General features: G+C 47.5%; 1 protein-coding gene across 1 annotated transcript; it reads left to right on the forward strand.

The window, feature by feature from the left end:
* The first annotated feature begins 21,538 nt into the window (after positions 1-21,538).
* Positions 21,539-35,469, forward strand: Tspan32 (tetraspanin 32). The gene is made up of 9 exons (XM_045141849.1): positions 21,539-21,604; positions 22,279-22,393; positions 23,536-23,633; positions 27,347-27,421; positions 31,486-31,587; positions 31,969-32,055; positions 33,470-33,553; positions 33,882-33,973; positions 34,598-35,469. The coding sequence occupies exons 1-9, from the start codon at positions 21,539-21,541 to the stop codon at positions 34,740-34,742; spliced, it is 864 nt and encodes a 287-aa protein (XP_044997784.1). The 3' UTR covers positions 34,743-35,469.
* Positions 35,470-71,566: the final 36,097 nt, after the last annotated feature.

A 71,566-nucleotide genomic window follows, 5' to 3' on the forward strand; every position in this document is an offset into this window, starting at 1 on the left:
GAGGCCAGGGGCAGAATGTGGTGGTTTGATTCAGGTGTCCCCCATAAACTTAGTTGTTCTGAATGCTATGTTCCCAGCTGATGGAGATTTGGGAATTAATGCCTGCTGGAGGCAGTGTATTGTTGGGGCAGGCTTATGGGTATTATAGCCAGTTTCCCTATGCCAGTGTTGGGCACATGCTCCTGCTGTTATTGTCCACCTTGTGTTAGCCAGGGGGTGATGTCCATCCTCTGCTAATGCCATCATTTTTCCCTGCCATCATGGAGCTTCCCCTCGAGCCTATAAGCCAGAATAAACCTCTTTTTCCCAGAAGTTGCTCTTAGTTGGGTGATTTCTACCAGCAATGCAAACCTGACCTCAACAGTATCCACTGGGTCATTTGACCTGACTGGCCAAAGTTAAGGCTTGCAGCATTCACTTTTTTTTTTTTTTAATCACCACTCATGACTTCACTTTTCTATAAGGCTGCATGCATTGTACCTTTTTCCAGCTTTTTGTCTACTGGTTTACAGGGAGGAAGATTTCAACTCAGCTCCAGCTTGATTTCTCAGTGACCTTGTAGTCAAATCATGTGGCATCTTCAGAAATAGGGTCCTACCATATATTTCTGGTGGGAAACCAAGAGCCTTGGCAATGACCTGTAATGTTTTGGGAGAATCTGGGCCCTCCCTGGGCAACAACTCACTGGTAGGTATCCCATCCCTAGCACTGAAAATTTTCTAGTAACAGTCTATAGCTCCTGAGTGCACCATTTTCCAGAAAAGTAAGTTTGTATATGGCTTATTCATAACATCTTTTTTTTTTTTTTTTTTGAGGAAGGTTCTTGCTCTAGCCCAGGCTGACCTGGAATTCAGTATGTAGTCTCAGGATGGCCTTGAACTCACAGAAATCCTCCTACCTCTGACTCCTCAGAGCTGGGATTAAAGACATGTGCCACCACACCTGGTGACATCTTAAATTTTGATTAACCTTTTCCTGACCCTTCTTTTACTTAATCTGTTCCCCTGATTCATTTAGGCCATTACACCCCAAGTAATCTGTTCATCTACTTACATATATACAATACCATCTCCTTAAGTCCTCCCTTTTACTCCCTTCCTTATAGCCCCATTCTAGCTTGCTGATCTTTGCTACCAATTTTTTTAATTTTTTTTTTTATTTGAGAGCAACAGACAGAGAAAGAGGCAGAAAGAAAGAGAGAATGGGCACGCCAGGGCTTCCAGCCACTGCAAACGAACTCCAGACGCATGTGCCCCCCTTGTGCATCTGGCTAATGTGGGTCCTGGGGAATTAAGCCTTGAACTGGAGTCCTTAGGCTTCACAGGCAAGCTCTTAACCGCTAAGCCATCTCTCCAGCCCTGCTACCAATTTTTATTCCAACTCACATATAAGCCTAAACATTGGTAGCTGGGATCCACATATGAGAGAGAACATGTGGCATATGGCTTTCTTGGCCTAGGTTATCTCTCTTAGTATAATCCTTTCCAGACCCATCCATTTCTCTGTAAATTTCATTATTTCATTTTTCTTTACTGCTAAACAGAAATCCATTTTATAAATGTACCACATCTTCATTATCCATTCATCAGTTGAGGAACATCTAGGATGGTTCCATTTCCTAGCTACTGTGAATAAAACAGCAATAAACATGGTTGCGGGCTGAAGAGATGGCATAGCAGTTAAAATGCTTGCCTGGAAATCCTAAGGACCCATGTTCAGTTACCCAGATCCTACGTAAGCCACATGCACAAGGTGATAAAAGCTCACGATCACACATGTGCACACAAGGTGGAACACGTGTCTGGAGTTCAGTTGCAGTGGCTAGAGGTATTATTGCACCAATTCTCTCACTCTCTCATAAAAAAAAAAAAAAAATGGTTTCTGGGTGTGTGATGCGCGCATTTAATCCCAACACTCAGGAGGCAGAGGTAGGAGGATCATTGGAGCTCACGGCAATCCTGACACATAGTGAATTCCAGGTCAGCCTAGGCTAGAGTGAGACCCTACCTCGACAAACCAACCAACCAACCAAACAAACAAAAACATGGTTGAGCAAGTATCTCTAAGGTAGGCACAGTAAATCTATTTTTAGCTGTCTCAGGAACACTGCTTTCAACAATGGCTGTAACCATTTACATTTCTACCAAAAGGGTAGAAGGGATTCTCTTTTTCTGCTTCCTAACCAGCATTTGTTGTCATTTGTTTTCTTGATGATAACTATTCTGACAGGAGTGAGATGGAATCTCAAAGTAGTTTTAATCTGCATTTCCCTGATGGCTAAGGATGTAGAACATGGTTTTTTTTTTTTTTTTTTTTTTTGGTTTTTCGAGGTAGGGTCTCACTCTAGCACAGGCTGACCTGGAATTCACTCTGTATTCTCAGGGTGGCCTCGAACTCATGGCAATCCTCCTACCTCTGCCTCCCGAGTGCTGGGATTATAGGTATGCACCACCACGCTGGGCTCAGAACATGTCTTTAGATGCTTGTATGCCATCTGTATTTCTTCTTTTGAGAACTTTCTATTCAGTTTGATAGCCCATTTTTAATTGGGTTGTTTGATTTCTTATTATTTAGTTTTTTGAGTTCTTTGCATATCCTAGATGTTAATCCCCTATCACATGTATAGTTGGAAAATATTTTCTCCCATTATATAGGTTGTCTCTTTGCTCTATTCACAGTGTCCTTTGCTGTACAAAAGCTTTGTATTTCATGAGGTCTCAGTGGTTGATTAGTGTTTTTGCTTCCTGAGCAACTGGGGTTATATTCAGAAAGTTGTTGCCTGTGCCAATATGTTGAAGTGTTCTCCCTGCTTTTTCTTCTAGCAGTTTCAGTGTCAGGTCTGAGATTAAGGTCTTTAATCCATTTGGCTTTGATTCTTCTGCATGGAGAGAGATGATGATCTACTTTCACACTTCTACAGATACATATCCAGTTTTCCCAGAACCACTTGTTAAAGAGGCTGTCTTCTCTCCAATGAATATTTTTGGCATTTTTGTTGAAAATTAGATGGCTATAGCTGCCTGGATTTACATCTGGGTCCTTTAGTCTGTTCCATTGATCTGCTTCTCTGTTTTTGTGCTAGTACCATGCTGTTTTTGTTACTATGGCTCTGAAATATAGCTTAAAATCAGGTATGGTGATACCACCAGCCTTATTTTTGTTGCTCAAAATTGTTTTGAATATTTGAGGTTTTTGTACTTCTAGATGAATTTTAGGATTGTTTTTGTATTTCTGTGAAGAATGCCATTGGAATTTTGATGGGAATTGCATTAAATGTGTAGATTGCTTTTGGTAAGGCTGACATTTTCACAATATTGATTCTTGCAATCCAAGTACATGAGATGTCTTTCCATTTCCTAGTGTCCTCTGCAATTTCTCTCTTGAGCATTTGAAAGTTTTCATTATAGAGATCCTTCATTTCCTTGGTTAGGTTTATTCCAAGTACTTTTTTTCTGAGCCAAGTATGAAGGAGAGAGAGTCCCTGATTTCATCTTCAATATGTTTGTTGTTAGTAAGTAGGAAGGCTACTGATTTCTGTGTGTTTATTTTGTATCCTGCTACATTGCTAAAAGTGTTTATCAGCTCTAACAGTTTGCTGGTGGAGCACTTAGGGTCCTTTATGTATAGAATCATATCATTTGCAAATAATGATGATTTGATATCTTCCTTTCCAATTTGTATCTGTTTTATGTGTATAACTTGTGTTATTACTGTAGCTAAGACTTCCAGAACTATGTTAAAGTGGGGACAGTGAATGACAGTGTGTTCATTTCCTGATTTTAGTGGAAAAGCTTCAAGTTTTTCCCCATTTAGTATTATTCTGGTTATAGGTTTGTCATAAATAGCCTTTATTGTGTTGAGATATGTTCCTTCTCATCTCAGTTTCTGTAGGACTTGTTCCATGAAGGGCTGTCGGATTTTGTTGAATGCCTTTTCTACATCTAATGAGATGATCATGTGATTTTTGTCCTTCAGTTCATTTATGTAGCGTTTTACATTTATTGATTTGTGTGTGTTAAACCATCCCTGCATCTCTGGGATAAAGCCTACTTGGTCAGGGTAAATGACCTTTTAGATATTTTCTTGTATTCTGTTTGCCAATATTTTGTTGAAAATCTTTGCATCTTTGTTCATGAAGGAGATTGGTCTGTAATTTTCTTCCTCTTTTTGTTTTGACTTTGTCTGGTTTTGGTATCAGGGTATTGCTGGCTTTGTAGAAGGATTTTGGTAATATTCCTTCCTTTTCTATTTTATGGAAAAGTTTGAGGAGCATTGGTGTTAGTTGTTCTGTGAAGTCTAATAAAATTCACCTGTGAGTCTATCTGGGCCTGGGCTCTTTTTAGTTGGGAGACATTTTTAACATTTTTTTTGAGGCAAGCTCAGCATACTGGCCATTTTTATGCAACACAGAGAGGGAAATAGAAAGAGAGAGGATGAATTGGCATGCTAGGGCCTCCAGCCAGTGCAATCAAACTCCAGACGTGTGCGCCATCATGCGCACATGTGCGACCTTGCCTGCTTGTGTCACCTTGTGTGTCTGGCTTACATGGGACCTGGAGAATTGACCATGAGTCCTGAAACTTTGCAGGCAGAGGCCTTCACCACTAAGCACTCTCTCCATCCCAGGAGGGTTTTTGTTTTTTATATAACTGCTTTGGTCTCTGTGCTTATTATAGGTCTATTTAAATTGTTTATCTCATCTTGGTTTAATTTTGGTAGGTCATATAAATCATCTATTTCTTTCAGATTTTCAATCTTAGTGGAGTATATGCTCTTAAAGTATGTCCTTTTGATCTTCTGAGTTTCTTTGGTATCTGTTGTAATGGTGCCTTTTCCATCTCTAATTTTATTAATTTGTATCTCTTCATGCTTTATTTTGGTCAGATTTGCTAAGGGCTTATCAATTGTGTTTATCCTTTCAAAGAACCTATTCTGTTTCATTGATTCTTTGTATTGCATTTTTGGTTTCTATTTCATTAATTTCTGCCCTAATCTTTATCATTTCATCCCATCAACTGATTTTTGGTTTACCTTGTTCTTCTTTTTCCATGGCCTCAAGGTGAAACATTAAATTGTTTACTTGCATTCTTTCTAATTTCTTAACATAGGCAATTAAAGCTACAAATCTCCTTCAGGACTGCCTTCATTGTGTCCCGAAAGTTTTGGTATGTTGTGTTCTCATTATCATTTGATTCTATTAATTTTTTATTTCCTTTTGATTTCTTCATTGTCCCATTCATCATTCAGTAGTGTGCTGGTGAGTTTCCATGATTTTGTGTATGCTCTATGGTGGTTTTTTTTTTTTTTTTTTTTTTTTTTTTTTTTTTTTTTTTTTGGTTTTTCAAGGTAAGGTCTCACTCTAGCCCAGACTGACCTGGAATTAACTATGGAGTCTCAAGGTGGCCTTGAACTTACAGTGATCCTCCTACCTCTGCCTCCTGAGTGCTGGGATTAAAGGCGTGCGCCACCACGCCCGGCTATTGCGGTTTTTGTTGTTGTTGTAGTTTAATCCCATGGGGATTGGATAGAACACAAGGAATTATTTCACTTTCCTATATCTGTTAAGATTTGCATGCATCCTAATAAATGGTCCATTTTAGAGACTGTTCCATGTGCTGCTGAGAAAAATGTGTATTCTGCCACATTTGGATGGAATGTTCTGTAGATATCTGTTAGGCCCATTTGTTCTATGGCATCATGTAATCCAGATGCATCTCTTTATTTTCTGCCCAGATGACCTGTCAATTGATGATAGTTAGGTATTGAATTCACCAACTATAAGTGTGGTTATGTTATTTGTCATCTAGTAGTGTTTGATGAAATTGGGAGCACCCATGTTAGGTGTATTATATGCTTAGAATTGTAAAGTCCTTGTGTTGAATTGTTCCTTTAATAAATATAAAGGGATCTTTTTATCTATCCTAACTAATGTTGGTTTGAAGTCTATCCTTTAAGATATTAGGAGAGCAACACCTGCTTGTTTTCTAGGCCCATTTTCTTGAAATACAATTTTTCATCTTTTCACCTTGTGACAGTTGTCAGTATTTTAAGAAAATGTGAGTTTCTTGGAGGCAACAAACAGGAGGATCCTTTATTTTAATCCAGTCTTCAAGCCTGTGTCATTTGGTTGGGGTACTGAGGCCATTGACATTAAGAGCTATTGAAAGGTATGCATTTAATCTTGCTATATATATATATGTTGTTTTGTAGTTCTTCCTGTTTATCATTTCCTTTTTTATGTTAGGTATTATTTGAGTATGGTTTGTTTTTCCCGGTTTCCTCATGTGTGTGCTTCCCTTTCTCTTCAGAGTAAAGGATTCCTTCAAGTATTTTCTACAGAGTGGCTTAGTGGTCATATAGTCTGGTAGCCTGTTTTTTTGTTTTGGAATGTCCTTATTTCTCTGCCAATTTTAATGGATAGCTTTGCTGGATAAAGTAATCTTGGTTGACAGTTTTTATCTTTCAGAACTTGAAACACATCATTCCAAGCCCTTCTGGCTTTTAAAGTTTGCATTGAGTAATCTGCTGTTATCCTGATGGGCTCGACTTTGTATGTGACTTGATGTTTCTCTCTAACTTCTTTCAATATATTTTCCTTGGTTTGTGTGTTTAGTAGTTTAATTATAATATGGGAAGGAAAGGTTCTTTCCTGATTTTGTCTCTCTCTAACTTCTTTCAATATATTTTCCTTGGTTTGTGTGTTTAGTAGTTTAATTATAATATGGGAAGGAAAGGTTCTTTCCTGATTTTGTCTGTTTGGTGTTCTAAAGTCTTCCTGTATCTGCATTGGCACCTATTTCCCTATTAGGGGGAAATTTCCATCTATGATTTCATTGAAAACAGCTATTATGCCTTTGGAGTGAAATTCTTCTCCTTCTACTATATCCTGAATTCTGTTCTTTGGTTGGTTTGTTTGCTTTTTGTTTTTCAAGGTAGGGTCTCACTCTAGCTCAGGCTAATCTAGAACTCAGCTTGTAGTCTCAGGGTGGCCTAAAACACACAGTGATCCTCCTACCTTCTTTGCCTCCTGAGTGCTAGGATTAAAGGCATGTGCCACCATACCTGGCCATATCCTGAATTCTTATATTTGATCTCTTAGTAGTGTCCTGAAATTCTTGAAATTCCCATTCATACCTTCCTATTAGTTTGTCTTTCTCTTTGTTAGATCATATTAGATCTGCCATCTGGTCTTCTAGTTTAAACCTTCTGTTCTCTCCTTCATCTACTCTACTGGTGAGATTTTCTACAAAATTTTTTATATGACTAATTGTGTCTTTCATTTCTGGTATTATGATTTGTTTTTCCTTAGTATTTCTATTTCCTTACTCATGTCTTGCACTGACCTCCTTATTCCATTAAGTTGGTTTCCTGTGTTCTCTTTCAGGAGTTTGTTTCCTTCTTTGAGTCCTTTGGTTTCTTTTTTTTTTTTTTTTCATTTTTAATGAACATTTTATGTCCCAACATTGAAAAAAAATTTTTCCCCATTCCTTTAATCAATTTATCTTATCCCATTATTAACCACCTTTCTTATAAGGCTATTATGAAAACTACACCAAATTAATTAATCTCATTACTCATTAACAAGTGAGTAGTCTAAAGACAATGTTATGTCATTAATACCAATAAGACATTAAACTAAGGCAAATATTGTTGTTATCTTGAGGCAGGCTGGCTTAGAAGTCAGGTTTGTTGCCTCCTCCTTTTAAGTACATTACAATTTTTTTAAATACCTATTAAATTACCACTTTAGAAATAATTCTGTTGTTTTTAATATTCCTCTATGAAAGTTGAAGTTCACCTAGAACATAAATTTAGTAATTATATTCATGATATCATGTAAAACTTTAGTTCTTTATAGGCTGCAGTTAAATATAACTTTTTTTTCTCTTGCCGCTTTTTGGTGCGCTGTTGCGGCTGGGTGGGGCTTGTATCATCTCAGATCAGCCCGGCCTTACTCCCGGCACTCCCCAGGGGTCCGGTCTAGTACACGTGGAGGTAATGGCCAAGATGATTGCCGGGGAGCCAAGGATTCTGATTACCTGAGGGGGAAAGGGGGGGCCTCCAGGACTTCCAGGAGGCCTCTGAAGAAGGCAGCCCACTGGGAGGCTGCTGAAGGAGTGGGCCCGCTGGGGGCCACTGGGAGAGGAGGCGGAGACATGGTACCTGCATGGGCAGAGGGGCCATTGTCTGTCTGCCATCTGACTCTGACTTAAGCCTCTTTGGAGTGCTTGCAAAACTGGCTCATAGTTTTGCTGCTTAAAGGGAGTGAGGGGAAATTTCCTTCCTGAACTTTTCATTTCCTAGCCAGAATAAGCTATGCGGGTCCACATGGATGCCCAGAAATCCAGAAATGACCTGGACGACTTCTTCCCAAAAGGAGCTTGCCTCCCTCTGGGACAGCTAATTTCCTTAACTTTTAAAAGAGCTCTTAATTCATGAACCCGAGACAGAGGAGGAGAAAGAGAAACCTGTCAGCCCTCAAAAACATGGAGGCAAGGCCGTATGGGCCGATGTTTCCCCGTCCCTCTGGGAGAGCACTCACCCACCCTGTCCATCTCATCAGTGCCCCTTGCAAGAATTGGGGCTGAGGCTTCAGCAGTGGGCTTGGTGTCTCTTCTGGGTATATCTGCCAACACCTTCAGCCGTGTTGTAGTCCCAGGCAGGGCGAGTCAGAGGGAATCCCATATCTATCTCATGCTGCAACTGCGTGGGAGCCCTTTGATTTCTTTGAGCATAGTTATAATCATTCTTTTGAAATCTTTCTCAGGCATTTCATCTAAATCAGTCTCATTGGAGGTCATTTCTAATTAATTTATAATTTTTAGTGAAATTATATTGCCTGGATTTTTTTGTGTTTCTTATACTACAATGTAGAGATTTTTGCATCTTGTGTTAATTTGATGCTTCAGTTTTCTAAATATATACAGTATTCTTAGATGTGTAAATATGATATTATATTTCTTCAGTGTAGGAGCATAAGTTGTCAGGTGTGGCTCTATATTATTCCCAGAGTAATAGCAGAAGTGACCCAAGGTGTTGGGTTTGCCTGCTATGCAAGTATTTTTCTAGGCTGGGAGTAGCAACATACAAGCAAATTCTAAAATTCAACTGAGCAATATGCACACTCAAAACCAGCACAGAGTACTTATGTAAGCGTGGGTATTAAAACAAATAGATAATATAACAAAGTCAAACTTCCTAAGGGTGTGTGTTGCCCCACACCCTTAATCCTGTCAACTGGGAAGCTGATATTTCTGGTCTATAAGAAGGGTTCCAGGTCAACCTGGGGCCAAGTAAGACCCTGCCCCCAAGAATGACAGAAGAAGACAAAGGCACTATAAATCAGGTAACAACAAAGTACAGCTCCCAAATGCAGCTTATTGAATGGCAAAGCCAACCATCCCTCAACTAACACATAACATGCCCTGACACGGAAGGTGCAATTAGCACCTCCAATGCAGACTTACATACTAGGCTTTGGACATACTAGGCTTTGGGATAGATATTGGCCTGGTGTAAGTAGGCCCTACCTTTTGGAATGGCTTCCAGTCTCCCCTATCTTGTGTGTCTGCTTGGGTTCATCTTTACTGCACTGTGGCCTCAACTAGGCTGGCCGGGTCAGTGGGTCCACTGCTCTGATTGCCTGTGTTGGGTGCTGTGTTGCTGAGCTCCCTTCCCCAGGTCTCCAGTAGTTTCTGGCACTGGCAGTTGGGAAAGGTGAGGCTGTGAAGGGTGCCCAAAGTTATATTAGAGCTGTGGGGGGACTCTACACTCACACCAGCCCCCTTGCAATGCTAAACACCTGAAGACAGCAGGGACAGGCTGAGTGGCTCCCGAGGAAAAGGACCACAGGGCTCGGTTGCATAGCTCCAAACTAAAAAGAACACGAAAAACAACCAAAAACCAAAAGACATGGAAGAAGCTTACAAGTAAATTGCTAAGTGAAAAAAAAAAAAAATTCCATTTCTTGTTGTTATTCTTTTTCTTTCTTTCTTTATTTTGCTTGTTTTGTTGTTGTTTGTTGTTTCTTGGAGGGTGTGATGTTTTGAGGCCGTGTTTCACTCTGAAGCCCAGGCTGGCCTTGAACTCACAGTGATCCTCCTACCTCAGCCTCCCAAGTGCTCGGATTGAGGGCATGCACCACCACACCTGTCTTGTTCTCCTCCTCTTCCTCTTTCTCTCTCCCTATTGTTCCATCCCTCCCTCTAGATTGCTATGTAGCCCAAGCTGGTGCCAAACTCTCAAATCTTATGTCTTAGCTTCCCAACTATTGGGATTACAAACATGCCAGCACACCCTCCTTAAAAAAATAAAGTCCAATCTGAAAAGATTTCTGGCTGTGCAACTCTTAACTCCACAACACTCTGAAAAAGGCAGAATTGGAGACAGCAAAGGGATCTACATTTTTTTTTCAGGGGAGGGATGGACATGCAGAGTACAGATGTTTAGGATGCATGAAACTGTGATGGTGGACTCGAGGCATTTGTCTAAAGCCACAGGATATATAAAGTACCTAGTGTGTCCTCAAAGAAAACCACAAATGATGTCACTGTCAGGTCACCAATTACAGACATACTCCACTGTGGTAGTTTGAATGGATAGCCCCCAATATATTCAGGATTTTACTAAAGTTTGTAATTTAGATCCACAGTCACCTGACTGGAGTAGTTGTCACTGGGGGTGGATCCTAGGGTCTATCCTAAGGTCTGGGAGTGGATTTGGAATTCCAGCCTAAACATATGCAAAGTGCCCGAGCTTTGCCTGGGTTCCTAAGTGTGTTTGCTTATGATGCTGATGGTGGCTTGTGGCTTTTTCTATCTCTGCTTGGACTGGTGAAAGCAGTCCAGCTTCTTCTGCCATTATGGAATTCCTCCTTGATCTGTGAGCTTCAAATAAAGTTCCTTCCTCCGTAAGCTGTGTCTGGCCTGGTGGTTCATGCTGGCAACCTGAGGCTGTCTGCTGCAAACCACCCAGGCGTAAGAGGTTAATATCACATGAAGATCCCTAGGGATTCTTTGTGCTGTTTGCTCTTTTAAGCTAAAACTGCTTGTGATGGTTTGATTCAGACGTCCCCCATAGATTTATGTGTTCTGAATGCTTTGATCCCCATCTGATGGGAATTGGAACCTTGTTGGAGCTGTGTTCTTGGGGGTGGGCTTATGGGTGTTACAGCCAGCTTCTCCTTGCTAGTGTTTGGCACTCTCTCCGGCTGCTGTTGTCTACCTGATATTGGCTAGGAGGTGATGCCCAGTCTCTTCTCATGCCACATTCCGCACCCCCCCGCCCCCCTGCCACCATCATGGAACTTCCCCTTGAGTCTGTAAGCAAAAAATTAAGCCTTTCCTCCCCCCAAGCTGCTTTGGTCCAGTGCTTTCTTCCAACAACGTGGAGCTGATGACATCAGTGCTGTAAAGCTCACCAGATCAGTGGCTGCCTACCAGGAACTGTGTGTGGGGGGAGGGAGGCTCTTGATCTTTTTTTCTAGCAATCACCAACATCTGGAGCAATGGCTGTCATCAGACCCACAGATGAGGTTATTTACCACCTGCACCCTTGAGTCCTCCATGGTGGACTCAGCCCCTCTCCCCACAGTCTATGTGTGACTTTGTTTTTCATGTTCCCAGTGGAGGTGGCTCCAGTGGCTTCCATGTGGCCTCTCCTACTAGAGCAGTCAGGGTTGGATTTCTAGCGGTGGCTATAATCATCTTGTCTGATGCTGCATGTGGTAGTTTGGAACAGCTGTTCCCTATCAACTCATGTGCTCTGAATGCTTGGTTCCAGCTGGTGGCAATTTGAGAGGTGGAGCCTTGCTGGAGGAGGTGTGTTGTTGGGTGATGACCTTTAAGTTTATTAGCCGCTAGCTTGCCAGTGTTAGTTTGGTTCACTCTCCTGCTGCTGTTTGTTTGTTTTTTTTTTTTTAACCTGCTGTGGCAGAGGTGACGTCTAACTTCTGCTCATGCCCTGTTGCTCCCTGCCATCATGAAGCTCACCCTGGTGACAGTAAGCCAAAATTAAAAAAAAAAAATTTCCTCCCATCAGCTGCTTTTAGTCAGGTGCTAAAGATAACTACAACAGAAAAATTGACACCAGTAGAGTGGGGTCATTATTGCTAGAAGCCTGACGGTATGGCTTTTGGCCTTTTGGAACTGATTTGTGGGAGAAACATGGGAAGATTTGTAACTTTGGCTTTAGAGACACACTGAAGTGCTATAAGTAGTTTGATAGACGATTCTGGTCAGAGTTGAAAGATCAAAATGTAAAAAAGAACTATGGACTGTGAGACTTGGTTTATATGGGGAAGAAAGAGCTTTGGCCACACCAGGCTATAGGCAGTTTGTGTGAGAGACTGGCTGTGTTCGTCTCATGTCCTGAGAATGTGAGCAGGGTTGAGTTTAGATGAAGTGAAGTGGTGAGAGCAGATGGATATGGCTCAGAAAGAAATGAAAATTTGGGCTGAAGACAGTGCTCTGCTACAATTGTTTGAGAGATCACCAGCATTGGGACAGCTGTTCTGCATTGGAATAGCAGGAAGAAAGTTGACTCTTCTGAAAGTAGGGGCTCTAAATGTTGAAGGAGTTTTCCTGCTCTTCACAGTTGGCTTTATTCCCTCTGGATTATCAAATTTGGTAGCCTTTTTGGTACTATGGGAGTATTACAAACGCAGAAAATAAAGGGTCATTGGATTTGACATGTAATTTTTTTTTTTTGAAATGGCCACTGGACAACGTGAGGCAGGGTTGTTAGAGTACTTGCATGAAGGCTTGATAGAGCCATGAGGATGAACCATGGGTTTGTGTGGAGACTTCAGAATTATTGAGATGCCAGGACTATGGGATGGCTGAAAGGAGAGCTCCTGGCTCAGATTGGATTGTTCCCTGGGCTGTGAACCACCCAGTTGGAGGGGTGAAATTAGAACACTAAGGACTTTACTGTGGGTCTCAGATGGACACGGAAATGCAGGATTCAATGTCTTCTCTTTGTTCTTGACTTTGCATTGGTACATCTTTCCTTGCAATGCTATCTTTTTCAGTGTGAATGTTTATTCTGTGCCATTATATGTTTTTGGTTTTACAGGCTCACAGTTAAGAGATCTTAAACTGTGAGGATGTTTGAACAATGTTGGAATTGATTTAAAAAAAAAAAAAAACTATGGGGACTTTTAAAGTTGGACTGAATGCATAGCATTTTACATCACAGATGGTTGTCAGTTTATGAGGCCAGGGGCTGAATGTAGTGGTTTGAAGCAGATGTCCTCCATAATCTCATATGTTCTGAATGCTTAGTCCCTAGATAGTGGCAATTTAGGGATCAGAACTCAGGATTCTGCCACCATAATAAGAAAAATAACTCATACATCTAGACAATCTAGAGATCTGCCTAAATCTACGTCCTGGCACTGGAATTACAGGCATGCACCACCACACACAACATTTACATGTCTGTTGGGGTTCAAAACTCAAGTTCTCAGGGAGTGCTTGCATTTCCTAACTGAGCTACCACCCTAGCCACCCCCCAGGTGCCTCTTAATTTGATCAAGCTGATGATCAAAATTAGCCATCACTAATTGGGGAAAAACTGGAAGCTATTCCACTAAAATCAGGAACAAGACAAGGGTGTCTACTGTCCCCACTTTTATTTAATATAGTTTTGGAAGTCTTAGCCATAGCAATAAGGCAAGAGACACACATAAAAGGGATACAAATTGGAAAGGAAGAAATCAAGTTATCATTATTTGCAGATGACATGATTCTATAAATAAAGTACCCTAAAAACTTGACTAACAAACTGTTAGAGCTGATAAAAACCTACAGCCATGTAGCAGGATACAAAATAAATACACAGAAATCAGTAGCCTTCATATATGCTAACAACAAACATACAGAGGATGAAATCAGAGAATCGCTCCCATTCACAATTGCATCAAAATAAAAATAAAGTACCTTGGAATAAACCTAACCAAGGAAGTAAAGAATCTCTACAATGAGAACTTTAAAACACTCAAGCGAGAAATTGCAGAAGACACTAGAAAGTGGAGAAACATCCCTTGTTCCTGGATTGGAAGAATCAATATTGTGAAAATGGCAATCTTACCAAAAGCAATCTACACATTTAATGCAATCCCTATCAAAATCCCAAAAGCATTCTTTATGGAAATAGAAAAAACAATCCAAAAATTCATTTGGAATCACAAAAAACCTCGAATATCTAAAATAATACTGAACAACAAAAATAAGGCTGGTGGTATCACCATACCTGATTTTAACCTATATTACAGAGCCATAGTAACAAAAGCAGCATGGTACTGGCACAAAAACAGACATGTAGATCAGTGGAACAGAATAGAGGACCCAGATGTAAGCCCAAGAAGCTATAGACACCTGATATTTGATAAAAATGCCCAAAATACTCATTGGAGAAAAGACAGCCTCTTCAGCAAATGGTGTTGGGAAAACTGGATATATATCTGCAGAAGGATGAAAATAGATTATTCTCTCTCACCATGCACAAGAATTAAGTCCAAATGGATTAAAGACCTTAACATCAGACCTGAAACTCTGAAACTGCTAGAGGAAAATCAGGGGAAACCCTCCAACATATTGGTTTTGGCAAAGACTTTCTGAATACAACCCCAATTGCTCAGGCAATAAAACCACAGATTAATCACAGGGACCTCATGAAATTACAAAGATTTTGCACTGCAAAGGACACAGTGAAAAAAGCAAAGAGGCAACCTACAGAATGGGAAAAAATCTTCGCCAGCTAGATATCTGATAGAGGATTAATATCTGGGATATACAAAGAACTCAAAAAGTTAAGTAATAAGGAATCAAACAAGCCAAACAAAAAATGGGCTATGGAGCTAAATAAAGCATTCTCAAAGGAAGAAATACGAATGGCATATAAGCATCTAAAAAAATGTTCTACGTCACTAGTCATCAGGGAAATGCAGATTAAAACTACATTGAGATTCCATCTCACTCCTGTCAGATTGGCCACCATCATGAAAACAAATGATCATAAATGTTCATGGGGATGTGGAAAAAGAGGAACCCTTCTACACTGCTGGTGGGAATGCAATCTGGTCCAGCCATTGTGGAAATCAGTGTGGAGGTTCCTAAAACAGCTAGAGATTGATCTACCATATGACCCAGCTATAGCACTCCTAGGCATATATCCAAAGGACTCATCTCATTTCCTTAGAAGTATGTGCTCAACCATGTTTATTGCTGCTCAATTTATAATAGCTGGGAAATGGAACCAGCCTAGATGTCCCTCAACTGATGAGTGGATAATGAAGATGTGGCACATTTATACAATGGAGTTCTACTCAGCGGTAAAGAAAAATGAAGTTATGAGATTTGCAGAAAAATGGATGGACCTGGAAAGGATTATACTAAGTGAGGTAACCATGGCCCAGAAAGCCAAACGCCACATGTTCTCTCTCATATGTGGATCCTAGCTACAGATGACTGGGCTTCTGCGTGAGAATAAAAATACTTAGTAGCAGAGGCCAGTAAGTTAAAAAGGAGACATAAAGGGAAGAGAAAGAAAGGGAGGAGGGTATTTAATAGGTTGATATTGTATATATGTAAGGACAATGATTGTGATGGGGAGGTAATATGATGGAGAATGGAAAATGCTAGTAAATTTTTTTTTTAATTAAAAAAATAAAAATAGCCATCACAAGTCTCACGACACACCCTTTTAAACCATCACACTCTGTTAGGTCAGTGCACAGCTGACTCATTGCTCAGAGACTGCCCTTCCTGGTGCACAAAAGGCCACTTTGCCACTCTGTCCTCATGTGGTAGACAGAGGTAGCTCTCCTTCTTCTTTTCACAAGCCTGCTAATCTCATGGCCAAGCCTTATCTGACCTTGGTCATCTCTTAAAGGGCCCCTTCCAACATCTCCTGGCCCCAAGACCCCCTCCCAAAGCCTTCTCTCCTTGCTCCTTCCTCCACCTAAGATCCTCAACCTGCCTCCATCCCCAGGGGCTCTGCCCTTGTCTTGCAGGAGAGAGGTCCTGACCTCTTTGCCTGAGCTCTGGAGCCTGAGGAAGGGGCACCCTTGCCAGTAATACTTCCTCAGCTCTTGAAGACCACTAAACAGGTACAAAGGTGCCAGTGACTTCATTTTAGCCTCCGAATATTTTCACCTCTGGACACTAGATAGAGGGATGGTAATATCTGCAGGGAAGGAGGTCAGGAGTTCAGAGGCTCTAGAAAGTCCAGTCTACGTACCTCTTCCAATTCTGCTGCAAGAAGCCACGGGGGCTGGGTGTGGTGGCGCACGCCTTTAATCCCAGCACTTGGGAGGCAGAGGTAGGAGGACTGCCGTGAGTTCAACACCCTACCTCGAAAAACCAAAAAAAAAAAAAGAAGCCACGGGGAGGCCCAGGAAGTCCACTCTGAGCACCGGGTCCTTTCTCTGTTCTAGCGCTATCTCTGGGTGGCCCAGGTAGAACAGCAGGGCTCCTCTGTACATCAAAGGATAGCCTAGTGGAGATGGAGGGAGGCATCACCCCCACAATTTCTTTGGCACCTGGGAGATGAGTGCCGCTATCTCTGGATTCCTCAGCTTGCGGGTCAGGTGTGTGCCCCTGGCTCCCGGCAAGGGCAGGCAAAGATGGGGCAGGATGGTCCTTCTTGCCCATTTCTGGGCAGTTATTGGGGCAGCTCTGAGCCTGGACTGAGGATGCCTTCCAGAAGCCAGAGTGAGCTTCCAGGAGCGAGTTACTCAAGCTTAGGGTGGTCCTTGGGTTCAGCAGAGGATGGAAGGCAGCTCCTGGCATGCCATCTTGCTATTTCAGAGTCAGAGCAAAGGCAAGAGATGGGCTATTCTACGTTCAGGCCCCCAAACTGTCTCCTCAGGCTCAGAGTACCACTGTCCAGGTAGATGCCCGGACAGAAAGGGAGCTAACTCATGGTCACCCCAGGTGACAGACAGGCTGGCTTCCCTACTTGGGAAGGGTCACTGTGTCACACATTCTGCCCTTCCAGGCTCTCAGGAACCAGGCACAGGTTGGGTTGGGCCTGCTTCTCTCCCAAGAGAGGGCTGAAGGTGTACTCTGTCACATCTTCATATAAGTGGCTCTTAGGAGGACAGAGCAGAGGCTGCCACCTTCTGGCCCAGGGAAAGAGCCTGCAAACTGCAGGGACCTGCTTCTAAACCACAGCCCAAGGCAGCGGTCCAGGTAAACAGGCAGCAGGCAGGCAGGAACCCGTTTAAGTGTTGGACAAGTGAAAATTACATAAAAGAAGGGAGAGGGGACAAGTGGGTGGTGGGTGGACAGACGAGCAGCAGGAGCATCAGCGCATGGGGGAAGGGACGCTGTTTCCCTTCATGGGTGGAGGAGGGGCTGGAGAAGGAGCAGCAGGGAGTGGGGCCAGGAGGTCAGAGCTCAGCAAGCTGAGCTGACAGTCAGTGTCAGCTCCAGAGACAGCCCCGGGGAGGGACAGAACTGGGCATTGAGACAAAATATGCTTTTTTAGCACTGTTTTAGGATGCTGGCATGTTAGGAGAACATCAGAGCGTTCCCAGGGACCCACACACAGCACTTAATGCTACCTGGGAGGATATAGAGTAAAAGGAGCTTGGTCCTGCCAGGGATGCAGCTGTGACCTAGCGCGTGCGCGCGCGCGTGTGTGTGTGTGTGTGTGTGGTGGTGGTGGTGGTGATGTCTCCCGCATACACTGGCTAGTGATCCCCAAACCCAATCCAACTCTGCACCACCTCCCTGGAGAGAGCAAGAGACTGCAGGTGAGGACTCCACCCCACAAGACTGCACTTCTGGCCAGGCATGGTGGTGCAGGCCTTTAATCCCAGTATTCGGGAGGCTGAGGTAGGAGGATCCTTGTGAGTTGGAGGCCAGCCTGAGAAAGATTATCTAGATTAGGTTAACCTCTGAGTGGGCCCGTGAGGGCTTATCTTGATTAGATTCATTGAGGTGGAAGACTCAGCAGAACTGTGGGTGGCATCATCCCATGGGCTGAGGTCTTGATGGTATAAAAAGGAGAGAGCTGGGCTGGAGAGCTCACTTAGTGGATAAGCCGCTTGCCAGTGAAGCCTAAGGATCCAGGTTCAATTCTCCAGATACCACGTAAGCCAGATGCACATGGTGGCACATGCATTTGGAGTTCATTTGCAGTGGCTAGAGCCCCTGGGGTGCCCATTCCCTCTCTCTCTTTCTCCCTAATAAATAAATAAAAATAAAATATTTTTTAAAACTTTTTAAAAAGGAGAGAGCTGGCTGGGCAGCAGCATTCATCACTCTGCTTCCTTATGTGGACTAAATGTGACCAGCTCAGTTTTAAGCTCCTGCCTTCTCTTCTTGGCCATGGTAGACTGGTACCTGGATATGTACAGTGAAAGAAACACTCAAACCGATTTTTGTCAGGTGCTTTGTCCCAGCAAGAAGAAAATAACTAATATAGTTGGAGTTCTGACAACCTTATCTCCACGTCTGGTTCCCTTGCTGGAGCCGATCGCTGAGCCGGGGCAACACTGGCTTCCATGTGCGCACTTACGTAGGACAAAGGACCAGAGGCTTCTGAGGGCCAGGGCTGCCCTCTAGGGGAACTGGGCCAGTCCCAGATTACCCAGAGATGGACAGCAGAAGGCAGGAGCAACAGCTTCCCTCAACATGCCACATCCTCCAACACAGGCGAGTCGGAGCGGGCCTCGAAGGCCTCCATCAGGGCAGGGTCACCCAGCCCCGCAACACACGGCTCCGCGGCCCTGCTGGTGGGCACAGGGCGGAGGTGGTGAGACCTGGTGCAGGAGGGACTGGTGTGGGGCTCCCACCACTTCCAGAGGACACTGTGAGGCCACCCATGCAAAGTGCCTGGCCCTCCTGTAAAAGTCTTCCTCCCGTGTGCAGAGGTGTTGAGCGGAGGCCAGGTGGTGACAAGCGCATCGCACGGTCTGGAGGCTGCCGGCCCCTCCCCCAGCACAGGTGCAGAAAGGCAGTTCAGGGGTGAGCCAGACCCGGTGGCAGCACACCAGTGTACCTCACTCACCTCACAAGAGATACCCTGCTTGCACTGTACCCAGGCCGAGCCTAGGACTCCACCCTGGGAGACACAGGGCACACACTCGTGGCCAGGCAGTCTCATGACTAGGCTCCATAGGGTAAGAGCTGCCCAGGGGCCACCTGGAGCTCTGGGAAAGATGATGGAATCCCCTTAGGCAGAAAGAAGGCGCCACAGCAACGGCCACCAGCATCAGCCTTCCTGAGAAGGTGGCCGCCTAGCCATCTTACCAGCATCAACACTGACGGCCATCAGGAGCCGCTGGCCAGCTCAGAGCCCCGTTCCATTCTAGGAGACCCCGGGGTGCTCACACTGACAGCTGTCTACTCTCCCTACTGAGGCCTCCTTCTGTGTAGAGACACCCCACATTGCATGGCGTGGAAGGGGAGCCAAGCGCAAGCAGCCCTCCTCGGAGGACCAAGAAGTGGCGTTACAGTTCAGATTGCCCAGACAAGACAAGACGGGTTAGGTGGGCTTCATGTCACGTCCAGGCCTACCTACCATGGCCTCTGAAGGCCACTTAGCACGGCCCTTATGTGGCTGAGTTTGCAACCTGCCACTTTGCAGGCCTTTCATGACTTTGCATAATTACAGACACATGCTTTAACAAAGGAGCCATGTGAGTATGAATGAGACACCAGCCTCCTATGTGGCCCCCAAGTGGCTCTCTCGGTTCCCCATGTACCCATTCACATTCTCCTCTCAAAATATGATTGACAATGCCAGGGTTGTGGCACATGCCTTTAATCCCCGCACTCAGGAGGCAGAGGTAGGAGGATCACTGTGAATTCGAGGCCAGCCTGAGACTACACAGTGAATTCCAGGTCAGCCTGGGCTAGAGCGAGATCCTACCTCTAAAAACAAACAAACAAAAAATCAAATATGATTGACAAAGAGAGTTACTTTTCGTTGTTGTTTTTTCAAGGCAACGTCTCATTCCAGCTCAGGCTGACCTGGAATTCACTCTGTAGTCTCAGGGTGGCCTCGAACTCATAGCAGTCCTCCGACCTCTGCCTCCCCAGTGCTTAAGGGCGTGCGCCACCACGCCCGGCAAGAGAGTTTTGAGTTGTGTTTCTCGGGGGCGTTCGTTCGTTCGTGTTTTTCCATGTTTGTGTGGTATGCACGCTTGCATGCATTTGTGTTCATATGTCTGGTGGCACACATACGTGTGCAGAGGTGCACACACACACACACACACGCGTACGTGTAGAGGAGAGAGGTTGACCTCATGAGCTTCCTCAATCACTCTGTGCCATTTTGTTTTGGTTTTGGTTTTGGAGTTTTGAAGTAGCCCAGGGTAACCTGGAATTCACTCTGTAGTCTCAGGCTGGCCTCAGACTCACAGCAGTCCCCCATCTGTGCCTCCCAAGTTCTGGGATTCAAGGCGTGCACCACCACACGCAGCCTATCTCCACCTTATTATTATTTTTTTGTTATTCTTATTTATTTATTTGAGAGTGAGACAGAGAGAGAAAGAGGCAGATAGAGAGAGAGAGAGAGAGAATGGGCGCGCCGGGGCCTCCAGCCACTGCAAACGAACTCCAGACGCGTGCGCCCCCTTGTGCATCTGGCTAATCTGGGTCCTGGGGAACCAAGCCTCAAACCGGGGTCCTTAGGCTTCACAGGCAAGTGCTTAACCGCTAAGCCATCTCTCCAGCCCATCCACCTTATTATTTTTTAAATTGTATTTATTTACAAGCAGAGAGAGATACAGACAGAGGGCATGGGCACACTAAGGCCGGCAGCTGCTGCAAACCAATTCCAGATGCATGTGCCACTTTGTGCATCTGGCTCTATGTGGGTCCTGGGAAATTGAACATAGATCATTAGCCTTTGCAGGCAAGCACCTTAAGTGCTAAGTCATCTCTCCAGCCCCCACCTTATTTTTCGAGAGAGGATCTCTCACTGTACCTAGAGCTCGTCAATTTGTCTAGACTGGCTACCCAACAAGCCCCACGGATCCTCCTGACTCCAACGCCCTAGTCCTGGGATGACAGGTGTATACCGCTGTCCCCAGCTTTATGTGGGTGCTGGGAATCCAAATTCAGGTCCTCACCCTTGTGCCTCAACAAGTCAACAGGTGCTTTACCAACTAAACCATCTCCCCAGCTCCGTTGTTCATTTACTATTAAGACAAGGCCTAGCTATGGAACCCAGACTGGCCTAAAACCTGTTGCAAGACTGCCTGAGCTTCCCAGTGATAAACTGTGGCTGCAGCAGGTACAGCTCAGGCCCCACCCACGGGTGGGCAAGTGCTAGATGTGAAGCCAGGCTTGGGTAGCAGTGTGCAAAGCTGCCCCTCCCCTTCCTGCCTGCTCTTCTGCAGGGCACCTAGCAGCGCAGCTGTTGACAGATAGAAGGACACAGCCTACCTCCTTGGTCAGCTGCGGTCTGAGGCCCCCACCCAGTGGGAAACCACAGAAGGGTAGAGGGGGGAGGGGAAGGGCAAAAAGAGAAGAGGAGAGGAGAGGAGAGGAGGGAAGAGCAGAGAAGAGAGAGGAGCACCATGGAGCACTGGAGCCGAGTCAAGATTGCCAAATGCCAGATGCTGGTCACAGGCTTCTTTGTCTTGGTAACTGGCAGGTGGGACAGGAAGTGTAGGGCAGGCAAGTGGGCAGGGGTGGGAGTGGCAGACCATGCCCAGTCCTCCAACACTGTGGTCACCCTTTCCTACACACACCCAGCCTTATTACCTCAATGTGTCCTGCAGTCTAGCTCTGGGGCCCCTAGTGGCCTCCAAAGGTGGCCTGGAGGACGGTGGGCATTTGGACACAATGCCCTGGAGGCAGTGGCTGTCCTTCTGAGGGCAGTAAAGGACCTAGAGAAACCTGGGTTGGCCTGGGCTTGTGGGAGATGGTGACCTGGGGTGGAGGAGCTGTTAGAGGAGGATGGTCTCCTGTTTCTTCCCACCTCTCATGTGCTGGGGAGGACTGGGGGCTACTGGGACTCTGCAGACAGTTTGATCTGAGGTTCTGGGTCCTTGGAGGAAATGAGCAACAAATGTACATACTGTGTATTTGTCAACGTGTGTGCGTATGCTGGGGTGTCTGCAGCAAGGCCTCCCTGAGACCCAGCACACATGCACACACGTAGAACTCCCGGTAGCTGGCCTGTCTCCCATGGGCTCAGGAAGCTGGAAGGGGCCAGGTTGGGAAACCCAGAAACCCAGGCTCTGCATTTTGCAGGTGGGGAGGGGCTCCGCGGCTGTGCCCGGCTCGGATGCTCTAAGCTTACCCCCCCCCCCAGCTGCTAGGCCTCTCGGTGGCCACCATGGTGACTTTCATTCACTTCGGGGACCATTTTGCTGTCATTGGCCATGTGTCCTTGGAAAGGAACCAGTATGAAGCCATGCGCCGTTGGGGTAAGTGAGACCAGGGCCGGCGTGGGGTGTGGGAGCTGAGGGGCGAAGGCAGTGGGAGGAGCTGGCACAGCTCTCTAGCTCTAAGGCTTCCAGGGGCGCTAGCTTTGGGTAGGAACTAGGGGTCAGGGGCAGAGTAGGGATACCCCGGCATGCTGGCTGAACTGAGCAGAAATGGTCTGAACAACAGCTGGGTCTCCCGCCCTAGAGGGGTACACGGGCAGGGTCGGGCCCAAGGTCTGTGCTGTTGAGGCGAAGGCAGCCCCTGGGACCTGGGCTCAGAGGGCCCATGGGACTCAACAATGAGTGCTATGTTCAGAGGACAGAGAATGCCACACCAGGACAAAGTCTGCCAGGGTGGCCCCCTTCCATGAGAGCGAAGACCTCCTGAGTGAGAGGATGGCTCTGGAAGGATGCAAGGACTCCCCCTCCCCAGGGAGGTGGCCACCCAGTGGGCAAAGGTGGGGGAAACTGAGTCCCACGAATGGGGGTTTGGCAGCCCAACCCCCAATGCCCCTGTGCCTCTCAAGACTCAGCTTCCTGAGGCAGGAAGCCTGAAGCCTGGGCCTGGACTGATAAGGTCACAGCCCCACACGGCCACTTGTCACTGGAGCATGGGGATGTGGCTTACAGATAGTCACTGAGGCAGAGAGGGCAGGATGAGGAATGGGTGGGGGAGGACGGCTCCCCAGCTTGCTCCCACCTCTCCCTCCTTTCCTCAGAGCCTTGGGGAGAGGGAGACTATTAACCAGGGGGAGTGTCAGACCAGAGCCATGGCCCTTTCAGACTCTCTCCAATCCTCTGACCCCAAAAGTGGATTTTATTTTATTTTATTTTTTAAAATTTTTATTTATTCATCTGAGAGAGACAGACACACAGAGAGAGAAACAGGCAGAGAGAAAGAGAGAATGGGCGCACCAGGGCCTCCAGCCACTGCAAACGAACTCCAGACGTGTGCGCCCCCTTGTGCATCTGGCTAACGTGGGTCCTGGGGAATCCAGCCTCGAACCAGGGCCCTTAGGCTTCACAGGCAAGCGCTTAACCGCTAAGCCATCTCTCCAGCCCCAGAAGTGGATTTTAAATAGAACCTCCATGCCTAGATCCCCATGCCAGCCCCCTCACTCTCCTCCTCTCTCTTCCCACAGCCTTCTACGTAGGGATCAGCCTGGCAGGCTTGCTGAGCCTGGGTGCTGCGCTGAGCGCCACAGCCACTGTGAGAGAAGCCCAGGGCCTCATGGCTGGGGTGAGTTATTTGCGCCACCAGATGACTCCAGGCCTCACACAGGGACTGGATCTAGGGGACAGGATGAGCCCAGGGAGCGGTTTGATCCTCCACAGAAGAATCCAGACAGAAGCAGAGGGTCTGAGACATGTGGGCCACTGAGATCCTGGACCAATCAGGACCTCTGACCTGGGCCAGCTGGGACTCTCCACCTGGGACAGTCAGAACCTCTACTTGGCCCAATCAGGACCCTCCACATGGGTTAGTCAGCACCCTCCATCAGGACCAGCCAGAACCTTTCGCAGGATTCTACTCCACCCTGTCTTCCTCACATGCAGTAACGGTCCTAACAGGTGTCCTGACGGGCAGAACTGGCCCTCCTAGGCCTAGGGGCCATCCTCAGAGGCCCTGAGAAGGTCTTATTCTGTTACTCAGAGAGCTCTGGAGATCGGTTAGATGGACTCCACTTCTCATTAGGAGCCCAGGCATGCCAGGGAAGGAGTCCCTATGCCAAGTCCTCCACCCTGGGATCCCTCCTCACAGTTCCACATGCCCCTTCCCATTCCCTAGAGAGGTCCCCCAGCCCCGGGTTCCACCCACCCCATGTCTGTCTCTCCATGTGGCCCCTTTTCGTCTCTACCAGTCATCGGTGGGAAATCCAGACTCTACTTGCCAACCTCCACTCCTGAGGTCCCCTTTTTTTATTATCCCTCTCCCCCTGCAAGTAGGCCTCCCCACGAATGCCCATGAGTGGTTCAGGAGTTCAGAGACCCTCAGAAGCCTGTGTGGGTCAGTGTGGGGGGGTTTGCTTCCGGGATGGGCTGTGAGGTTAGACTTTCTAGGAGCTTACCAAGAACCAACCCAGGCCAGCCTCCCGTTGAGCACATGCTCCTGATGACCCTCAGTCTCCAAGGACAGTCTCCTCTTAGTGCTGTTGCAGGGGACAGCCAGGACAGGGTGGGCTTTGGTGGGGGACAAAGCACGATCTAGGTGATTCTTGCTCTGAGACACGGGAGCAGGGGAGGGACAGTGCTGACCTGTGTAGTCTGGTGTTGGGGCTCAGAGGGAGGCCCCAAGTGAGGCGGAAATAGGACTGGCAGACTGTGCTCGCTCGCTCGCAGAGAACCTGTGATCTGCCTGCAGAACTGGAGGGAAAACAGGATTGGCAGAGGGCAGGCTAGGCAGAGTTTTGTCAAAGGCCTCTTGAGAGGTCCGTGCTGGGGCGCCAGCATCAGCCACCAGGGGGCGCTGTGGAGACGGCTTGGAGGCTATAGTACAGAGGCTGATGGGCAAAGTCTTGAGGGGCCCACCCAGGCTTCCCAAGGCTCAATTCCATATCCCCAGCCAGTCTCAGGGCCCAAGTGACTGCTGAGTGGTAGAGAGCTGTGGTCCCCAGGTCACTCCAGACCCAGTGTGGGCTCTGAACACCCTTTTAAGCCCTAGCACCCTGGGCCCTGATCATGAAGGGCAGGCCCAACTGAGGGTCCCCCTGGACACCACCCTGCTGAGAGGCATGTTCACGCGCCTGTGAGAAACTGTTGCGTTTATTCCTGCATCTTCCCTGCTGGCCTTAGTCTGCCCTGTTCACCATGCCCATGGGAATGCCAGTATGTTGTAGCTAGCCGGCTGTATGCACGAAGGAGGCTGGGGAAGGCGGGGAGCAAGGAGTGGAACTGCCCTGGCTGGCTGCCCCCCTCCCCGCTTCTTCCTGCCCCGCCTCCTGTAGCCTTGCGCAGGAAAGCCTGAGCCAGCTGAGACCAGACCGCTGCTCAAGGAAGCAGATTCAAGTTGTTTATGCGTGTGTGTATTTATTTATTTATTTATTTTCAATGAGCTGGGAGAGAAAATGGCCCCTTAGGCCTGGCCCCTCACACCAACACCTGTGGAAGCCTTGAGGCCTCGGTGGGACCCCCCCCCCCCACTTCCTGGGAGAGACCTTTCTGCAGAGAGAAGGGGAGGGAGGGGGGTAAGGAGGGCGGGACAGAAGTGGGGAGGGATGATGCTCTTTCTCTCCTGAAAAATAAGATGGTTTCTGGAAAGTGCTGGTCTCTTGAGCTGGATCACAGCCTCGGCTGGGGAAGCAGTCCTGAGGAATGGCTTCCAGATGGGGAAGGTGGCCCTCGGCCAACTAGGGACAGGGAGGAGGAGGGAGAAGAGGGACGTAGAGGAAGACGGAGGAGGAGGGAGAGGGAGGAGGAGGAGCAAGGGAAAGGGGGAAGAGGAGGAGGGAAAGGAGGAAGGGGGGAGGAAGAGGAAGGAAAGGGGGAGAAGAAGAGGAGCAGAGAGGGCAAAGGCAATGACAGAGGGTCAGGCAGCCCCAGCACCAATTCCCAGACAGCTCTGCAGGTTCTAGGGCAGGCAGGAGTGAGAGCACAAAGAGAGGAGACTCCGCGGCCCCGCAGAACCCTTGCCCACCAGGCTTGGGGCCAGGGGACCACTAGACAAGAGCTAGATGGTCACACCAGGGCCTCTTTGCACTCGCTGGGCCTGTGGGGACAGTACTGGGCTTGATAGCTCAGGGGACGACTTGGAGGCTCAGAAGAAAGCCAGATTGGTGGTCACCAAAAGGGGATGATCGGGGCAGGGGGCTCTTAGTCTAGAATGACTCTTTGAAACTCTCCACAGAAGCGGCATGCATTTTCAGGGGAGGAGGCTGTAATACCCATCAGCTTCTGTAAGCAGGTTCTCAGAGTCCCTCTTTTATTTAATTTTTTTTTTTTGCTTTTTAAAATTTAATTAATTTTTCAATTGACAACTGCATGATTGTAGATAATATCACATGGTAATTCCCTCCCCAACCCCCCCCCACTTTTCCCTTTGAAACTCCACTCTCCATCATATCCCCTCCTCCTCTCAATCAGTCTCTCTTTTATTTTGATGTCATGATCTTTTCCTCCTATTTTGATGGTCTTGTGTAGGTAGTGTCAGGCACTGTGAGGTCATGGATGTCCAGGCCATTTTGTGTCTGGAAGAGCACACGTTGTAAGGAGTCCTGCCCTTCCTTTGGCTCTTACATTCTTTCCACAACCTCTTCCTCAATGGGCCCTGAACCTTGGAAGGTGTGATAGAGATACTGCAGTGCTGAGCACTCCTCTGTCACTTCTTCTCAGCACCACGGTGCCAAGAAGTCCTTCTTTAACACTGACAGAAAGGGTTGGGGCAGGCTGGCCTGGGCCTCAGGGGCCCATGCAACAGTGTGAAGATAGGACAGGAAGGTCACCCTGAAGGAAGGGAGGCCACAGCCTCTGGTGTGTCACCCTTGTGCCTGGGGTTGTGGGCTGTGGTCTTGGGTGAGTCAGGCTGTATGGGTTGTGTCGTCTTTGGAGACATGTTTCAGAAACAAAACAACCAAAGAGCCCACAAAATCTTCCTTGCACTGGGTCAGCCATCTCCTGACTTCAGGAAGGAAGTTGTTACTCCCAGAATTTCAGGTGCTTGGGAGTCTCTGCCTGGCCTCCAAGGGGATTGGTGTCCTCAGAGCAGCTCCAGTGAGCAGGGGTGTCCACCATCCTGGGTCTAAACTAGCCTGTCATCACTGGGGCAAGAGCGTGGTGGTACTATAGTTCACAGGCCCTCCTGAGCCAAACCGGGGAGAATTCCCGTCTCCCCTCAGCCAGTGGGCAACAAGGGCTCAAACTAGCACCTCTGCCCAGCCCTACTGGGGGAACTGCCCAGCTGGTACCCTGCGCTCCCACACCTGCCGCTGTGCAGTGACCCAACCTTTCTGCCCCCAGGGCTTCCTGTGTTTTGCCCTGGCCTTCTGTGTCCTGGTACAGGTGGCCTTCTGGAGATTCCGCAACCCCACCCAGGTGAGTGCGGCCGTCAGCAAGGGTCTCCCGGGTGTAGCAGAGGCTGGAGGGCCAGGGAGATTCAGAGCCAGCCACACTTGGCTAGTAGAGCCGAAGGCCCCCCAAGAGACAGACACGTAGGTGGGGGACCAGGATTTGCAGAGAATCCAGAGGGCAAGGAGAGCCTACGCCTAGGCCAGGGTAGGGCAGAGAGGGGGCTGGACAGAGTTACTCTCCTGGGCCAGGGTAGCAGCCTCCCAGGTCGGGAAAAGGAAGCCCAGCTCTTCCCCGGCTACTTCTCCCTGCAGCCCCTCAGCCCATGTTCTGTCCCAGAAGCAGATGCCCCTTGTTTGGCTTCAGAGAGTGACTAGAAGTGTAGAATGTTCTAGGAGATGCACTGTGATCATGGCTCTGACCTGAAAAACAGATAATACAGTTTGGGGGTGGGGTGGCGAGTGAGCCTGGAGGACTGGGAACAGGGTGCCTAGCCTTACTCACAGGACGGCCACACTTCAGTCGTAGGCACTGACTACGTAGGGGCGGGTCTGGCTCTGAGAGTTCCCAAAGGCAGGATCTGGGTGCAGGGGCTGCTGAGAGGACAGCAGGTTGGAAAAGAGGAGGGTCTGGACAGGACATTGGTGGCCCCCTCTGAGAGCCCAGTCCAGATGAGGTCCAGGGGCAGGAAGTTTGGAAGTGTCAGGGCCAGAAGGTGGCCACACCAAGCGCAGCCCGGCTGGTAACCAGAGGACCTCTTCATATCCCAGCATCCTCCATGTCCTGTTTCCCAGGCACCTCGCCCTCAGCACACCAATGACCATGTGGCACAGAGTAATTGGGGCAGGCTGTGCCCATTCTCCCGACAGCCTGTGCTTTCCTGCTGTTTGGTCACCTTAGCACTGCCAGGGTGGGCAGGACTTCCAGGCTCTTTGTCCACACTTGCTGCACCTTCCTTCTTCCCTGCCCAAGGGGGTCCCCAGAGGACCCACCCCTACCCCAAGCCTGCAGAATTAAATGCTATTTTGTCCACTCTGGAAAGATCTGGAAGGAGGTTAAGCCCCCAGTAGCTGTGGTGGGGGGAATGTATGTCCTGCAGTCTGCCCTGGTTGAGCCAGGCCAATCTTTTGACATTGTGTTTCCTCTTCGCTGAGAGGTGGTCTGGCCAGCTGGAGGTATGGGTCTTAGTGAGGGTACTCTAAGTCAAGACAGCTGCCAGGCATTGGGGGCTGATCCAGCCGAGCGGTAGCCCAACCCTGCCCCTAAAGATCTGCTTACACTTGGAGCCGAGAGCTAGAAGTCTGCAGGGGAACAGAGGCCAGAGCCTTGCTGGAATTGCTCTCTAGGAAGGAAAAGAACCCATCCCAGACCCTTGGCTCATTCTATCCCACATATAGATTGGCTATAGAGGCAGCTTCCAGGTCCTTTCCTGACCCCAGATGGTCTGTGGTTTCCTCCCAGTGTCTGGCTTGGTGGCCCCTCTCCACTCCTGAGAGCTCTGACTTCCAGAGTGGCACATATATGCATAGCTGGGTGGTGGGCATAGAGGTGGCTTGGGTAGAGGAACCTTGTGCTTAAAGTCAAAGTCAGCAAAGCACCCTTAGACTGTTCCTGGGCCTCAGTTTCCTCATTTGTGAAAGGAGAGTGGAAATCCTTGCCAGAGGGGCTGCTTCATAGTGGAGAACAGAGGTGGAGTTCTAGATTCCTCTGTACATTTCTCACCCCCCCTTTCTTGTGCCTTGGATGGGTCTTCTGGAGTGCAAGCTGAATTTGGGACTGCCCTGGGCTGGGGTGAGATGATGTTTGGTACCAAGTACAGCCCACATAGGAAAGTCACACAGCCTCCCATTCAGTGCCCTTCTTGCCATTCAGGAACAAACAGGTTCCAACCTAGAACTTGGTCATCCCAACTGCCCCCAGCCCTGCGGGTGGAAAAGGCTAGAGGGTGAAAGCCACCTGTCCTGGGAAGCCATGGACTCGCTCACCCCATTTTTCTTGCACCTCTTTTGGGCAGAGCCAAGCAGAGTTGAGTCTAAACCTAGAGTTGACGTCATCCCTATTGTACTTAAGGGACAACGATCCCTCTCAGGAACCCCCACTTGCAATTCAGCCTGAAACAAGGAAACACAATGGGAAGACATTGGACAGTAGCTGTCATAGTGGACACAGACCCTCGCCTGGGATGAGAATACTATTGCCTCCCACCCTCTTGGAAGACCCAATTCACAGGGTTCCCCAGCTGCCACTTCCTAGGACGCTGGGCCTTGGCAGCTGCCCAAGGCTGGCAAGAGTGGCAATGTGGAATGAATACAGAGTGAGTGCTACAGCTATTAATTATGCCCTCAGCATGGCCCGAGAGCCACTTCGCCACAACTCTCCTGCTCTTCCCAGAGGAGCCTGCGTCAGGGGAAAATGGATCACTCCATTCCCTTTAATAATTCATGTCGAGACTAAGCCCAGAACAGGTCCATCCTAAGCAGCCTCAAGCTGCTCGGGGCCCAGTGGTGGACCAAAGGCCGCCTGAGCTCCACATAGGAGGATCTATCCATAGAGCCCACCTACGGCACCCTGAGCATGGGTGTCCCAATGCCCTAGTCCAGGGAAGCAGTCCAGAAAGACACCCTAGACCCCACGCTTCAGTCTGCAAGAATCTAAACAGTCAGGTGAAAAAGAGTTTGCAGCCCCTGAGCCCGCATCGTCCCTGCCCCGAATCCTCAATTGGGGGACTCCCAAAGTACTGATGGTGAGGCTTGGCACCTGGCACCTGGCAGGAAAGCTGCTGGCCAATCTGCCCTATTCCCATGAGAAATGCAGACCCGTATCTTAGAGAGCCTGCTTGAACCCCATAGCAGGGGCAGATGGTGATGCACTTGATAGGAGTGAGGCCCTGTGGGGGAAGTCCAGCCTGATCCCCCCTAGGGGCAGAGATAAGTGCTGGGTTAGTCTGTGGGGTCTGGAGCAGGACTTTGTGTCCTGGTCATAGAGGGCTGTGAGATGCTGGGCTGAGCCAAGCTGAGCTGAGCTGAGCTGTGCGGTGCCCCGGAGTTGACGTCATCCCTATTGTCCTGGAACAGATAAGAACAGTGGGTAAAGGGGCACTGGGTACCTCCCCGGGCAGTGGCAAGGCTGGCAGAGGAAACAAAGCCATTTGAGTTGGGGAGGGGTACTGCCCCCACCCACCCAGTCTCAGAAGCCCTAGTGTGACTCCCAGGATCTGCTTCCACAAGGCTGCAGTGGGTCTCATAGAACTCAAGGAAGCTGAGCCCAGGAAAGGGTCCCAGCCTCTGGCCTAGGGCTGCCAGCGACTGAAGCCAGCTTGGTGCCTTCCCTGGGGCTGGAGAAGGGCTGTGGCTGACTGAGCTGAGGATGACTCACAAGATGTCTGGCTTTTGTGGCATCAGTGGAGAGGTTTTAATCAGTGCCAGCAGCAGCATTTGGCAATCTTCCTGGCTTCTATAGAGGTGTCAGGCTCCAGCAGGGCTGGCTAGGAACCTCCACTCCCTGCCTGCCCACGAAACCTTCACATTGCCAATGATGGCTGTGGTGAGGTTGGAGAGAGGGACACCCTTCTTTTAAGGAGAGCGGGCATGAGGCCAGAGAAGGGCTCTGGGACTCCAGGTTCCCCTAGCCCTTCAGGGAAACCCATGAGATAGGATGGGAGTCCGAAAGCCTTATCACAGGACCTGCCCTGGGTGCAGTCCAGGATGCCTGGCTGGAGGAGACACAATTCCAGTTTGTCTCTGAAAACATACTCATCCAAGGGTGAGCATCTTGGTAGATGGGGAATGCAGAGGCAGGGAAGCAGGGCTGGGGCAGGGGGCACAAAAGCAGCAACCTGGCATGTTGGGTGTGGAGTGAAGGTAAGGTCAGACCAACCACCACCACCAGGCCCCCTCCTTCCTTTGCATCTTCTACCGGGAACTGACCCCAAGTGGAGGGTGGACTGGGGGTGGACTGCAAAGCCCTGCTCCTTCAACCCCTAGGACCCTCCCAGTCCCCTTCCCCCCAGCAACACAGGAGCCACAGGATGGGCATGGGGGAGGGGTCCCTGGAGGAGAAGGACCTGGACCGCCCATGTGCTCTCAGTACAGGTGGAAGATGCTGTGTTGGACACCTACGACCTGGTGTACGACCAGGCGGTGAGGAATCCATTGAGATCCTGGCAGTGGGACCTGACAGCCATCCAGGACACGGTGAGCTAAGAGCATGACCTTTTGCAAGCCTGGCTCATGGTGGGATGGTCAGCCACGCTTGTGATACAGCCAGTGGGTACCCGATGTCCCCGGAATCAGCCATCTGGGCTAGGCTCTGAGTTGGGGTCCTAGAACCATGGCTGTCCCATTGGGAGTCGAGCCTCCAAATGGACTGACTCTTGAATGTGTGGGCCCATACAAAATAAAAGGGCAGATGAAAAATCAATTGAGAATTCCAAGACACTGAAGATTAAATAGCTCTGACGTTCCCTGGTCTACAGTGGGCTGAGTTTTGCAAAACCACCTATGTCATTTGTGCTGTGGTGCCTTGGTTTCCCCATTTAGTCCTGCCTACCTCACACATCTTATTCTGCCTCGTAGTTTCTGTGCTGTGGGAAGAAATCTCCTCTTGGACTTCTTGGGAGCCTAGAGGCCAACCTGTGTCAGGGGGAGGAGGCCATGAGAGAGGTGAGGAAGAGGAGGGGAAAGAGGGCTTCAGCACTCAGGCCAGATGAGACACCCAGGGCTGTGCACACTCTGGATTCCACGTGAGTCAGAGACACCCCCCTCCATCCCTGTTGGCCTCCTACCTTCTTGGGACTGCCCTGGATACCCGGGATAGCACCCATGCGAAGGGGGTTGGTCACAGGGAGGGAAGGCTGAGCGAAGCCCATGGAATAGCCAGCTCAGCTCTAGGCTCAAGTCTCTTCCGCAAAGTGGCTGTAGGGCACATGTACTGCCCGTTCCTTCCTCCGTGTGGCTCCCAGCTTGGGGCTTCGCTATGCCAGCGAAGACACCCCCATCCTCCCCTTGAAAGTCCCTAGAATCTCATAGCCAAGGCTCCATGGATCACAGTGGTTAGATATCTAGGGAACGGGGGTGGGGGGCGACAGTGGTCCTGAGGGCCCCAGAAGTAGCAGGAAGAGCTAAGGGGAGGGAAAGGCATGTCCCTTCCTCCAGAGGCCTGGACTCACCCTCCCCTCGGGGGCCCTCTGTCCCTGCCTAGCCTCCTCCCTTCCCGCTGCTCTCCTGGAAGCAAGCCCACCCTAGCTCACTGGGAGAGTTGTCTGGCCACTCTCCAAGAAATAGGAGGGTGGGGAATGGCTCATGGCCCAGCAGGGCAGGGAGCTAGCCTGCTGAGGAGCATCTAAGAGTCAGGAAGGCCCATCTACCCAAGGATGGTCCCCATGTCCCAACTGCAAAATGGGCCGGGCCCCTGCCTCCTCTACCCATGGTGGCTACAGTGACTGCAAAAGCCTCTGGAGTGGGGGTGGAGCAGGGTCCAGCACAGACTGGCAGGACCAGGAGGACCACTTTCTGCCCAAGGGTGAAGGCGGCACCCTGTAAGGCTCCACATGTAGCCCTCCCTTCCTCAGCTTCCCCCAACATGCCAATATCTCCTCCCAACCCAAACGTCACTGTCTGAGTGGTTCAGAGATGAGCCATCATCTCCTTGTAATTGGAAAGAACCTGTGTGGATGCCAGGTCCCCAGTGAGAGTGATTCCTCCCTCCCCCCCCACACTCTCCAGCAGCTTTCCCACCATTATCCGGCAGCCTCAGGCTATCTGAGGACACACAGTGGCCCCATACAGCTGGCATGCAGAAGGATGTCCGGTCCCCCAGGGTCATGGACACTCTGCCCCCACAAAGACCAGCTCTTTGTCCCCCTAGTTTCATGGTTCTCGACACCTCTTTCCCAGAACATTGAATGATTCTGCCTGGGGAGGTGCTTCCCTGCACTGCCCGGGGCCCTGGTACTGACTGAGCGGGCTCTGCAGCTCCTGGGTGCTTCAGAGGCTGCCAGGGGGGGGGAGTGGGCCTGGGCATACTGGCCAGGGAGGGCCAGTCAGGCCGGGCGCCATGCATGTCACCCCTGCCTAGGACTGCCTGCAGAGCATCGGGACTTTTCTGAGGACACAGGGAAGCATTGCCTCCACCCTGACCAGCGCGGGCTTGGCCCTCACGGTAGCCACACCCTCATTCCCTGCACGCCACCCCATCTTCCTGGCCCCTCTCTCAAGATAGAAGGCAAGGCAGGCATCCCCAGCTTACAGCCACGGGTTGGGACAATGCTCTTGATGTTACCGGGGTCCTTAGGGCTCAGGGAACAGGAAGAGGCCAGCTACTGTGCCAGGAGAGTGACCTGGGGGTGAGGGTCAACCTCACGTCTTCCACTTCTCAGTGCCTTCTCAATGCAAAGTCTAGAAACTTCCTCCAGGAGGTGGTGAGGCCCTACCTACTGGGCTGTTTGGCATGCTGCTCTCACCTGGGCCTCTCTCTGGCCCCACTCCAGGTGTATTCCATGATGCTTAGCGCCTTCCTCTGGTTTGCCATCCTCTCTCGCTGCGGTTTGGACAGAAAAGGCAGATATGCCTTGACTCCAAGGTAAGCCCCAAGCACCTGCACTACCTTTCCCCGAAGGGTCCTACAGCCCCACAGGAACCCAGGGCATCTGTGCCCCCACTAAGGGGCTGTCTGCTCAGGCAGGCAGGTCTGACTGTCTGCCCTAAGCTCTTGGAGCAGGGGAGGGGTGGGGACAGACCAGCATGCTCTCCACTCTGTTTCTAGGTCCCTGCTGAGACCTGGCCACATAACTAACACCAACATGGGCATGGCGATATGGGGGATTCCAGGCCCCCACATAGAGGCCAGGATTGCTGGCCTTGGGGTAGAGTGAACCCAGACTCAGCAGTCAGGAACCCTCTTTCTGCTCCCACAGTGTGTAGGGCCTTATTGGCCAGGTCAACCCACCTACCTACACACTCTGCCCGGGCCATCCGAGCCTCATGCCTGGCTCCTCTGTGTTCTGACAATAGCCTCCCCATTCCCTCCAGAGTGTTTTGGGCTATACTTGCAATACCCTCTCTAGAACATTCTGAAACAGCCTTACCCCTCCTCTTGAGAATTCTGGTATGAACGCCCAGTGCCCCATAGAACATTCTATAGCAACTTCACAGTCCCCTCTAGAACATTCTACAATAGATTTCTACCATCCCCTGTGCTTCTTAGAACCAGGGACTGTCAGCCCCAGGAGCCCAGCCTCTTCAGACGTACCCACTGTGAGTCCGCACCTCACGGACCTCAGTGTCCCTGTGAAGCAGAGACTTTCGCTGACCATTCAGCTGGGTGCTTGGATGACTCTCAGTGGCTCTAGCGCTGGCTCTGTGCTCCACTCCTGGGCAGCTGGCCACCGGCCCACAGAGATGAAGACACCGTCCCCAAGTCTTCATGCAGTTCTCATGGGAGGAGACAAAGTTTGTGGTGGGGCAGGGAAAGGAGAGAAGACTCTACCAGACTCCACTCTGACGTTGTTGCGGTCAGACGTATGAAAGGAAGAACTTCAGGGAGGAGAGGTGCATTGTGGCTCACAGTTTCAGAGGAATTTCAGTCCATCTTGGTGAGAAGTGGGCAGAGGTGTCTGGCAGAAGGAATGTTCACAAGGTGCGAGTTAGGTTTGGGACAAACCAGTTTCCTCCAGGCCTGACATGACCATCTGCCAAGATGGAACCGAGATGACTTTGGCTCTGTAATCGTGGCAACAAAATGATCGGACCAATGCAGTAATGGCTGTATGTCTTTGATAATGGTCACGGAGCTGTAGAAGGAGGGGTAGGAGGGTCCCAGGACCCTCACCTGGGAGTCCAGCCATTGCTCCCTCCTGTCCCACAACTGCAGTGTGGTCTTGGGAGATGCTGGCGTATACAGAAAGTGGAAGGCGAACTGAAAGTGACACTGAGCGATACAGTTGTCCTGAGGTTGTCACTCATGAGTGAGCGAGACTGTGCAGTGATGCAGCTGTCTGAGCTCCCCACACTCCTGTAAGTAACCTCTCAGCCATGCTCTGTATGTAACCCCAATAAATTCATCGGTTCACCAGTGAAGTCTGCTTGAATGGCATCACTTCTTTGGTCTATGGCCCCATCTGGGGTGAGTAGCTGTTTGTTCTTGTCTCCCCGGGGAAAAGTCTTATAACAGCAGAAAACAGCCAGATAGGGCATAACTTTCAAAAGCCCGCCCCCCTGGTGACTCACTTCTGCCAGCCAGGCTTCACCTCCTAATGGTTGGCTCCACAGCCTTCTGAAAACAGTGCCACAGGCTGGGGCTGCAGGTTCACAACACAACCCTGTGGGAGAGACACTTCCGATTCAAACCCTAACACCAGGTGAACAGGTAGAGCAGGCCAGGATGTGTAAGGACTGGAGGTCAGTACTGGGCAGGCAGGACCCCTGGTCCTGTGCCTACCGCCTATGCATGCAGCCATGCTCACTTTCTGCGCTGTGTAACATGAGGCACAAGCCCGGTAGCTGCGTTTGGTTTCATCACCGTAACCAAAGCCCTGAGGCAAGCAACATAAATGAGGAAAGGTTGACTTTGGCTTGTGGTTTCAAAGATTTCAGTCCACAGTCATCTGGTTCCACTGCTTTTGTGCACATGGTAGAGGAAACAATAGGAAGTCTATGGTGTGGAGCAAAGCTAGCAACCACATAGTAGCAAGGAAACAGAGAGAAGAACCATGGACCAGGGGTACCCCATCTCAAAGGCATGTCCCAGAGGCCTACTTCTTTCAAGTAGGTCCCACCTCCTAGCTTCCTTCAAATCCATTAAATTATGAAGCCATTTTAGTGGGTTATTTGATTGATTAAGCCATAGCCCTTATGATCTAATCACTTCTCATAAGCCCAAAAGTCTGAACATGGCACCTGGGACCAGGCCTTCAGCACATGAGTTTGGGCGGATGTGTCAAACAGCCTGGATAAGACGCCACTCACTAGGTCAGAGTCCACATGGGCTGGGCAGATAGATTCTCCAGTGTCTCATGAGGTCAAAAGTAAGAAGGGGACTCATGGAGATAGCTTAGGGGGTAAAATGCCACACAAGCATGATGAGCTGAGTTTGGATCCCCAGCACTCATATAAAATCAGACGCATACACATAATCCCAGCATAACCAATAGCAAGATGGGAGGGAGACCAGGGAATCCCACAAGTAAGCTAGGACGGAATATACACACTGACAGACGAGAGACCCTGCCTCAAAACAAGGTGAAAGATGCAAAGTGACACCCCGGGCTGTCTCCTAACCTCTGCACATGCACCGTGGCACATGTGCATCTGCACTCACAAAGACGCACATGATATGTATGTATGTACGTATGTATGTATGTATGTGTGTGTGTATACATATATATTTTAAAGCAAGACTCAGGCTGGGGAGATGTCTCAGTGGCTAAAGGCACTTGCTTACAAAGCTTACCTGCCCAAGTTCCCTAGTACCCACATACAGCCAAATGTACAAAGTACCATGGTGCATCTGGAGCTCATAGCATCAAGAAAGGCCAGGGCATCCATGCTTTGTCACCTCCTCTTGCAAATAAGTAGATGCAGACTTGCTCCTGGGTACACCTTGGCAATGGGAAGAATCCATTTTCTTGCAGTTGTAGGCCTGTGACTCCTCCTTCCTTGCTGGCTACTGGCTGAAGTTGCTTTTTGTACTGTGAAGTTCCCGTTCCTCCTCCTGTGTCTCCTTCTCCAATGGAGCAGACTGAGTCTCTGTTGCAGTCAGGTTCACATTGCTGGCATAAATCACCTGACCAAGAGTAGCTTTTGGGAACAAAAGGGTTTATTTTGGCTTACAGACTCAAGGGGAAGTTTCAGCCCAAACATTTCTTTCTGTGCCATATGCCTGTGCTCACATCAGTCTGTTTCTACACAAGGCAACCCTGCACAAGTTCTCAGGACACAGGCAAAAAAGCAAGCCTCTCACACAAACTGCTTCTATCCCAGTCCAGGAAAAGTCTTTCTCACCTTTACAAGCCATACCTCACAGTCCATAGTTCTTACTGCATTCAGGTCTTTCAACTCTGACCAGAACAGTCCATCAAGCTGTACTTACAGCACTGCAAGGCATCTCCTAGGCCAAGGTTTCAAATCCTTCCACTTTCCCCTTGAACATCAGCTCCAAAAGGCCAAAGCCACATAGTTAGTTGGCAACAACTCCAATATTGGTACCAATTTAGTCTCCCTCATGTTTCCAATTCTCAATTCTACTGACTGGAAATGCTGTCTGCTTTAAGGGCCTGGTGGCAATCTCCCTGCCTGAAGGAGAATTCTTCTAAAGGGTGGTAGAATGCATGTTACATGAAATTGACCATCTGCACTACATTTAAATGACCAGCTCAGCAGCACTAATATCCATACTGTTGTGTGGTCATTGCCACCCTCTGCCTTGAGAATTTTCCATCTTCCCAAGTGCAGCATGTCCCCCATTAAACACTGTCTCCCCAGCCCTGACACTCCATGTCACTTTCTGTCCCCGTGAACCATGTGATTATATGGACCTCCTGTGAGTGCTCCCTGTGTAACTGGTTCACCTCACACAGCACAGCGTCCTTCTGGCTCATACACATTGCAATGTAGGCCAGAACTTCTTACAGAGGAATCTTGCCACAGTCACAGGGGCTTCACAGTCACATGCTGAGGAGCTACCACAGAACATTGGGCAGGCAGAACTTAAATATTGTGCCTCCCACAGCTCCTTCATTGGACAGTCAAGCCACCTCTATGGTGAATCATCACCTTTTGTGTTGCTGGATGCTTGCACAATTTAATTCCTTCAAACTGCCAAGTCCCAAGGCAATACCACCCATCAGGCCAACCTAGCCTGCAGCCCAATGCACTGCTGCCAACACAAGAACTTTGACAGAGGTGAGTAGCCTTGCCTCCCATCAAAACCCACCAAGGAGAAGTTCCCTAGTTCAGAACCATCTTACAACGGGTAGCTTCTGCACTGACTTTACCTGGGGCGGTGCAAACAAGTGTCTATTCACTCTCAGATAGGGCACAGACAATAGACCAAAGTCACTATTCTACCCATGTCCAACTTGGAAACCAGTGAGTTTATTGGGGTCATTTACAGGAGCAAGATAACCCAAAGGTGGCTGCATGAACCAGCGGGTCACCCCAGCAAAGCTGATGACTCATGGAAGCTTCATCCCTAGAACTCACTGTACACCTTGCTGGCAGTAATTTGGTTGGAGAGTCTCTTTTCTTGAGTAATTTTTACTCCCCCCCCCCCTTTTTTTTTGAGGTAAGTTCTCACTCTCGCTGCAGCTGACCTGGAATGCATTCTGTAGACCAGGCTGGCCTTGAACTCACAGTGATGCTCCTACCTCAGCCTCCCAAGTGCTGGGGTTATATGCATGGTTCTTACTCCTTATAGAACCTTGTGGAGGGAGGGGCCTTGTCAAACTTCTAAGCTTCAGGAACCTTCCGTAGATTTGTGACAGGTTTATATCCTGAGCCTACATGAGCCTAAGGAACCTATGTTTCAATTTGGAAATTCCTGAGGAGACTTCATCTAATTTAAAATGTCTCAGTATTAAAAAAAAATGCTATATAGTAGCAGGTAATAAATGATAAAGACCCATTATTATATTGCTGAGTCACATACACCCTTTAATCCCAGCACTCAGGAGAATTGCTGTGAGTTCAAGGCCACCCTGAGACTACATAGTGAATTCCAGGTCAGCCTGAACTAGAGTGAGACCTTACCTCAGAAAGACCAAAATAAATAAATAAATAAGCAAGTGATTGAAGAGGAGACCCAACATCAACCTCTGACCTCCACACACATGCACCCACACACACACATGGACTGCATGCACACACACCATACATGTATGCAACAAAAAGAAAATAAAGCATATGCCAGGCATAATGGCGCATACCTTTAATCCCAGCACTTAGGAGGTAGTGGTAGGAGGATCACCAAGACTTCAAGGCCACCCTCAGACTACATAGTGAATTCCAGGTCAGCCTGGCTACCTCAAAAAAATAAAAAAGAAAGAAAAAAGAAAATAAAACATATGCTAGTTATGGTGGCACATGTCTGTTATCTCAGCATTCAGGAGTCAGGAGGCAAAGGCAGGAGACCATGTCTCCAAAAAGCGAAACTGAAAGAAGGGAGGGAAGGAGGGAAGAGAATTAAAAACAGATAGACGGAAGGAGGTAGAGAGAGACACATCCCATTCAAAACACATCAGTGGTGAAAAGAAGGGAAAGAAAAGGAAAGTGAGATGGATTTTTTTAGAACATTAAAGTTCTTTTATTAGAACTATTGCCATTTTTTTTCCTTTGTTTTGTTTTTCAAGGTAGGGTCTCACTCTAGCCCAGGCTGACCTGGAATTCACTATGTAGTCTCACAGTGGCCTCGAACTCACAGCAATCCACCTACCTCTGCCTCCCAAGTGCTGGGATTAAAGGTATGTACCACCACGCCAGGTCTTTTTTTTTCTTTTTATTGACAGCTTCTATTCTTATAGAAAATAAGCAATGAAAATTCCCTCCCCTCCCCCACTTTCCCCTTCACAGATCTACCCTCCATCATATCCCCTCCCTCTCTTCATTATTTTGATGACATCATCTTTTCCTCCTATTATGAGGGTCTTGTGAAGATAGTGCTAGACACTGTGAGGTCATGGATATCAATGCCAATATATATCTGGTCTATTGCATTGTAAGCAGTCCTACACTTCCTTTGGCTCTTACAGTCTTTCTGCTACCTCTTCTGCAATGGGCCCTGAGCCTTGGAAGATGGGATAGAGATGTTTTAGTGTTAAACATTACTCCATCACATCTTCTCAGAACTATGGTGCTTTTTGGCTCATCCCAGTGGTCACCACCATCTGAAAAGAGAAGCTTCTCTAACCAAAAGTGAGAGTAGCATTAATATATGGGTATAACCATCAAGTAAAGTGCTTACAGGGTAGTTTGGTGAGCATAATATATGCATTTAGCAAGACAAGAATAGGCATGACACCCCTAATGTTCATGACCTCCCCCACCATAGGCTTTTGGTTAAGTTTTCAGTACCAGTGCAGCCTTTTTCTTTAGCTTTCTATCAGCTGGTCTACCAGGAGAAGGTTTTCATCTCAGCCCCAGTTTGCTTTCTCAGTGACCTTGCAGCCCAGGCATGTGGAGTCTTCAGCAACTGGGTCTTATGAGATGGACTTTATAAAATTTATACAACACAGCCTAGAGAGAAATCCCATCAGATGCCGTGGTGAGAGTGCTCATGTCTGCAGCTGGCCACCAAGCCTTGGCCTCCTCCTCCATAGCCCATAGCCCATTCTAGTTTCTAGCCCTTCGTTCCTGAGGGACACGAGTTCACGATGACCTTGTCACATCCTTCTACCAGCTTGTGTAACCAGTATAATGGAGTGAGGAGAGAGCTTGGACCCTTTGAACCTACCCACACCATTGTGGTTTGAATGTGAAATGTCCGATACGTTCATGCGTCTGACACTTGATCCCTCCCAGTGCTTTGGAAAGTGGAGCCTTGCGAGAGGAAGTGGGTCATTAGGGGTGGGCATTGAGGTTTTATAGCCTGGCCCCTCTTCTTCATCAACCTTGGCTTCTAGACTCTGGCTGTAATGTGGTGAGCCGGCCTGCTATGACTTCTCCACTATGGTGCAATGTATCTCCCTGGAACTGTAGACCAAAAGGAACCCTTTCCTTACTTAAGTTGCTTCTGGTCTGGTATTTTGTTCCAGCAACAAGCAAGTACCTGACAGACCCCTGAGCGGCAGCATCCTCGTTGCTCTGGGTTAGAACAGCATTAGGGCTCCGAAGGCCCTTCAACCCAGTGGTGAAGCCCAAAGCGGGCAGGTGCCACCCACACCTTCCAGCTCTGTAAGACTGTTACTTTGTGCTCTGACCACAGCACCCTCTTATGGGCTACTAAGGTCCACAGCACAGGAGAGGAAGACCTATGATGACAAGAGGCAAAACGTCTGTGATTGGGCTGGGAACGTATCAGTAGATAAGGCTCTTGCCACGGAAGCATGAGGGCGAGAGTTCAGATCCCCAGCAGCCATGTAAGTGCGAGATGGATGTGGTGACCTGCCTGTAATCCCAGTGCTCAGGAGGTGGACACAGGGAACCCTGGGGCGAGCTGGCTAATGAAACTACTAGAATTTGCCCTGGGTTTGGGTGAGAGACCTTGCCTCAGTAAATAAAAAGTGGACAGCCATCAAGGAAGACACCTAACATTGACCTCTGGCATCCACACAAATGCATACACACACACACACACACACACACACACCAAACACAACTATGCAAAAAGAATTCCTCAGTAATGACTTTTAGCTATCAGCATAAGAAATGCTGCCCCATAAACTGGTCTTGGTGGTGCACGCCTTTAATCTCAGTACTCGGGAGGCAGAGGTAGGAGGATCACCATGAGTTCAAGGCCACCCTGAGACTACATAGTAAATTCCAGGTCAGCCTGGGCTAGAGTGAGACCCTACCTCAAAAATCAAAACAAAAAGAAAAAAGAAAAAAGAAATGTTGCTCCATGCCCACCCCTAAGGCTTGCAAGTCAGGAATTCTGGTTTGGGGAACCAGTATCATTTATTGGCTATGGGTGTCACAGGCTATAGGACACCATCCAATCCTGTGGTGGCATTTCCCAGCTGTAATCCTAAATGATGCTTAATAAGCAAGACACCATCCCACAAGGTTGTCTTTTCTAAGTAAAAGCATGAATGGTGAGCTGGGCGTGATGGTGCATGCCTTTAACCCTGGCACTTGAGAGGCAGAGGTAGGAGAATCACTGTGAGTTCAAGGCCACCCTGAGACTACATAGTGAATTCTAGGTCAGCCTGAGCTAAAGTGAGACCCTACCTTGAAAAATCAAAAATGAAAGAAAGAAAAGCAAAAGAGTGTGAATGGTGACCCCCAGTGAATCCCATGGTACCTTCACGTGACCTTCTGCCACTGGCTTAAAGTTAGTTCTTTAGCAAAAAAAAAAAAGAAAAAAAATTATACACGGTGCTTTGTTTGGCTAAAGTTGAAATTTAATGTTAAATGTCCAGTATTGACATTTAATTTTTATTACACTGATTAAGGAGATGCAAATTCAACCCAACCATGATGTTCAGAGACGGAGCCTCTGGTAGGTTTAGATAGGTCACCCACTGCAGTAAAGAACTTGAGTGTGTTCGGTCCATGCTCTGAGGTTTTGAGGGAGGCTGAACTGAAGAATAATGAACTAGTATTGCTAAAAGAAATTTCAAGATGATATAGCATTTAGGCTCTGGCATGAGTATTGGGGAGTGCTTTCTCTCAGACTGACAGGCTCAGGAGCAAAGAGAACCATAGCAGAAAGATTTGGAACATTCTTAGACTGGTCACAGAAGAGCAAAAAGAAAAGAAAAGCCTGTAAGGTGGCACACAGAAATGGCTTGCTAAAGATACTAGGACAGATAAAAGAAAGCCAGTGGCTTTGCATAGAAACACTGGAAAAAGATCTCAAGGACATCTCCAGAAATCCAGTTATTTATTTATTTGTTTGTTTGAGAGAAGGAGAGAAAAAGAGAATGGGTTCACCAGCCCCCCACCCCCAGCCACTGAAAATGAATTCCAGACACATGAGCCACCATGTGCATCTGACTTACTACATGAGTTCTGGGGAGTTGAACCTGGGTCCTTAGGCTTTGCAGGCAAGTTCCTTAATTGCTTAGCCATCTTTCCATTCCCATCTCAGAAATCTTTGTGAGAAACTCTGAGGAGGACTTCCAAGTCACCTATGTGTGAATTTATCCTCCTTCACTGGGGGTCACCAAGCTCTTTTCCAAATACTAGTTCCAAAGTAAACACTCACCAGCTATGCGTGGGTGCTTGGTTTGATTCATGTCCTTGTTCACACATTTAAGACATTGGCCAGTTGGATAGGTGCTGTTGCAGCTGCATTTCTTTCCATAAACATTGGCCATGTCTGTTTTTCTTATTTTGTGAAATGTCTGTTGTGGCCCTTAGCCGAGATAGGATAATGTGCCTTTCTTACTGGTTTATTGGGAGCTCTCATGCATTCTGGTAGAAATAACATTTTGCTCACATGTGGGGGGAAAAAGGGGTTTTTTTTTTTTTAACATTTTACTTATTTATTTGAGAGCAACAGACACAGAGAGAAAGACAGATAGAGGGAGAGAGAGAGAATGGGCGCGCCAGGGCTTCCAGCCTTTGCAAACGAACTCCAGACACGTGCACCCCCTTGTGCATCTGGCTAACGTGGGACCTGGGGAACCGAGCCTCGAACCGGGGTCCTTAGGATTCACAGGCAAGTGCTTAACTGCTAAGCCAACTCTCCAGCCCGGAAAAAGGGTTTTGTTGTCTGTGTATTCTACTCTCTATGGTAACTTCTGGTGAATTAATGTTCTTAGTTTTTCTTTGAAATTTTAATATGGAAACATAGCAGAAGGAATACATAGAGGATGCATGTGGCGGTTACTGTTAGAAGGAAAGGATTTATTTTGGCTTATGTTCTCAAGAGGAAACTTCATGATGGCAGAGGACGGCATGGCATGAGCAGAGGCTGGGCATCACCTCTGCCACAGCAGATAGAAAACAGTAGTAGGAGAGTAAGCTGGTCTCTAGCGAGGGGGAGCTGACTATAACACACTAAGCCTTCCCCCAACAACACACCTCCTTCCACAAGACTCAGTCTTCCAAAATGCCATCGGCTGGAGGCTGGGCATTCATAACACATGAGTTTATAAGGGACATCTAATTCAAACGACCACATTCTACCCCTGGGCCTTATAAACTCATGGCTATCCATGATATAAAATACAATGCATTCAGACCAACTTTAAAGGTCCCCCCCTTTTAAAAAAATTTTTTGGTTTTTCAAGGTAGGGTCTCACTCTAGCCCAGACTGACCTGGGGATTCACTCTGTAGTCTCAGGGTGGCCTCAAACTCATGGCGATCCTCCTACCTCTGCCTCCTGAGTGCTGGGATTAAAGGCGTGCACCACCACACCCAGCAGTCCCCATTATTTTTTTTATTAATATCAAACTATTCAAACATCCCTATAGTTTGAGGTCTCTTAAATATGAGCCTATAAACCCAAAAACACACAATGGCACAGAGTAAACGTTCATACTATAAAAGATGGTAGTACAAGGTAAAAGATTGAGCCAATGCAAGATCTAAAGCCAACAGGACAAACATCAACTCCTCCAAGGGTGACATCTATAATCAGTGACAGAGTCTCTGGGGTTCCAGTTTTGCCCCTCTGGCTGGGTTGCATACAGCCTGGGTGTGGTGGTTTGAATGTAAGTATGTGAACACCACAGCCTCATGGATTTTTTTGATTAAGGTTAAGTTTCTACTTTAGTTTTCCAGAACCTGCTGTAGGAGCTTTCACTGGGGGCAGATATTGTAATGCAGCCCTGAGATGTATTCAGAGCCAGTTCAGACTCTGGCTGTTTGTGTTTGCTGGCTGCTTTGTGCTGTCTCTCTGCCATGGAAGGAAGATACCTGCTTCCACCATAATGATTTTGCCAGCCTGAAATAAACCCTTTCCTCCCATAAGCTGATTCTCATTGGGTGTATTCCCAGCAATACAAAAGTAAATGCAACACTGAGGAACAAACCATCCCAAGCCAGCAGCTCTCTTGGTAGCCACCCCATAATCCTGGCATCTCTAAAATATCCTGGGGTGTCTATTGCAACCCACAGCTCATCCCCATGTCTCCATCAGGTTTCCATGCGGGGACTCCAATTTTCTCATGTTTCCCAGTGACTATTTCAAAAAATAATAAATAGGCAATCTGCATTGCAAACCCAGTGACACTTTTCCTGCATTTGTTATACTCTGTAGTACCTGGCAGCCTACTAAATTTGTTAATCCAGTGGTAAATAAAGCCAACTTTGAAGAACAGGAAAATACCTTTAGCATTCTGGTTCCATACTTTCAAAAGAGTCAGCATTCTTCCCACTGTCCCAAAGCATAACAGCTGGCCCAGTCTCAATGGTGATGATCTCTCAAACAACTACAGCTGAAACAGGCTATCTCCAACCTGAAACTCTCATTTCTTTCTGTGTCATATCAATCTGTTCATACTAGTCCATTTCTTTTAAATTTAACCCTCCCTTTTCAATTTTGCATGACATAGGCAGAATGCAGCTGGCCTCTTACACAAACTGCCTCTGGCCCAGCTTTGACAAAGCTCTTTCTTCTCCTCATAAACCAAGCCTGCACAGTTCATTGCTCTTTCTGCACTTAGATCTTTCAGTTCCCAATAGAACGGTACATCAGGCTCTATTCACAGCACTATGAGGTGTCTCTCAGACCGAGGTTTAAATTCCTTCCATACAACCCCCACAAATCAGTTTCAGAAGACCAAAAACAGAATTACCCCACTCCTTTGCTACCAATTTTCAATTGTAGTTATCTTCTTGATGGGATAAAGCACCTGACCAAAAGCAGCTGATGAGAGGAAAGTATTTGCTTTGACTTACAAGGGGAAGTTTCATGATGACAGGGAAACATGGCATGAGCAGAGGCTGAACATTACTTCTGCCACAACAGAAAATAGCAGAAGGACAGTGAGCTGATCTCTTCTAAGGGGCAGCTGACTATAACACCCCAGAGCCCACCCTCACCAACACACCTCCTGCAGCAAGGTCCACCTCCCAAATGGTCATCAGCTGGGGATCAAGCACTCAGAACACATGAGTTTATGGGGGACATCTTGTTCAAGCCACCACACATACACTGTGACAGATAACTTTTTGTACACCCTGCCCAGACAAGATGCTTAATTATTATTGTCAACTTAATTGGGTTAAGAAACTTCTAGAGCACTAATGAGCCTCACCTGTGGGTATGTCTGTGAAGATATTTTTGATGAAGTTTAACTGAGGATGAAATGTGTGTGGTCCCACCCCATGGGCTGAGGTCCCAGAATGAATAAATGGGGGAAAAGGAGAAAATGACCCAAATGCCAGTGTCCATCTGCTTCCTAACTGAGAAGATGATGTGACCAGCTCCCTCTTGCTCCTACCACCATGGTTTCCCTATCACGGTGGTCTACACATTTATAGTAGCCAAAATAAACTCTTCTTTCCTCAGGTCAATTTTTGTCTCTATGGAGGTTTCAGTAGAAATGTATGTCCCCTACAGTATTTTTTTTTTTTTTTTGAGGTAGGGTCTTACTCTATCCCAGGCTGACTAGGAACTCACTCTGCAGTCCCAGGCTGACCTCAAACTCACAGCAATCCTCCTACCTCTGCCTCCCAAGTGTTGAAAGGCGCGCTCCACACCCTATGGCATTTTCATTAAGATTGAGCTTGCAACTTAAGTCTCCAGAAGGCAGAGCCCTGCTGGGAAAGAGGTGTGTCACTGGGGCAGATTTTAAGTCCAGCCCTCAGGCATGTTCAGAGACAGTCTGAGTTCCGGCTGTTCATGCTTGCTGGCTATCAGTCGTCTCTCTCTGCTGTGGATCTATGGAAATGAGCCAGCTTCTTCTGACATGGTGAAACTTCCCTGGAATTTGTAAGCCTGAAATAAACTTTTTCTCCCATAATATGCTTTTAGTCAGATGATAATGTAACTGCAACAGAAAATGGTATCAAGGGCTGGAGAGATGGCTCAGTGGTTAAGAAGTTTGCCTGCAAATCTTAATGGCATAGGTTCAATTCCCCATACCCACACAAAGCCATATGCACAAAGTGGCACACGCACCTGGAGTACATTTGCAGTGGCTGGAGGCCCTGGTGCACCAATTCTCTCTCTCTCTCTTTCTCCTTACAAATAAATAAATTAATTATAAAAAGAAAAATGGTATCAAGAGGTAGGGTTGTTGCTGTGATGAATCTGACCATGGGAGTCTGGGCCTTTTAGAACATGCTTGTAGGAGAAACGTGGAAGGATTGAGTACTTTGGATTGGAGAAGCTTTGAAATGCTATAGGCACAACTATACTAGTGAGAGCTTGTGAATTCTAAATGCACAGAGAACTGTGGACTATGACGCCTTGACTTAGGAAGTTTCAAAGGCAAAGCAGAGTACTTTATTGGAACTTGGGTAGTTGCAGAAAGGTTGGTTGAATTCTTACACCCATGCCCTAAGAATTTCAGAAAGCTGAATTTAAAAGTAATGGGCTGGTATACTTGGCAAAAAGTATAGAACAGAAAGATATAAAAGATGCAGGGCTTATCACGGGAAAAATTCAAAGAAGTTTGAAGTTACAGGCACAGAGACTAGTTTTAGGTTACTTAAGCTGCATTTTTTTTTACCACCCTTAAGGGGGGACCAACTGCTTTGCATTGAAATAATGGAAAAGATGACAAAGAGTGAAACCTACCCATGGAAGGCTCAAAAGTAGAGCTGGAGTCATGTGTGGTTGCTCATGCCTTTAATCCTAGCACTAGGGAGGCAGAGGTAGGAGGATTGCCTTGAGTTCAAGGCCACCCTGAGACTACATAGTTAATTCCAGGTCAGCCTGGACCAGAATGAGACCCTATCTCGAAAACAACAACAACAACCAAAAAGAAGTAAAGCATGGCATGGTGGCACACACCTTTAATCCCAGCACTCAGGAGGCAGAGGTAAGAGGATTGCCATGAGTTCAAGGCTACCCTGAGACTACATAGTGAATTCCAGGTCAGCCTGGGCTAGTGAGACCCTACCTCAAGGTGGGGGGTGGGGGAAGAAGGCCCAGAAGTAGGAATGCAAATTCTTTTACAAGAAGGAAGAATTCTAAATGGGTGTCATCATACTCTTCAAGGCCAAGCTCTATTGCAGCCCATCCCAGATTAATCATCCCACCTGGTTACTTTGGGGTATAATAAATGCTTGGAAGATAGAATCACTGCATATGCAACACAGTGTTGTTTTTGGAAATAGCCAGGGGCAAAGTGAAGCAGGGTTGAAGTACCTTTGTGGAGACCCAGTAAGGCCATTGTATGGAGCTATGAAGATGAACTGTGGCTTGCAGTTGTGTGGTTCAGAGTTGTCTTCTTCCCAGTGGGCCCCCCCATAAACTTATGTATTCTGAATGCTGGATCCCCAGCTTATGACGATTTGAGAATTAGAACCCTATTGGAGATGTGTTATTGGGAGCGGGCTTATGGGTGTTACAGCCAGTGTCTCCTTAACAATGTTTGGCACACTCTCCTGCTGCTATTGTCCACCTCCAGGAGTTGACGTCCAGTCTTTGTTCATGCCACATTTTTCCCTGCTATCATGGAGCTTCCCCTTGAGTCTGTAAGTCAAAATAAACACTTTTCCTCCCACAAACTGCTTTTGGCTGGGTGCTTTCTGCCAGCAAGGTGAAGCTGACTGAAACAACAGTGTAGACCCAAAGATGTTCTGGATATACCGGGACTGTGGAATGGCTGCCGCAGAGAGATGCTGGCTCGGGATTGAATCTTCCCCAGGCTGTGACCAGTGCAGCCGGAGAGGCAGAATTGGGAATCCAGAGACTTTTGTCACTGGTTATGGATGTTTGACTTCAAGTGCAAATGTTTGATGTTTACCTGCTGGTTATTGATGTGCATTGGCCTAGTCTCTCCTTGTTAGGCCTTTTTGTAATACTCTGTGCCATTAGGTGTTGGAAGTACGTAACTTGTGTTTTTTGTTTCTTTGTTTTAAGGGTCTCACTATAGCTCAGGCTGACCTGTAAATCACTCTGTGGTCCCAGGCTGGTCTCAAACTCACAGTGATCCTCCCACCACTGCCTCTAGAGTGTTGGAATTAAAGGCACGTGTCATCATGCCAAGCATAACTTGTGTTCTGAGTTTACAGAAATCACAGTGAAGAGGCAGTCTTGAATCTCAGACGAGATTTTTGACTTTTGAACAATTAAAGTTGGTAAAGACTATGGGGACCTTTGAAGTCGGGCTGGACGTAATTTACATTGTGAGATGATCATGAGTCTATAGTGGCCAGGTGAAGAATGTGGTTTGAATGTAAATGTATGTCTCCCCCATAGCCTCGGAGACTTTTTTTTAATTTATTATTAAGATTGAGCTTGCTACTTAAGTCTCTAGCAGGCAGAGCCATGCTAGGGAAGAAGCATGTCACTGAGGGCAGAACTTAAATCCAACCCTAAGGCAACTTAAGAACCAGTTTGAACAGCAAGTTGTTCGTGCTTGCTGGGTGTTCATTGTATCTCTCCCCTATGGATCTATGGAAGCGACCCACCATGGTGAAACTCACCCTGGAATTTGAAAGCCTGAAATAAACCATTTCCTTCTGTAAGCTTGTTCTGGTCAGATGTCTGTCCTAGCAACGAGAAGGTAACTGTGACAGTCTCATTTTTGTTTTTGTTTTGCGTGTGTGTGTGTGTGTCTGTGTGTGTCTGTGTGTGTGTCTGTGTGTGTCTGTGTGTGTGTCTGTGTGTGTGTGTACACGTGTGTATATGTGTATATGCAAACAGAGGCTGGGTCTGTGGGTCTCAGTTTCCTTCCACCTTATTTGTAAAAGCATTTTCCACGTAGTCATTTGTGAGCAGAGAGAAGGGGAGAGTAGGGGCATGCCGAAGCCTCTGGCTGCTGCAGACGGACTCCAGGTGCATGTGCCACTCTGAGCATCTGGCTCCACTGGGGAATGGATCATAGGCTAGCAGGATTTACAGGCAAGCACTTTAATTGCTGAGCCATCTCCCCAGCCTGCCACCTTATTTTTTGAGACAGCAAGTCCTAGGGCTCCTCCTGTTTCCACCTACTCAGTGCTGTGACCATAGGTATGCACCACTCTGCCAGCTTTTAAATGGATGCTGGGGATCCAAACTCAGGTCCTTATGCCTATGCAGCAAGTACTTTACCCACCGAGCCATCTCCCCAGCCATTAAGTTGTTTTTGTCACAGAAATTAGAAAAGTAACTAATTCACTAGACCATGGTCCCTGGGTGTTTCTTGGTTCAAACACCAATCTAGATGTTGCTGTGAGGGTGTGTTTCCCATGGGATGAATATCTAAATGGCTAAATCTGGAGTACGGCAGGCGACCCCCATATAGTGGGGCCTTGTCTCATCAGCTAAAGCCTGAAGAACAAAAACTTGGAGAAGAAGAAAAAACCTGGAGAAGCAGCAAGTTGGCCTCAAAACTGAGACCTTGAAAGCCTGCCTGAGTTTCCAGTCTGCTGGCCTCATGTGCAGAGTTCATATTTGCCAGCCCACAATCACGTGAGCCAAGCCCTTGGAAGTAGTCTCTGAACGCTTCTTAAAGCTTTAAAGTAATCTTGGTGAAGTGTTTACAGTTGAACTGATGTGTGAGCATCACGGCACTCCGAGTAGCCCAACCAAGGCAGCATGCACCTCCAAATATGGAGAATGCTCTCCGACAGAACCACCCCACGGTCCATCTTCGTGTCTGCTCTGCTCCTAGCAACTTCCTAGTCACAGTGGAAACACCACCCAGATTCTGTTTTCCTCATGTCCCCACATGGTTCTCATTGTTGATTTGCTCGAGTCCAGACCCAAACAGAGCCACGGGTTGGCCTGGGCTGGCCTGGGCATGTCTCCCCCCGCCCCGCCACCTTTTAACAGTTACACCAGTTTCCTCCCCCACCCACTCAGCATGTGAGATCTCCTCGAGCCACTGCCTTGCTGCAGGAGCCTGACTCAGGACTCTGGGGTTTATGTCCTAAAGGGGCCACCCTCCACAAACCTCTCTTTCCTGCTTCCCTGACCCTGGGAGGTGTGGGGTAGGAGGAGATCAGAACTACTGGCTTCCCAAATGAGACCTCCAGGCCACACGTTCTTCTCTGTGATACCCAGACACATGATATCCAGTCCTGCATCAGTAAGACAAAGACCACCCCACCCACCCCACCCCTGCCGGGGGTCAACCAGACCTTCCTGCTGGCTGTGGTTTGAATGTTTGTGTCCCCCTGCGTTAGCTACTTTTCTCATTGCTATGACCTGGGAAGAAGCACTTTAAGGAACGGAGGATGCTAGACAACCCTGATTTCTACTCCCTGCCCTCAAGCTTTCTGCTGCAGGCCAGCTGCATGTTGAGAACGGCTTTGTGGTGAAGTCTGGGCCCCTGACAGCAGCCATGTGTGCACCAGTCCTCAAGAATGGAATCCTGCTCATGGCAAGAGGCGAGCTGGAGGTGGGTTCTCCCCGGCTGACCTTCAAAAGAGACCGTGGCCTGGCATCACAGCAGCCTTTAGAGGAACCCTGAGCCAGAGGGCTCAGCGCCAAGGAAACCACACAAGTCAATGCCTCAGGTTTTGTTTAGTTGTTTTGGATACAGCAACACTTATTTCTGGTATTATATGCCTCATATTCTGAGAAAATTCCCATAGATAACACATGCTCTTAAAAGCTGTACTTAGCAGGGTGTGGTGGCTCAGGCCTTTAATCCCAGCACTAAGGAGGCTGAGGTCACTGTGCATTTGAAGATAGCCTGGAGCTAAAGAATGAGTTCCTGGTAAGCCCTGCTTCAAAACAACAAAAACAAAACAATACAAAATAACCATAGTTTTGGATCAGAGAGATACCTCAGCAGTCAAAGCTTTGCTTGCAAAACCTGATGGTCTGGGTTTGATTTCCCAGAACCCACATAAAGCCAAATGCACAAAGTAGTGCATGTGTCTGGAGTTTATCTGTAGTGTCAAGAGGTCCTGGTGTGCTCATTCTCTCTTTTTCAATATATATTTAAAACAATAGATATTAGCAATGTGTCTAATTAAAAATAACTATGATGAGAATATTACTTATAGAATTACCAAAGATAATGATATCACCAAGGTTCATATTTCTTTTCAGATTGATCATTGAAAATAGTTACATGATTATACACTATAATAATAACACTAGGGAGATGGCCCATCAGGTAAAGACACTTGTTTGCAAGACTGCAAAGCCCCAGGACCCATGTAAAGCCAGGTACACAATGTGATGCATGCATCTAGAGTTCATTTGCAGTGGCAAGAGGTCCTGGTGCACCCATTCTCATTCTTTCTCTCTTTTTCTTTCTGTCAAATAAACAAATTCTTTTTTTTTTTTTTTTTTTGGTTTTTTGAGATAGGGTCTCACACTAGCACAGGATGACCTGGAATTCACTATGGAGTCTCAGGGTGGCCTCGAACTCACAGCAATCCTTCCTACCTCTGCTTCCCAAGTGCTGGGATTAAAGGCGTGCCTGCTTAAATAAACAAATTCTTATTCATGAGAGAGAGAGAAAGAGAACGTGGGTGGGCCAGGACCTCTTGCTGCTGCAAATGAACTCCAGGTGCACGTGCCACTTAGTGTGCCTGGCTTTATGTGGGTACTGGGGAATTGAATGTAGGCTGTCAGGCTTTACAAATAAGTGACTTGTCTTTAACCATTGAGCCATCTCTCTTGCCCAAAAATTTGCTTAGAAAAAAAAAAAGACTCAAAGAATGACAGAAAGGAATTCTTTGAAGAAGCACAAGTGGTTAATAAATATGAAAAGGTATTCAGTCTGCACATAAATAAGGAATAAACAAGTATAAAAATGAGCTGTGTGGGCTGGAGAGATGACTTAGCGGTTAAGCGCTTGCCTGTGAAGCCTAAGGACCCCAGTTCGAGGCTCGATTCCCCAGACCCACGTTAGCCAGATGCACAAGGGGGCACACGGGTCTGGAGTTTGTTTGCAGTGGCTGGAAGCCCTGGCGCGCCCACTCTCCTCTCTCTCTCTCTCTGCCTCTTTCTATCTGTCACTCTCAAATAAATAAATAAAGATAAACAAAAAAAAAATGAGTTGTGTGTGTGCTTGAGTGAGTTTGGGGGGGATGTATTCATAGGCATGCAAGTATGCACCCATGCAGAAGTCAGGCCAGAGGAAGACACCAGGGGTCCCCTGTGTCACTCTTACATCTTTCTAAAAATTACAAAAACAAATAAACTTATACTTTAGGGAGAGTGAAAGAAAGAATTGACATGCCAGGGCATCAGCCACTGCAATCAAACTCCGGACGTTTGCACCACCTAGTGGTCATTGTGCATGCCTCACCTGTGTGTCTGGCTTACATGGGATCTGGAGAGTAGAACATGGGTCCTTAGGCTTCACGGGCAAATGCTTTGATCACTTAGCCATCTCTCCAGCCCCACCCTTCCATCTTATTTCCCCTGAGACAGAGTCTCTCACTGAGCCTGGTGCTTGCATTTTTAGTTAGACTGGCTAAGGAACCCCAGTGATTCTCTTGTCTCTACCCACTCAGTGCCAGGGTTACAGGATATGGGCAGCCATGCCTGGAAGTTGATGTGTGTGCTGGGGATCAAGCTCAGGTCCCCACACTCACGCAGCATGCTCCTGCTCCTTAGCTGACCTCTCCCCAGGACATCGGGCTGGTTCCCTCCTCTCTGGAAGCTTCTTGGTACCCTGAGAGCATCTTTCAAGGCAGGGTCTCACACCAGGCCAGGCTCTCGAACTCTCACTCATGGTGATTCTCCTACTCCAGTCTCACAAGTGCTGGGATCAAAGGCAGGTACTACACCTGGCCACTTTGTCCGTTTTTTAAAAATATTTTATTTTTAAATTTTTATTTGAGAAAGTGATACAGAAATAAGCAGAGAGAGAGAGAGAGAGAGAGAGACTTGGTGTGCCAGGGCCTCTAGCCACTGCAAACAAACTCCAGATGCGTGTTCCCCCTTGTGTATCTGGCTTACGTGGGTCCTGGGGAGTCAAACCTGGGTTCTTTGGCTTTGCAGGCAAACGCCTTAACTGTTAAGCCATCTCTCCAGCCCCACTTTGTCCCTTTAAAAAAAAATTGTTTACTTGTGATAACACACACAAAAAGAATTATGGGCACACCAGAATGAACTCCATATGCATGTGCCATTTTGTGCATCTGGATTTACATGGGTACTGGAGGATCAAACCCAGGCTAGCAGGCTTTGCCAGAAAGCAGCTTTAACCACTGAGCCATCTCTCCCAGCCTCACTTTATACTATTTTTTTTTCAAGATTGGTGTCACTCTAGCCCAGGATGACCTGGAATGCACTATGTTGTCTCAGGGTGGCCTTGAATTCATGGCAATCCTCCTACCTCTGCCTCCTGAGTGCTGGGTTAAAGGTGTGTGCCATCATACCCAGCTACTTTATTCATTTTTGAGTCAACTTTGCCCATTTATATTTTTCTAGCAATTTTTAAATTTCATTAACATTGTTAATTTTCTTTTTAAAATATTTTTATTTATTCACAAGAGAGAGACACAGAGAGAGAGAGAGAGGGAGAGAGAGAGAGGGAGAGAGAGAGGGGACAGGTTCACCAGGGCATCTTGCCAATACAAACTCCAGAGGCATGTAACCAACTTGACATGAGTACTGAGGAATTGAGTCTGGGCTGGCAGGCTTTTTAGGCAAGCACCTTTGACCACTGAGCAATCTCCCCAACCCCAACATTATCAACTTTCATAGCTTACAATTTTTTCAGTACTATTTTGAGACAATTATAGATTCAACCAGAGTCCATGTTTTCTTAAGATGGGGTCTCTCACTGAGCCTGGAAGTGATCATGTTTTCATTCAGACTGGCCAAGAAGCTGTCCCCAGAGATTCTGTGGTTTCCACTCCTCACAGACAGGTGTTACAGGCACGCATAGCCATGCCTAGCTGTTCACATGAGTTCTGGGGAATCAAACTCAAGGTGAATAAGGCCCTCTTACCAGCAAGCACTATTACTTGCCAAGAGAGAGAGAATGGGCTTGCCGGGACCTCCAGCCACTATGAACAAACTTCATATTTGAATGTGCCACTTTGAGGATCTGGCTGTATGTGGATACTGGGGAATCAAACCTGGGTCATCAGGCTTTGGAGGCAAGCGCCTTAGCTACTAAGCCACCTAACCAGCTCCACACTTCATTTGTAGGGCACATTTTGCTTGACTGCTTTTGGGGGCTATTACAAAGAAAGCTCTATGCCAGGTGTAGTGACATATCTTATTCTAGTTCTTAGGAGGCTGAAACAGGAAGCCCACAGGTTCCAGGTCAGCCTGGACTATAGGGTGAAACCTTGTCTCAGAAGACAGGAAGGAAGGTGGGCTTCAGAGATGACTCAGTGGGTGAAATGCTCACCTTCAATTCCCTGAGCCCGTGTAAAAAGCTGGAAGCCATTCTCTCTGTCTCCTCTTTCCCTCTCTGCTTGAAAATAAATAAATAAAGTATTTTTTAAATGGGGGGGGGGTTGCTGGGGGCTAGAGAGATGGCTTAGTGGTTAAGGCATTTGCCTGTAAAGCCAAAAGACCTTGGTTTGACTCTCCAGTACTCAGTAAGCCAGATGCACAAGGTGGCACATGCATCTGGAGTTCATTTGCAGTAGCTGAAAGCCCTGGCATGCCCATTCTCTCTCTCACTCTGCCTCTTTCCCTCTCTCAAGTAAATAAATAAAAATAAAACATTTAAAAAATTGGGGGCTGGAGAAATGGCTCAGCGGTTAAGGCATTTGCCTGCAAAGCCTAATAACCAGAGTTTGATTCCCCAGTACCCACGTAAAGTCAGATGCACAAACTGGCGCATAGATCTGGAGTTTGTTGGCAGTGGCTGGAAACTCTGGCTCAACCATTCTTTCTGTCTCTCTCCTCTCTCTCTCTACTTGCAAATAAATTTTAAAAGTTTATTTTTAAAAATCTGGAAGCTGGGCTGGAGAGATGGCTATTCAGTTAAGGCACTTGCCTGAGAAGCCTAAGGACCCAAGTTTGCTTCTTCTGGTCCCACATAAGTCAGATGCACATGCATCTGGCATTTGTTTGCAATGGCTGGAGCCTCTGGCATGCCCATTCTCTCTCTCTTACTCACTCACTCTCTTTCTCTTTTTCTCTCCCTCTATCTCTAATAAAAATAAATAAAAAGCTGAAATCTGTGTCATGCTTCTGTAATCTCACATGCTGAAGCTAACAGCAAGGAAACAGGAAAATTTCCCGGAAACTTGAGAATTTTCCAGAAACTTGTGGCATGATGAGCCCAGCAAAGTACAGCAGAATGAGAAGCCCCAACTCAAATGAGGCAGAGAGATGAGAACTGACCTGAAAGTTGTTTTCTGACCTTTGCACACACATGATCAAAAATGAGATTAAAAAGGAAGGAAGGGAAAGAAGAAAGGAAAGACGGATATATGAGAAGAGAAGAAAAGGGAGTACGTGTGTTTGCAGTGGATGTAGATTTTCATCTTGGTTGGGGGTAAATGCTAAGAGGTCTCTGTTAGCTGTGTTTTAGATTCATCCCTGAGAAACTAACCCTACATGCTACTCTTCCCTCTCACTGAGCATCTGAATGTCCCTGTATCCATTTCCAACATTGTTGTTGGTCTTCTGGATCCAGTGTGAGAGACCCTGCTGATTTCACTAATCTTCTCAAGGGCGCCTCTGTCTGGGATCTTGCCACCTCTCACTGTCCCCTTAATCTCCACTGAGATCTTTATGTTCCTTACTTTGGCACTGCCTGTCGTTTTTGGACTTACCATGCGTGGATTACGTGTGAGTCTATGTCCCCCATGGCCTGAGGAGGTGTCACGGGGGGCAGATCATTTGGTCCAGCCCCAAGTGTGTAGAGAGCCAGTTTGAGCTCTGGCTGTTGGTGCTTACTGCTAGTGGCCATTTGTTTTCTGTATGATGTGGATGCTGAAGAGAGCCAGCTTCCTCGGCCATCGATGGTGCTTCCCCTGGATTCTGTAATCCTGAAATAAAACTTTTCCTCACAAAGGCTGCTTCTGGTCAGGTGTTTATTCCAGTGACGAAAAGGTAACAGCAACAGAAATTAAAGACTATGGGGACCTTTGAAGTTGGGCTGAATGCAATTTGTACTGTGAGCTGGTCATGAGTCTATGTGGGCCAAGGAAGAATGGGGTGGTTTGAATGTGAATGTATATCCTCTATAGTTTCAGGGATTTTTCTAAATTTTATTTTACTTATTTATTTATTCAACAGAGAAAGAGGGAGAGAGAGAGAAAGAAAAAAAAAAAAGAATGGGTGTGCCAGGGCCTCCAGCACTGCAAACGAATTCCAGACATGTGCCCCCTTGTGCATCTGGCTAATGTGGGTCCTGTGGAATAAAACCTGGGTCCTTTGACTTTGCAGGCAAACGTCTTAGCCACTAAGCCACCCCTCCAGCTGAGTTTCATGGATTTTTGATTAAGGTTAAGTCTCCAGCAGCCTGCTGGGGAAGAGGTGTATCACGTGGAGGCAGATCTTTATTCCAGCTCTAGGTGAAGAGAGCAGTTTGGAGTGCTGGTTGTTCCTGTTTGGTGGTGTCTTTCGGCTACACATCTATGGAAGGGAGCCAGCTTCTTTTGCCATTGATGGAATTTCCCCTGGATGCTGTAAGCCTGAAATAACCCCTTTCCTTGTACAAGCTGTTTCTGGTTGGGTGTTTGTCCTAGCAACAAGAAGTAGCTAAAGCACCATAGCTTTAGCAGTGAGACTCGGGTCATTAATGTTCAGACTGCCAGTAAGTTAAGTATCAAGACTGTATTTCCTCCCAAATGCCTCCCAATGCCATTGTGCCCTATGTACATTGTGTGTGTGGGGGGGGGGGGGCACATGCACACACACATACCAGTGCACCTGTGAGTATGTCTGGAGGTCAAAGGACAACCTCAGGTGACATCCCTCTCTTTTTAAGGCAAGGTTTCTCATTGGCCTGGAGTTCATCAATTAGGCTAGACTGGCATGGTCAGCCAGCCCCAGGGATTTGCTTGTCTTTACCTCCATGGGGCTGGGATTATAAGCACACACCCCACTTTTGTGGGGGTGACCAGATGTCCTCTGATTGTGTTTGAGGCCCATCCCTCAGGAGAGATTTTATGCCTGGAACTGAAAACCTAATCAAAATCCTCTGCCTAGAAAGGTCATGAGCCCTAGTGGAGAAGCTACTGCTATTGTTTGGCTGAACGGATATGTTGTGTCTGTCAAATTGCCCTCTAAAAATTTATTTACTTATCTTTTTTGTTTTTGTTTTAATTATTTTTATTTGTTTGAGAGAGAGAGAGAGGGAGAGGGAGAGAGAGAAAGAATGGGAACACCAGGGCTGCCAGCCACTGCAAATGAACTCCAAATGCATGTGCCACCTTGTGCATCTGCCTTACGTGGGTCCTGGGAATAGAACCCACATCCTTTGGCTTCGTAGGCAAGTGCTTTAACCACTAATCCATCCCTCTAGCCCTTGTCTTTGGTTTTTTGAGGCAGAATCTCACTCAAGCCATGCTGACATGGAACTCACTCTGTATACCCAGGCTGGCCTTGAACTCCTAGCAATCCTCCCACCTCAGCCTTCTGAGTGCTGGGATTAAAGGTGCATGCCACCATGCTTGGCCTAAATATTTATTTAGTTATTTATTTACAGAGCGAGAGACAGAGAGAAAGAATCAGCATGCCAGGGCCTCAGACCCTGCAATCGAACTCCAGATGCTTGTGCCACCTAGTGAGCATGTGCAACCTTGCACTTGCCTCAATTTTGTACATCTGGCTTACGTGGGATCTGGAGAGTAGAACATGGGTCCTTAGGCTTCACAGGCAAGCGCCTTAAGTGCTAAGCTATCTGTCCAGCCCAATATTTATTTATTTCATGAGAGAGAGAGAGAGAGGGAGAGAATGGGCACACCAGGGCCTTAGCAAATGCAAATGAATTCCAGATGCGTGTGCCACCTTGTGCGCAGGCCCCAACTGTGTGCACTCAGCAACTTGTGTGTCTGGCTTACATGGGTTCTGGAGAGTCAAACCTGGGTCCTTTGCTTCACGGGCAGGTGCCTTAACTGCTAAGCCATCTCGCCAGACCTAAATATTTATTTTTTGTGCCCATAAGTTAGTACTGGTCTCACCTATGGTCAGAGAACCTTTTCTCTTCAGATGATGGTGAGTACTGGGGAGACTCAAAATTCATGAAAGTTACGAGAATAAGTGAAAACTGAGTGCTTAGAACAAAATGAGATAGTTCTCTAGTGCCCTCCAAAGCCCAGGGAATATTGTGGAAGATATGGTAAGGAAACAAAAAACTGTAAAAGCCAGAGGACAGGGACGAGTGCTCTGGAATACTGTCTTCTGGACTCAAGGTAGCCTTTGCATTCATGACTTCACAGCTACTGTCATTATCTACACAAGACCTGCACAATGTGAGGTTCATCAATATTCTGTCATGGATGGTGGAAGAGGATTAAAAAATAGACATTAGGGGCTGGAGAGATGGCTTAGCAGTTAAAGTGCTTGCTTGCCTGAAAAGCCTAGGGTCCCAGTTTGACTCACTAGATCCCAGGTTAGACAGACACACAGGTGATGCATGCACAAGGTCACACATGCACACAAGGTGGCACACATATCTGGAGTTCAGTTACAGTGGGTGGAGGTCCTGGCATGCCGATTCTTTTTTTCTCTCTCTCATTCTGACTCTCTCTGTCTCTCATTAAGGAAATTGACATTAAAAGCTGGAGAGATGGATTATTGGTTAAGGCGCTTATCTGCAAAGCCTAAGGACCCAGGTTAAACTCCTCAGAACCCACGTAAGCCAGATGCACACAAGGTGACGCATGTGCACAAGGTGGCACACACATCTGCAGTTGACTCCAGTGGTTAGAGGCCCCAGAGCATGAATTCTCCCTCTCTCTTTCTCAACAAAAAAAGAAAATAATAAAACAGTTAAATAAGCACATGCCAATATGCTCAGCTTTCTTCTGTGTGTGCGAGTGTGGTGTGCATGTGTGTATGTAAGTTTCTATGCGTATGGGCACATGTGTGTTCAGATGTGCATGCCTGTGTGTAGAGGACAGGGATTGATGTCAGGGGTCTAACTCGGTCACTCTCCACCCTTTGCCGTTTGCTTGTTTCAAAGCAGCATCTCACTCTAGCCCAGGCTGACCTCAAACTGCCAGTGAACCTCCTACCACAACCTCCCAGGGCTGGGATTAAAGGCGTGCGCCACCATGCCCAGCAATTTTATTTTTTTTTTTTTTGAGACAACCTACAGCTCCCCGATTTGGATGGATTAGTGAGCCAAAGCTCGGGGGTTCCCCGGCTCCACTTGCCCATGCCTGGCTTTTTCCTGTGTGTTCTGCAAATCAGAAGGCAGGTTCTCACGCTTGCATGGTAAGCACTTCCACGACTGAGCCATCTGCCATCAGCAGTCTTTAATACGGCAGTTTTCGTGTTGTACACTTTGAAGTATTTTTAAGTTCCTGGCTCAACCTCTCCTTTGACCTTAATGAATGTTCTGAGTCATCGTCCTGACTTCTGACTCACTTCAGAGATGAGAAAGTAGACCGTGCTGGTTGACAGTGCCCACTGACTGGGACTGATGAAGGAATTTTCGGGTACCTGGGTACATGGACTCAACCCTACTCCACTCTGACCATTGTCACAGGTCCCAACCATCCTGGCCCGGTCCTACTCTGTCCTGGGCCCATCCTGGCACACGAGAATGCCAGCTTCTTGCACAGCCTGTTGCTGGTGGGGTCAACCAGGTACACTTACCCCACAACAGGCCCGACCACCCCGAGTGCTGGGACTATTCCATGCAGCCACAATGCTGTCAGCTGTTCTCTATCTGGTCCTTGCAGCGTCCCCGCTAGAGTTGGCCACAGCTAGGCCACAGACTTTCAAGATGACTTTTGTTTGTTTGCTTGTTTATTTTGTTTTTGGAGGCAGGGTCTCACTCTAGCTCAGGCTGACCTGGAATTCACTATGGAGTCTCGGGGTGGCCTTGAACTCACAGCGATCCTCCTACCTCTGCCTCCCAAGTGCTGGGATTAAATGCACCACCACGCCTGGACAAAATGACTTTCTTTCACACCCTATAAGAGGTTCTAGCAAGTTCTCCAGCAGCAGTAGGTAGACCTGACCCCGAATCTCTGCTCTGACCTGCGTGCACGCATGAACTGCTTCCATGCACGGAAGCACATTCAGGATGTCTATTTATTATTTATTCGCATATGTGTGTATGGGCATGCTAGAGCCTCTTACCCCCTGCAAACGAATGCCAGAGTACACTTTTATGTGGGTGGCTAGGGAATTGAACCTGGACTGGCAGGCTTTGCAAGCAAGTGCCTTGAACCACTAAGCATCTCCTCAGCCTCACGTGTGGGATGTTATGAACCAGAAAATGACAAACGGAGGCCCAGCAGCACTCGTGGGGTCTCCTCTTTTCTCAACTGCCAACTCCAGTTTCTCCTCTCACATGTGCATTGGTCACTAGTCACATAAGTGTGACCATACGCCTGGCCCAAGCAATGTGAGGGAAGAAGCACTTATCTATGCACTTGGGTGCACAGTTGGAGGGTGCAGTTCATCATGGTAGGGAAGTCATGCTGGAGTGTGCAAGCAGCATTGTGTCCGCAGCCAGGAAGCAGAGAGAGGGGAAGACTGGAGCTCGGCTTATTTTCTCCTTTTTATTCAGTCCCCGTCCACAGCCCATGGGATCGTGCTACCCACAGTTATGGTGGGTCTTCGCATCTCAGTTAAGCTAATCTAGAAAATCCCTCACACACATGCGCGGAGATTTGTCTCACAGGTGATTCTTGGTCCTGTCAAGATGGCAACTGACATTAACCATCAAAGTATGGTACCAGACCCAGCAGGTACCAACCAGCTTCTCCTGGCCCTGTAAGATACTGGCTGGCCTAATGCTAGACTATCCAATTTACCATGTAAGGAAACTGAGGCACAGTCATCAGGGGAGGAGCCCTCTGGCCTTTGGGTGTCTCAATATGAAATACCAGGAACCCAGCTGATGATAGGAACGGGGCCCAAGACCCCTCTGTGCCCACAGCAGGCCCAGTGTGTGGGCTGTGACTCTCCTTGTTGCTCCCAGACAGTGTCTGGCAGCATCTTGGATGGTGCCAACGTGACCTGTGCAGACAAGCATCACCTTAGCTCTCAGACCCCACCATGGTGGTTTAGTGCCTCATGCCCAGGAGATGATGGGGGATAAGTACCTATCTCCTGCCTTAGGGAATAGGGAACAGTCTCAATACCCAGGGGATAACCATAGCAAGGAGGCCGATGGGTCTCAAGTACTGCTGGTCCTGAGCAGGAGGAGGCCCTGCAGGCAGCTGCCCTGACATCATCACCACGTGTCCCAGAAAAGAAGCCTCGAGCAAGCAGGCTGCGCTCAGCCCCCAATGTCTAGAATGAGGGTCAGCAAGGGCACTACCTCCCTAGACATGTCCATGCAACTGTGACCGTGGCAAGGGCTAGTGGTGTGAGCTCCTGTGTCCATGAGCAAGCTGGCCTCCAGAGGACCACTGGGAGCATGAAAGAACTGTGCAGGTCCCTCCTGACTCCACAGTTCTCCCCTCAGGCAGCTCCAGAGGCTCATATTCTTTGCTTCCAGGTTGTAAGAACCCAAATTCCTAAATGGAGGCTCAGTGATGGTCTCTGCTGCAGACAGATTTGTCACTGAGCAGCAGCCGTAGCCAGGTCTGTCTCAGTAGTAGGAGTCCATATTGCTGAGCCTGGGCATAACTTCCATCCCTGCCACTATTGGCAGTTCTCCTATCTCTGCCTCCCCAGTGCTGAGATTAAAGGCATGTGCCATCATGCCCAGCTTATTCTGCTTTTGAGAGATAATTCCTGCCCTACTATTGGGCCTTAGTGGACACTGAACATTTAATGGTAGGCCACCAAGTTACCCTGTGTTCTGAGCTGCCCATCGTGAACTGGGTATTACCTGACCCACCAGGCCATGAAGTTGGATGTGTGCATCAGCAGTCCATCATCAAATGGAAGTGGTATATACATGACCCAGCCTAAAGGACCAAGTAACTTACATGAAGAAGTTGCCCAAGTGCCAATGGGCCTTCCTCCCACCACATTGTCTTCTGTCCCCAAGCATGCACTGGGTGGGTGAGTTCGAGGCCAGCCTGAGACTATGTGGTGAACTCCATCCAGGTCAGCCTGGGCTAGAGCAAAACTCTACCTCAAAAAAACCAAAACCAAAACCAAAACAAACAAACAAAAAAAAGGAGAACAGTTGTCTGCAGATAACAGCAGGGCTTTGCCCAGGGCTTCGGCTGTGATTCGCCTATGGAGGCCTGCCAAAAACTTAACCAACCTCCCTGCCTGCCGCTGACACCTCAAGTACCATTGGATTTGCTGGGTCATGTGGCCTAAGGGGCAGAGCAGCCCGGATCTGTTGAGGAGCTGTCTCCTCTTCTAGGCAGCATTCAAACCTAGTGGCTTTGCCGGGCGTGGTGGCGCACGCCTTTAATCCTAGCACTCGGGAGGCAGAGGTAGGAGGATCACCATGAGTTCGAGGCCACCCTGAGACTACATAGTTAATTCCAGGTCAGCCTGGACTAAAGTGAGACCTTGCCTTGAAAAACCAAAAAAATAAAAATAAAAAATATATAAAAAACCTAGTGGCTTTTATTTTTTATTTTATTTTGTTTGGCTTAAAGGTTTTATTTAATCTGTGAAATGTTTTAAAGATCTAGCAAAGCTATATCATAGCAAGCACTCTGCGTCCACAATTCACACATCACACATGATTTGGCAATTTACAGCATTAATTTTTCAAAGTATATAAATTTTTTCTACAAGAACTAAAATATGGGTGTGAATTGAAGAGTGTTCATCATAAATAACCAAATTCATACACATAACCAAATATTCATAAAATAAGATCAAGTTGAATGTTTTTCCATATATATTTGTGTGGATTCAGTTATGCTATACTTATTCCTTTTCAATATTCTTTGTTTTCATTAAGAGCATACTTTGTATGGATACATCATGTGTTTGTACCACCATTTCCCTCCTCCCTGTTCCACAGGAGGCCTTTCTCAGCGGGGTGGCTGGTATTCCCTCTGGGGTTGTGGGTCAGGCACTGTGGGAGCAGCAGTTAATTACGGGGGGAGGGGGTGAGCAGTACCTCTGGGCACCACATCCCAATCTGTGGCTCTTACAATCTTTCTGCCCCTCTTCCGCAAAATCTCCAGAGCCTTGGTAGGTATGTTTTAAGTATCAAATGACAACAAATGTTGGTGAGGATGTGGGGAAAGAGGAACCCTCGTTCACTGCTGGTGGTAATGTGAACGAGTACAACCATTGTGGGTATCAATGTGGAGATTCCTGAAAAACATGAATATAGAACTGCCAACAGACCCAGGTATTCCCTTACTGGACATTTACCCTAAATGCTCTAGGCTGCACTGCAGAGGTATTTTCTCAACCATGTTTATAGCTGCTCAGCTCATAATTGCTAAGAACTGGGATCAACCCAGGTGCTTGTCACTGGACGAATGGATAATGAAGTTGTGGTACATATACACAATGGAATTCTACTCAGCAGTAAGCAAATAAATAAATAAATGATACAATGAAATTTGTAGGAAAATGGATGGTTTTAGGACAGATCATACTTAGTGAACTCACACAATCGCAGAAAGACAAATGCTGCATGTTCTCACTCATCTGTGGTTCCTAACCTGGATCAGCTTGAATTGCTGGCACACGTGATAGGCAACTCAAGGCCCAGACAATAGGGACGGAAGGGCTTGGGGGAAAGAGGAAAGGGAGGGTGTTAGGGGGAACTAAACACAAAACTAAACCCAAAATGAACTGGTACCATAGAAACCTTTCTCCTTGACAGTAGACTAAAACATATATCCCTCATCAGGAGTATAGGGGGAACACCAGAAAAGAAGGGCCCTGGAGAGGGTGGGATGAAGCCTAACCTTAAAATTTTTGGCTCTGACCTGTAACTCACAGTACCAGAAATAGGTGCTACCCACATTGAGCTGTGCATGGGAGAGACCTACGAGGTTTCCAAAACAAGACAGGCTTCTGTCAAAGCACTTGATTACCCACCAGAGGTAAAAGGTAAGTCCCCGTTGCTCAAGACACCACATGCTGCCGACATAGAACATGGAGAGACTGAGCTAGAATCTGGAAGAGAGCCAGTCCCCCAGACAGCCTGTCTAGTGCTGGAACGTGCTGCCTTAGCTACTGGGGGAAAGTGGCTAAGGCAACCAGGCTGACAAGAAGGACACACCGGTGCAGTGGTGACACACAGCCTTGGTGGGTAACCTGTGGCTTTCTGATTGGCTAAGAGATCTGCTCAGTGGAAAGAAACCAGTATCTGAAACTGGGAACCAGGTCTGAATCCTATGGAGACAAAGATTACGCTCTCCAATGTCAAGCTCCCACTAGTCTTTGGCTAAAAGAGGGGTTACATACATAAAATTCTCTCTAAATTAATAATGCTTACCCAATTTAACCTGTGCTGACTGCACTCTCCATTTGAGAATCTGTTTTTTCTTTCTCAGAAGTTAGTGAGACCCGAGTTGATAACCCATCGTATCTCAGTCAAGGCCCAAGAGAAACCACAGAGGAAATGGGGAGACTGCTTCCAGGGGGTTGCAGTCAGGTTTGCATTGCTGGTAGAAATCATCCAACCAAGAGCAACTTGTGGGAAAAGGAGGTTTATCTTGGTTTATAGGCTCAAAGGGAAGCTTCATGATTGCAGGGGGAAAAGATGGCATGAGCAGAGGGTGGACATCACCCTCTGGCCCATATAAAGTGGACAATAGCAACAGGAGAGTGTGCCAAAAAGTGGCATGGGGAAACTAGCTATAACACCCATAAGCCTGCCCCCAACAATACACCGCCTCCAGGAGGCATTAATTCCCAAATCTCCATCAGCCGGGAAGCTAGCATTCAGAACACCTAAGTTTATGGGGGACACCTGAATCAAAGTACCATATTCCACCTCTGGCCGCCATAAACTGATATCCATACATGATGTAAAATGCAATGTATTCATCCAACTTTAAAAGTCCCCATAGTTTTTATCAATTCTAATGATGTTCATACATCCCCACAGTCCAAGATCTTTAAACTAAGCCATAATACCAAAAACTCCCTCCACAGCCCATAATGGTACAGAATAAACACACTGCAAAAGGTGACATTGGGCATAGCAAAGAAATATTCAACCAATACAAGATTTAAACAGGGCAAACATCAAACTCTGTAGCTTCAAGTCCAACAACTCTAGCCAAGTAACGAGTCTCCAAGTCTGATAATTTTAAACCAGCAACAAGTCTCTGGCATTCCAATTCCACCCCTCGGCTACTCACAGTCCTGGAAAACTTCATCCAGGGCCAGCAGCTCTCCTCAGCAGCCATCCCACGGTCCTGGCATCTCCACTGAAATCCACAGTTCATCCTCACAGTTCCATCGGGCGTCCCTGTAGGCATCCAGCAAACCTGCTTCACACTGCCCATGACCATTTCCAAAATACAAGACTGTGTTGCAAACTCAATGACCCTCTCTTTCCTGCATTTCGTATACTCCATAGCATTAGGTAGGGTGCCAATTTATTAATCCAGGGGGGATTAAGCAGATTTTGAAGGACAGGATACTCCTTGAGTACTCAGACCCCTTCAAAAGAGTCTACATTCTTCCTGTTGCCCCAGTGCAGGTCAGCTGGCCCAATCTCAAAAGTTGTAATCTCTCAATTGCAGAATGAGCAGCAGTTCACCCAAAGACTTTTTTTTTCTATGTTATATCCTTCTGCTCACACCAGTTAATTTCTACAAAAGCAACCCTGCACAACTTCTCAGGATGTGGGTATAACAGCAAGCTTTTCACACAAACGGCTAGCCCAGTCCAGGCAAAACACTTTCTCCCCACCATAAGCCAAACCTCACAACCCCTAGTTCTTACTGCCTTCAGGTCTTTCACCTCTGACCAGAATAGTCCATCAAGCTGTACTTACAGCATTGCAAGGCATCTCTTAGGCCAAGGTTCCAAATTTTTCCACATTCCTCTTGCAAATGAGTTCCAAAAGGCCAAAGCCACACAGTCAGGTGTCTAGCAGCAATCCCACTCCTCGGTACCACTTTACTGTTGCAGTACAGTTTGCATTGCTGGTAGAAATCACCCAACCAAGCTGCTTGTGGGGGGGGGGGGAAGAGGTTTATTTTGGCTCACAGGCTCGAGGGGAAACTCTACGATGACAGGGGAAACGACAGCATGAGCAGAGGGTGGACATCACCCTCTGGCCCACATAAGGTGGACAACAGGAATAGGAGAGTATGCCAAACACTGGCAAGAGGAAGCTGGCTGTAACACCCATAAGCCCGCCCCCAGAAATACACCGCTTCCAGGAGATGTTAATTCCCAAATCTTCATCATCTGGGAACCTAGCATTCAGAACACCTAAGTTTATGGGGGACACCTGAATCAAACCACCACACATGGTGAGCCTGACAATCAGCACCAGGGTGAAGGAAACCGACACTTAGGATACTCAACAAATACCAGAGCAGAGATCCAGAGCTCATCACTGAAGTAGAATTAAAACTAGTGGTTTTGGAAATGGACCAGAGTAACACACCCAAGTGAGGAATGTGCTGCCTCCCAAAGCCAAATAGGCCTGCTAGACGCTGTGCTTCTTCTTAGTGGTAGGAGGGGCCAGGGGCAACAACCTATCCTCTACCTTAGGAGGAATATCCCTGCATGTCCCATAACACTGAATTCCTAGAAATTTTATTGAGGTTGAAGTTCCTTGAATTGTGGTTGGATTTATTTACTGACCTATGATGTGCTGATGCTGTCCCGGCTACTCCAGAATAGTTGGCACCTCCTGCTTAGGTGCTCCAATAAGCATAACATCATTGATATGATAGACCAATATAATTGATACCTTGTGTAAGGAACAGGCAATCAAGATCCCTGTGAACTAAGCTATGACACAGAGCATGAGAATTAATATAGCCTTGAGGTAAAACAAGAAAGGTATGTTAGTGGCTTTGCCAGCTGAAAGCAAGTTGTTTCTGCTGGTCCTTATGCACAGGTATGGAGAAGAAAACATTTGCAACAAGACTGATAACTACATACCAGGTGCCAGAAGATGTGATCATTTGTTCTAGTAAAGAAGCCACATCTGGAGCTGGAGAAATAGCTCAGTGAATGAGACGCTCACCATCCAAGCCAGAGCACCCATGTTCAAACCCCAGATACCACGTCAAAAGCCAGAAGCTACAGTGAGCTTCTGTCATCCCAGCGAGCTGATGCTGATGGCAAGATGGGAAGTGGAGACAGGAAAACTTCCCAAAAGCTCCTGATAAGCACAGCAAAGTCCACAGCCAGAAACCCAGCCTCAAATGAGGTGGACAGGCCAAGACCAATGCGAACGTTGTCTTCTGACCTCCACACAAGCGTATGGCATGACACACACACACACACACACACACACACACACACATGAAATATGCACACATATCCACACAAATAAATAAAAGGCAAGCAAACAAAAAGAAACCACATGTGGAACACCAACTGCATTTGGAGTGACTACTTGATTAAGCTTCCTGATAACCAGCTGGCATTCTCCAAAATCTGCCTGACTTTTGAACAGGCTGAATAGGACAGTTAAAGGGTGATATGGTGGGAACCACCAAGTCTGCACCTTTCTGGTCCTTTATGGTGGCATTAACCTCTTCAGTCTCTCCAGGGGTATGACACTGTTTTTGACTCACTATTTCTCCTGGTGGAGACAGCTCTAATGGCTTCCATTTGGCCTTTTCTGTTTATTTTTATTTATTTTTTTATTTGAGAGCAACAGACAGAGAGAGAAAGAGGCAGACAGACAGAGAGAGAGAGAATGGATGCGCCAGGGCCTCCAGCCACTGCAAATGAACTCCAGATGTGTGCACCCCCTTGTGCATCTGGCTAATGTGGGACCTGGGGAACCGAGCCTCTAACCGGGGTCCTTAGGCTTCACAGGCAAGTGCTTAACTGCTAAGCCATCTCTCCAGCCCCCATTTGGCCTTTTCAATCAAAGCCACCTTCAGGCTACAGGTCAGAAAACCAACGTGGGGATTCTGCCAAATTCTACGTATATCTATTCCAACTACACATTCCAGGACTGTGGAAATAAACCCAGGATGAGTTCAGGGACCCACTAGACCCATCATAAGTCAGACTCTGGCTAAAATTCCCTTGGTCACCCTACCTCCCTAAGCCCCTACTTTAACAGGAAGGCCATGATGCCATTTGGGGTGTTCCAGAGCTAATGTCAACTCAGAGCCAGTGTCCAGTCAGTCCCAAAAGGTCTTTTTTCCCCAGTGTACAGTTATGCTAAAGGTCCCTATAGGGAAGAATGGGAGAAAGATTAATATTAAAACTACTCAGAAATATAGAAGGGTCTTTCCTCAATAGGACCTGGGCTTTCCTTCATTTGAGGCATTCTGAGTTCATCTGGAAATCAGTTAAGAGGCTTTGATTCTCTGTTACTATCTATAATTCAAAATAGCCTTTTGCTCATTCACTCTGAAACTTTCCTGTTTGTGCAGATGGAGCTGGACCTTAGTAGGCTTCTTATATATTTTGCTTCCAGAAACACCAAGTTTCATCAGCTACTAACAAAGGCCTGCACAAGTCAAAACACTGTGAACATTGCTTTGCCTATGCTGTTCACCATGGTAAATATGCTCATCTTACCTTTGCCAGTCCAGTGCTGCCACTTGGTCCTTATTACTCCGGGATCCAGTTTCAGCCACAGCATATAGATCATCGAATTCAGCAACCCCAGTACCCACTGTAAAGTCACCGTGCAGAGGGGAGCAGTGGCTGAGCTCTTCATCCATGTCGGCGTTCCCCTCACCAATCTGTTTCTTATAGTTGTGGATGCAAAAACAAGCAAACAAACACACACACACAAAAAAAAAAACCCTCAAAGGGAATAAGAGAGTTCATCCTGGAGCCAAATATGAGCGACCACAGGTTCAGGTTACCCCAAATCTCATGTTACAATATGTAACAGTTTCATGAAGTTTTGCTAGTAATGGAACGAAGAGAATCACAGATATAAAACACTTTTCAAATGCATTGGCAGAAACATCAGGTAGGCAGGTTACCGCAAAGCTGGGAAAACTTCTTCTGTGGCTGCAGATGCTATCGGATGGCATTCTTCGTTTTCAGATTGGAGGAAGCTTAGGGAGACTGTAATAACAAAAAGATTTAGCTCATACTCTGCAAGGACGTTAGGTCAAACGCAGAAGAAGTCTATGTAAGGGACTATAATAGCCCAAGGTAATCTGGCTCTGGACCTGCAACATTCCATTCCCCATAAGCATGGAAATACTAATCAGTCAATCAGCCTCGCGGAACATTTGATGTATGTACCAGCTTCTCTCTGGAACATTCACTTAACAGAGATTAGTGAAGGGGACATCATGTCTTCCGGACCCTCCCATACTGGAGGATTAGGTTTTCCTCAGCAAATCCACTCTAGCATTCCAGTTTCCCGGAGCCTTTTAATCCTTTCGCCAACATTAAGCCAAGCGATATCAGTCAGCTCTAGCTCATTCACAGCAGGCCATCTTTTGACCTATACTTCATCCAACCAACTAAATAAGCTCTTGGCACTTTTTTTTTTTCCTTAACTGTATAAGCTATATTTTAAAATCTAGAATCTCTGCTCAATAAGCCTGCATCAATAAAATCAGCCTGATCTACTTTCGTGTCCCTTGCCCCATCATCCCACATCTTTAAAATCCATTACCAGGGCTGGAGAGATGGCTCAGCTGTTAGGGCACTTGCCTGAAAAGCCTAACAGCCTGGGTTCTATTCTCCAGTACCCATGTAAAGCCAGATACACAAAGTAGCACATGCACTGAGTGCATTTTTCAGTAGCGAGAGGCCCTGGCACACCCATTCATTCATTCATTCTCTCTCTCCCTCTGTGTGTGTGCATGCAAATAAATAAATAAATAAACAATTTTTTTAAAAAATCTGAGCTGGCAGGCATGGTGGCACATGCCTTTTATTCCAGCACTCTGGAGGAAGAGGTAGGAGGATTGCCATGAGTTTGAGGCCACCCTGAGATTACATAGTGAATTCCAGGTCACCCTGGGCTAGAGCAAGACCCTATCTCAAAAACAAAACAAAACAAAACAAAAAACCTGGGCTGGAGAGATGGCTTAGCTGTTAAGGCCCTTGCTGGCAAAGCCAAAGGACCCAGGTTCAATTCCCCAGTACCCACATAAAGCCAGATGCACAAGGTGGCACATAAACCTAGAGTTCATTTGCAGTGGCTACAGGCCCTGGTACAGCCTCTCTCTCTCTCCTTGTTTCTCTCAAATAAATAAATACATAAAATATTTAAGAACTCCAGCTTGAGTGAAGCTGCCAGGCACTGATTGGTTTATAGTGCATCTGGTACTATGCCGGAATCAGGCTCACCCACAAGGCAGAACCACTGTGGAAAGAATTCCTCTAAGCCAGGA

This window comes from Jaculus jaculus, chromosome 1, assembly GCF_020740685.1.
Source record: "Jaculus jaculus isolate mJacJac1 chromosome 1, mJacJac1.mat.Y.cur, whole genome shotgun sequence".
Lineage (NCBI taxonomy): Eukaryota > Metazoa > Chordata > Mammalia > Rodentia > Dipodidae > Jaculus > Jaculus jaculus.

Excerpts from the sequence above, each read along its gene's own strand:
- Tspan32 (XM_045141849.1), top strand. The coding sequence starts at position 21,539 with ATGGAGCACTGGAGCCGAGTCAAGATTGCCAAATGCCAGATGCTGGTC. Across the intron at positions 22,394-23,535 it reads TGAAGCCATGCGCCGTTGGG|CCTTCTACGTAGGGATCAGC; the intron begins GTAAGTGAGACC and ends CTCTTCCCACAG. Across the intron at positions 32,056-33,469 it reads GGGAGGAGGCCATGAGAGAG|GACTGCCTGCAGAGCATCGG; the intron begins GTGAGGAAGAGG and ends ACCCCTGCCTAG.